The 72,089-nt window shown below is 36.5% G+C and overlaps 1 pseudogene; it reads left to right on the forward strand.

Moving 5' to 3' along the window:
• The first annotated feature begins 8,988 nt into the window (after nt 1-8,988).
• LOC116257227 (L-type lectin-domain containing receptor kinase SIT2-like) lies at nt 8,989-14,964 on the forward strand (annotated as a pseudogene).
• The last annotated feature ends 57,125 nt before the right edge of the window (nt 14,965-72,089 follow it).

Here is a 72,089-nt window from a genome sequence, read left to right on the forward strand (position 1 = left end):
ATTTGTTTAGAAAATTTGAGAATTTGGAGATGGAGATCTAATTCTTTGTTGTGAACTCAAGATCACTGCAAGATTTTGGATTGAAATTGACATCAAATTGTGTTCAAGTTTTTGGGAAATCATTAAGCTCAATTAACAATTGTATTGATTTTGGACACAAGATAACTAAGTTTTCTTAGCAAATAGATTAATTTTGAAATCTCTTTTTGCCAAATCACATGATTAGGTTTAAGAGATATGAACGTGATTTCAAGTGAATTCCCTTTTTAGTGAAGGATTAGGTGCAAATGAAACTCACTCTTTTGATGGAAAGTAGATTCCAAAATGTTAGAAAATATATTGTTTTCAAATTTTTTTGGGAAAATTAGGATATGATGCTTATGTCTTGTTTTGAAACTAAGTGAGATTTCCACATTCTTATTGCAATATGACTTCTCCACTTTTTGCAGTTTGAAATAGGATCACTTATTTTTTTAAGAATGTGCATGTGTGCAATTGATTTTGGTGTGTGAATGCATGAAAGAAGAAGAGAAACTGTATGAGGACATTCATTTGTCTCTCCCACATAATTTCTCATGATTCAACGCAAATATTCATTTCTTAATCTACACATACAAACATTGATTTTTAGTTAGAATGTAGGACTTTTTGTAAGTGTGCTTGATATATTATTAAGTACAAGAGTAAGAGAGGCAGTCCACCAGTTTGAGATATGAAAATAGCTTATCCTTCAAGTTGCCATCAACAAGCACACGCAAGAACTATCATTATTGATGTTCAGATATAGTATGAAAGACTGAAAAACATGAAAATCACTCAATCCATAAAAAGAACCACAAGTGTAATATTCTAATTGCAGATAAAATCTGGAGTTGGAATGAAGAAGGAAAAAGAGAGGTCATTACTAAGATAATTGATGCAAAACGTTAGGTCTTTAACTGCTGGCTAAACAGCATGATCCTCCCACTTTCCTTGTGCTTCAGGATCTTCACGTTCTCCATATCCCTTTCTTTCCATTGATTTCCTTTCATGTGAAATTGACAAAGTTTCACCTTCTAAAAAGAACAACCCCATGTGATGGATTTTTGTATTGGACTCAATCTCGTCAAATCAAATGTTTGGTTGTAAGAGAAAAACATAATGCAGCCAGAGTAATACCTCTGTTACTATCCTCAAGATTTTCAAGGGCTGAATTGAACAACACTAACATGTGGACCTAAAAAAGTGTCGACAAACAGGCAAACACAAGCATTTGCAGAAAATCATCAAAGAAACTCTTCAAACACCCATCAAACTTAATCTCCCCTAGAAAACACACAGATCTCTCTATAAATGAAAGAAATGTGCAAGAAGAACCTAGGCACATGCCCTAACCTCGGGAAACCAAATTCTTGTGCCAACGACAGATGCCCATGATCTATACATGCCATGATATGTAGAGATGCTTCACGACATGCACCACTATATTTCATCGCTATAAACCATCACCGGTATAGGCCTAGAAATTCCCACATGTTCTCTTGTTTCACATACATCTGTCTTCTACTGTTGCGGATATTTTTGCCCTCCAGCATGGCTCTTGTTTTTTCCAGCCTGGTTGTTGAAACTGATCCAAGCTTCATGTGGGTCTCCATGAATTTCTGCTGCAAGAATAGCTATCTCCCCTTGACCCTGCCATTTCCAAATTTCTTTGTGGATGTCTTTCGAAACACTAACCAGTTGCACATAACTCTCTCCAAACCCTTTCACCTATTTGACCAATTATATGTGTTATTTCTACCAATTTGTTCACATTAATAAATTGGAAAAAGCACTTCAAAGATTGCTAATTTGGGACATTGGGGGCTCGTTTGGTAAGTAGAACAGTTTGTAACTGTTATGTGAATCTGCCATAAAAATCTTTCTAAGGTGTTCTATGAATCTACTCCATCTTTGAACCATATTCATGAAACATTTATCTTAAGGGAATTTTGCCTCATTGAAATGCCCCATCATTCCTGTAGCGGAACAGTTGATGGAAGGATCCATTCCAACTCCATAAGCACACACATGTATAGGCTCATATGCCAAAAAAAAAGACCTTAACAGCCTTATTCCTATCATTTTACGTGAAAATGTCCCAAAAACTGCCATATAGCCTTTGACAACCTTAGGTATCTGATCTCCAAAGCTAACAACTCTTAGAATTTCAAATACCATTTCTTATTAGACCTTTTCTTCTGGAAATAGTACTAGAGCATAAATTTGCAAAAACTGCATCTTTAGTTAGCATGCCTTACAAGTTACAACTAATGTTAAGCTTTTCCTCCTTCAGAAGAGAGACTAGTCTAATTGAGCTGCAAACTTTGCTACTCCACTCTTATTCCAATACACTACCTTAATGTGGTTCATCCTCATGGCTCCTTCACATTAATAAATCACATGATATACGACTTGCATAATATTTTCACAAAGCATAATATCCCTAGTCCAGATTACATATACTTCAAAATAATGATGAATAATAATGTAAAAATCTTGCTTATCGAAACAGTAATGCACCAATTTTCTAATGCAACAGCCAACAAAGATTATATATCCATTCACTATTATATTTTTTTGTTCCCTGTTAAGGAACCACAAGAACTTTGAAATCAAGATGCCCTCATCAACTTTGAAATTGTTTTGGACTTTTAATAGAGACTGAAGCTTCATCAGTGTTTTATTTATCAACATGCCATCTAGATTAATGAAGACCTTCTATATATTATTTTACACTTTTCTTATATTTTACGCATTAATTCAATCATGTGACCACATATTTTTTCTCATAGGTAGCATACGTAATTAAAATAGACATGTTGATCAGTGTCCCTCTTCACGGATGGGCCAAATCAAAAGTTTACTTGTGATATTCAAGTAGTTAGGTTTCATGACTGACTTGATTCAAGAAAATTTTAGGTTTTCGCAAGTTATGCTTGTGCAAACTGGTCATTCCCTTTTCTTTACATAGAATTTATCTTTATTTCTCCACTGCTCTTTGCTTTGTGTCTTTTCCTGCTAGGTGATATATCCTTCTTGGCTCTCCGCCTGTTGATTTTCCCACCAAAAGGGTCCTTCTTGTTTGAGGCACCTTTGAACCCTTCTATACATAGTTGCATCTTTCTTGTGTCTTTCTTTACTCCTTGCACCTTAGACTAATCCTTTTCATTCCTGTAGAGTCTGTTTGGCAGCAGGGACACTTTGTGAGTGTCTTATAAACCTACCCCAAGGCTTGAGGTAGATTCATGAAACACTAAAACTTTTGTCCATGAATATGCCCCAATATTTGGAGCAGGTTCAAGGGACATCCACAGAATGTTTCTTCTCCCAAACGACCTCTTATTGATGAGAAAAGGACATCTCTTGGTGCTCCTAAAAGGAGATGAATTCAGGTAGTGAATACCTGAGCCCAATAGCACAGTCTTGTGCCTCACACCAATACCAATCATTTGAGTACTGGAGGTCTCCCCTCTAATGATCCCATTCAACCGAATGCTAGCCATTTTCTATCTAATCCCCTATTTCCTCCTTTTTAAGGTATGTTTTGCTAAATAGAACAGTATATTTCTTTTCATAGTTGAATAATGTTCTCTCTCTCTTTACTTGAATATTGCGTTGTTTCAAGTTATTTGATTTTTCCTATCTATACGTGAATGTATGGCGAGAATGAGAGTATGGTTTGAGAATTTTTACCTTTATATTAATTTTTGAGGTTGGAACTTGTCCAACTCGGGAAAAATACTCAAGAAATATGTACATTTTAATATGTATTTGTATGTCATTTTGCTCGGTAGCCTTAACCCCATCGGCAATTCATTACATTACTTGATGATTATGTTTCCTCTCTTGCATATAAGACTAGTTGAGGAGGATCAATCATGTTTACCTAGATCTAGTATCAAATACAACCTCCTCAATTTAAGGCTTGATTCAAAACAATATTTGCTCTTCTACTTATTTTAATCACCATCTTAGGCAACCGATTTTGCATGATTTTTCATATTTCAAAAATTCCCCAATACCTATTTGTCTCGGTAATTATGTTGCCGGGCTTGGTCTTCGGCGGAAGCACAAGACTAAACCTTACAACTAAACCACACCTTGGGCGGGAAGCTCCCTTGTTAGTATCATGAGTGGTAACTTGTGGTATATCGACGAGAGTCCAAGAAGAAGTAGATAAACCTTATCCTTAGTTGCCAAATGAAAAATTTTATGCTCTTACCAAGCCTTTTGGGTAAGGTTTATTATCATATCTTATATGGAACAATTTGATTAAACCCAGTTCAATTAAGGTCCTATGCTCATTTTCTAAATATATGCATGATAGAGGTGGCCTTAGAAAGGGCTAGATGTTTATCATGGTATGATGATCACATGTGCATCTTTCACTATATTTTGATCAATTTAATAATTTTACCTTCTGTTTTCTTATTTAAATCAATGTTTCATTCGATCAACTCTATATAATCTTCAACATGATCACACCATGAGCTCATGCTTTAACCCAACTATCTAAATGACATTGATTTTTCAAATACTGTCATTCAGCAAATCCATTTATCAGAATTACTTCAAGATCTACATTTTATCATACTTTGTCAATTTCTCATCTATTCGTTTGTCCAACTTCATATTTCTAAACTTGATAGCCAGTTATTGGCTCAATTACCAGCTTTGCATGACTTATGTCATGCATTCTTTTGCCCTCATTTTAGCCAAATATTTTTTCAAGTTTCAATACTTATGATGTGTCTTTCCTCACATTTTACTACTTCCATAATTTCATTGGATCATCAATTATTCCTTGGCAAGTCTATTTTTTCTAGAGTTGCTTCGAAATATACATTTTATTATACATTGTCAATCCCTTATTTATTTTTCCAACCTCATGACCACCTATTGGCCCAATTACCAACTCACTTGACTCAAGTCTTGCATTATTTCTCCCTCATTCGTATGCAGCCCAATAACTTTCTAGCTTCAATATACATAGTGTGTTTTGCTTCCCATGGGTCGTCAATTATTTTTTGACAGGTCCATCTTTTTGTTGTAGAATTGCTTCAAAATCTATATTTCATCATACTTTATCAATCCATCATCATCATTATTTATTCATTGGTCCGACCTCACATTTTCTAATTCAATTACCAACTTTGCTTGGCTTAGGTTATACATTCTTTTTCCTCATAATTCTCTATCCTCAGTACTCATAGGGTTTATTTCATCGTATTTTACTGCTTCCATAATTTGAGACATCGATTGCTCTTTGTCAATCCATCATTTATTTGTTCGGAATCATATTCTCAAACGAGACTTTGCTTGACAACTTTCTAGAGTCAACACCAATAGTATAACTTTCTTCCTATTTTATTACTTTCATGATTTCATTGAGTTATCATTGGATGTCAATCTTTGCTTAACTCGAGTATACTCCATTTTTCAATCATCAGACATGTACTCGAGTATACTCTATTTTAAATCATTAGACATGCATGAATTAAAAATCATGTATTGATAAATTGCTCGTAATTCTCTTTATTTTCCTATATTATCAACTTGATATCTTTCTATGAGAATCACTAGTTACCGATCATATTTCTATAATAAATTGCTTTCGTTCAAACTTTGTCCCAATTGCATGTCAAAATTCTTTTATATCCAAGTGCAGACGTGTGATATTACCTTTCGTTTATTCGTTCATTCTTTGAGGCAACTTCCATTAGTTTCTCCGCCTCAATCTCAGTTCGTGATCAACATGTGCTTGACTCGGGCTGTACATTCATTTTTTTCTCATTTATATTTAGCCCAATAATTTGTTGGCTTCAATACATATGATGTGTCCTTTTACCATTTTACTACTTCCATGATTTTATTGGACCATTGTTTATTCCAAGATTTTTACTAAAGCTCTGATTATATTCTATTTTCAATCGTCGGAAATTTGATTTTTGATTTATTCATTCACCTCTGTTGAATCTATATCTTCATAAATCAAACCACATATATTTATATTTTACTTGAGATTTAACCATTTCAAAACTAAGATTTTCTATTTTTCTACATTATCTTGATATCTCGCCATGAGAATAACCATCTACCAGTCATATTCTTATAACAAATTTCTTTTCTACCAGCTTTGCCTCAATTTCTTCTCCTTAGAGGCAAAATAGAAATTTTTGCATTCCAAAGTTCATATATATGTCATTACATTGCACCCTCATTTTCCTATTAGTAGAAAATATATCTTCTTTATATAATTTTGCTCATACCTTATTTGATTGAGGCAATTTCCATTACTTTCTTCACCTCAGTCTCAATCCAAGACATCAACCATTTATCTTCTACCTAATTCTGTTATTAATCTTGGCAATTGCTAATACTGGAGCATTTTTTTTATTTTTATTTCAAGACATTTCCAAATTGCTTTTTCAACAAATATTTTTCATGAACAATCATCATTGTCCACAGAAAAAAGGATCATATCCCAATCAAATCAACTTAGCTGTTAAGCTAAAGATTTGATCAAGTGCAATTCGGCCGCTAGGTTCAGAGCTTTCTAAAAGCTAGCTCAACCATGCCACTAGATAAGGGAATTTTATGGAGCAAGTGCAACTTAGCCGTTTGGTTAAGGGCTTTTCAAAGCAAGCTCCACCCAAACATTAGTTTGGAGAATTTTAACAAGTTCAAAATCTAGCCTTGGGTGAAAACAAAAATTTCACTAAAAGCACTCGAGGTGATAGGAAATTTTCTTGCCACAACCAATGAAGGAGCAACACGGTTTCATTCATTGCTTCAACAAAGGTATTCAAGGTGATGAGGGTTCTTTTCCGGCATTGTCACTTGTTATGGAGCAACCCATTCAGGAAATGGGTAAAACCTGAAATTATGGATAAAAGAGCAACCCACACAAGCAAGGGGTTAAAACTGCAATGCAAGCCGAAGCAACACACGCAGGTAAAGGGGTTAAACCTGCACTGCAAGCCAAAGCAACTCACGCAGGTAAAGGGGTTAAACCTACACTAGAAGCCAAAGCAACCCACATAGGTAAAGGGGTTAAACCTGCACTACAAGCCAACGCAGCCACACAGATAAGGTGTTGAACTTCCAAGCCAATGCAACGCACATAGGTAAGGGGATAAAATTGCGATGAAAGTCGAGGCAACCCATTCAGGGGGATAAGCCTGAATCTGATATCGGCAAACCCGCGTAGACAAAGGGTTAAACCTGCGACATTAGCTCAAACAACCCACTCAGGTAAGGGGTTAAGCCTGATATATTTCTCCCAACATGTTTTGTTTGAAAAATTTGTGGTGCTTATGTTTGCCACTAAGCATGGCTAACACCGACTTAGTAATAAAGAGGGACATCTGTAATCACCCCAAATTTTTCTGAAAGATTGCGTTATTTTACTCAAGCACAAAACCCAAAGTTAGACGCAAGATTCAAATACAAAATCCAACTTTTAGATCCAAATTAGAACCAAAACCTGAGTTCAGATCCAAGTCAAGCATTTCAGACCCAAAATTTGAATCGCATTCAAAACAACAAAATTTGAGCATCACGCGTGCACGGACCTTCCCTTTGTTTTAAACTCATTTCTCATGCCAAAACATGTTTTAAACCTAAGTCGCATGCTTGAACGAGTCGACAACCGACTAAACCAAAATCGGATTTGGAGCAAGTTCAGAATCGCTCAAAATGGAGTCGATTGCTCGTTTTTAACAAAAGCTTTTCTTTTACACATTTTAAATTAAAAAAATGTTTTCTATATAATGAGCCAACTCTACCCTTGCTGTGACGACCATAATTAATGTAAGAAGGTAACTGCTTGACTCTTTGTGTTCGATATGCATTGACCGATCTATATATATATTTCCAGGAGCTATGAGAATTTATCTATTATAGTTTTGAATTAATAAAGATAGTTCGGGAAGGCGAACAAAGGTTGTTCTATAATACTTTTCATTTTTGGTATTCCTTTCCAATTCATATAACCTAAGATAGTACAAATAATAATGCTAGGCTAATTGGTATGTACAATGAATATGGAGGAATAATCATTTTTCAAATAAAGTTGTCAAGTTTTTTGTGGAAATTCAAGAAGGTCAATAAAAGGCAGAGCATATTATATGTTAAAGTGGGGAAACCAGCACCCCTAACAAGCAAGTCGCCCATTACATAACAAAAGGCGTGTTGCTTGGTGACAAGATTTAAAACTGTCCTGTTGCCTTTCAGATACCCTCAAATAACATTATTACGAAAACGACTCCAATTCTGAAGCTGGTTATAAATGTCGTGTTGGGCACGAAAATTTCATACGCCAATATAGTGGTGGTGGAAAATGCCTTTAGTTAATAGAAAAAAGAACTTTTGTAAGTGCAGATAAGATCGAATGATTGAGTCAATGGTAAATGTAGATCGAAACGGCAAAGAAACATCTTCATTTTTTTCTCAGTTTATGTTGTTATCTCATTCTCTTCATGTCGCATTGTCATGCCTATTATTTCATGCTCTTATTGTTATTTCATACACACTTTCACATATCCATTATATCATATATCTGTCATTATCTTATATGTTAGCCATTATCTCATATTCATTTATTTTACTATGCTTTTTCATTATCTAACACCATTCCATATCATATCTCATGTCCATAACGTTTGAGATCATAGTTATGAGACAAAGTATAGAGATATGAAATAATGAAAAAAGATATGTGATAATGATAGGTTAAGAATGTCACTGTACACGTACAATGCTGAAGTAAATATACTCTACCTATGATGTACATACGTTGTGTACAGAGTGGCACACTCCTCCAATTCCGATGACCAGAAATAAATTATAGTCTTCCGTCCCCCCTCCCTTTCCCATCCACACTTCTTATAAGAAAGCGTCCATTGACGCCAAACCGTGGAAATGAAAAGGTTGCGTTTTTTGTGATTTTCAGCCGTCTTCTCTGTCATGGCCCTTCCCCGTTCAAGGTTCCTTCTCATCTTCCTTGTTCACATTCTTGCTCATATCTGCAGATCACCTACAACTTCACTCAACAGCACCTTTCTCTTCAACCGCTTCTGCCCCTCAGACCTGAACCTATCCGACTCTGCAACTGTTACGAGAACGGGGGCTCTTTCCCTGACCAACGATTACCTTGCCACGAATCCAGGCATCAAAGGCCATGCGTTCTACCCTGCCATTCTGCAGTTCAAAAAGCCTCCTGGTGCTAAGAAAACCAAATCGTTTAGTACCCGTTTCGTGTTCGAAATCGTATCCCAGTTCCCGGAGTCAGGCGGCCATGGCTTTGCATTTGTCCTGGTGCCGGCCACCAACTTCTCGCAGGCCACCGGAGGCAGCTACCTCGGCCTTTTCAACGGGGAGAACAACGGAAACCCAGCCAATCATGTATTTGCAGTTGAATTCGGCACGGTTCAACAAGAAAAAATGAATGATAAAGATGGAAACCATCTGGGCATCGATGTGAACGGTGCCAACTCCAGTTTCTCGAAGCCTGCCACTTACTATACAGAGTTTGGCAAGAAAGAAAAAGTGGTTCTTGACAGCTAGACCACCATTCAGGCATGGATAGAGTACGATGGGCAGGGAAAGCAGCTTAATGTCACCATAGCTCCATTGTCACACCCGCTCAAGCCTAACCATTCCCTCATATCATATTCCATTGATCTATCCCCTGTTCTGCTTGAACACATGTATGTTGGATTCTCTGGTGGCATTCAAAAGCTAGAAAGAAAGCACTACATCTTGGCATGGAGCTTTGCGATGGACGGAAACACACCAGAATTGGACCTCTCACGCCTTCCTTCTATTCCTCGGGATCGTACTCCACTATGGAAGTCTTTTAAGCTGTTCCTTTTCATGTCTGCAGCATTAGTGGCCCTCTTATTTCTCATCTTCACGGTTGGCATATCTTATTTGACCAAGAGGAAGAGGAAGCTCACGTCTGAGAAGATAGAAGGATGGGAGATGGACTACCCACATAGGCTCCCCTACAAGAAAATCTACAGGGCAACTAAAGGTTTCAAGGAAGAGTTGGGGAAAGGAGGCTTTGGCTGTGTCTACAAAGGTGTGCTGCCCAGAAGCGGAATCGAGGTTGCAGTGAAGAAAGTCTCACATTGTTCAAAGCAGGGGATGAGGGAATTTGTGGCAGAAGTGTCAAGCTTGGGGAGGATGAGGCACAGAAACTTGGTCCAATTGCATGGTTGGTGTAGACAAGGCGAAGATCTACTCCTGGTTTATGAGTTCATGCAGAACGGGAGTCTAGACAGTCATCTTTTTGCGACGAAAGGGAGCAGGCTGAGTTGGGAACAGAGGTTCAAGATTCTAAAGGGAATTGCTTTCGGCTTGCTGTACCTTCACGAAGAGTGGGAGCAAGTGGTCGTGCATAGAGATGTTAAAGCAAGTAACGTTTTGTTGGATGGTGATCTAAACGGTAGGTTGGGTGATTTTGGGCTTGCCAGACTCTATGACCTGTTAGGAACAATACACAATAAACTCTCCTCTCGTACTCTCAAGAGGGGGTTAGAAGCAACAAGGAAGAAGACAACGATTTACGTGGTTCGGAGCAATAATCTCCTACGTCCACGGTCGCACAGATCTCTTGTATTCTCTCTCTCAGATGAACACACAGACAGACACACACCAGCAGCGGCCATCCTCTAAACATAAGGATTAGGGCAAACCCGCATTTGTACAAAATGACATATATGCCCTTACATATAGAAAAAGTAATTCAAGTATTGCATATAAGTGTCCAGTATGGATCAAGTTCCATACACCAACAATCTCCCACTTGGAATTTGATCCATCCAAGTGCTTGTACATCACATACTCAACCTGTGCGACGTCCCCTCATCAATCAACCTTGGAGACCAACTGAGGTTTAACATAACCTCAGCTTCTCAGCAGTCACTGGCTTTGTCAACATGTTTGCTGGATTCTCTGTTCCATGATTTTTTTCAAGAGATAGTATCTTCTCTTCCAACAAATCTCTAATGAAATGATACTCCAATTCAATATGCTTTGTTCTAGCATGGAAGACTGGATTCTTGGCTAAATGAATTGCACTTTGACTGTCACAAGAGAGAACACTCTTATCTTCCTTTACATGCAATTCTTTTAGAATAATCTTTAGCGAAATAAGCATATCATCCACATATAATAGTAAAATGATATAACAACTATCAAGGTTCTTAAAATAGCAACAGTGATCCATATCACACTTCTTGAAGGCATTCTCCCCATGAAGTTATCAAACTTTTTGTACCGCTGTCTCGGTGCCTGCTTTAAACCATAGAGACTCTTCTCTAACTTGCATACAAGATTTTTCTTTCCTCGTACCTGGAAACCTTCAGGTTGTACCATATAAATATCTTCCTCCAAATCCCCATGAAGGAATGCAGTCTTTACATCTAGTTGCTCCAAATATAAATTTTCACCTGCAACTAAACTTAATACCAATCTTATAGTAGTTTGTTTTACAACATGAGAAAAAATTTCTGTATAATCTATACCTTCTTTCTGTTGAAAACCTTTTACTACTAACCTTGCTTTATACATTTTTCTTTCATCTGCTTCTTCTTTAATCCTGTATACCCATTTGTTTTGCAATGCCTTCTTTCCACAAGGAAGCTCAGTTAGTTTCCATGTTCTGTTAGCATGTAGAGAGTCTATCTCTTCTTTCATGGCTAACTCCCACTTGACTGAATCTGTAACCTGCATTGCTTCATCAAAACACTCGGGTTCTCCGGCATCAGTTAACAATAGGTAATGTAAATAAGGAGAATACCTTCGATTTGGTTTCGGCCTTCTACTTGATCTCCTCAATGGAGGTTGGGATGTGCTTGGTTCTTGTTCCATCTGACTGTTTCCATCTTGAGTCTTAATTGCAACATCATCTTCAGAGACATCTTGAAGTTATACAATGTCTTCACTTGATTCTTCTCAGACATAAGACTATCCCTGTCTTTGTACAGAGCCATTTCATTGAACACTACATCATTATGTCTAATGATTTTCTTCGCTTTATCATCCCAAAAATGATACCCAAACTTATCATTTCCATAACCAATGAAATAACATTTCCTGGACTTAGGATCTAATTTATCCCTTCTATCCGAGTCTATATGTATCTAAGAGACACAACTAAAGACTCTTAAGTGTGTAAGATTTACCTCCTTACCGATCCAGGCTTCTTCAGGTATCCCATAGTCCAAAGGAACAGAAGGCCCATGATTTATCAAGTATGCAGCTGTACTGATTACATCCGCCCAAAATATCTTTGGCAAGCCTGAATGCAGTCTCATGCTTCTTGCTCTTTCACAAAGGGTTCTGTTCATTTTTCCAGCAACCCCATTTTGTCGTGGCTTTTTAGGGATTGTCCTTTGTGTTCGAATCCCATGATCTACACAAAAATCTTTAAACTCTTTGCTGTCATACTCACCTCCATTATCTGACCGCAGACATTTAATCTTCTTTCCGGTCTGATTTTCTACTTCTGCTTTCCACCTTTTGAAAACAGTAAACACGTCAGATTTATGTTTGAGAAAGTAAACCCATACCTTCCTTGTGCAATCATCAATGAATGTGGCATAGTATAGGGATCCTCCAAGGGAACGAACTGGAGCTGGTCCCCAAACATCAGTATGCACCAACTCTAGCTTTTCCTTCTTTGGAGGCCGTCCAACTTTGAGAAAGTAACCATTTTCTGTTTCCCGAAAACACAGTCTTCACATAGCCCAATGTCTACAGATTTCAAGTCATGCAACTTGTTATTTGTTGTCATGATCTTCATTCCCTTCTCACTTATATGCCCAAGCCTGCAATTCTACAACAACCACTGTGTCTTTCACATCTGCAGTCATGTACAAAGTGCCAAGTTTGTGACCTCGTGCTATAACCATAGCACCTTTGGTTATCTTCCAAGATCCACCAACAAAGGTAGTAACATAGCCTTCATCATCTAACTGCCCGACCGAAATGAGATTCCTCTTCAACCCTGGGACATGTCTGACATCTTTTAACTTCCATACATGTCCATTCTGCATTCTTATGTGAACCTCACCTTTTCTTACAATATCCAGAGGTTCATCATCTGCAAGGTATACTCTGCCGATTTTTCCTGCAACATAGTTGTGCATACTTTCATTAGAATACGTTGAATGAAAAGATGCACCTAAGTCTAAAATCCAAGACTCAATAGAGCTATGTACACTTAAGGCAAGTGCATCAGCTATATCTTCTGTTGCTGCATTTGCTGAATCATCTTCACGATTTGGGTTCTTCTTCTTCAACAACCTGCAATCTCTTTTCCGGTGTCCTGGCTTACCACAGTTCCAACAGCCATCACTTCAAGGTTTGGATTGACTCATTCCCTTAGATTTGGACCTTCCACGCTCTTGGTAGCGTTGATTAGTTCTGCCCCTATTTTGAACATTTTGGGCAGAACCGAGAGGTTCTCCTGCCTCTCTTCTGCGAATGTCCTCACTAAGTATTAAATCTCGAACACCACTGAACTTTAATTTGCTTGACCCCGATGAACTACTCACGACGGTCACAGTGGCACTCCAACTCTCCCGTAGAGATGACAGTAAAATTAGGGCTTGAACCTCATCATCAAACTTAATATCCACAGAACATAATTGAGAAGTAATAACATTGAACTCATTTATGTGATCCGTAACAGAGACACCTTCAGCCATTTTCAAATTAAATAATCGACGCATCAGATATACCTTATTCGAAGCAGAGGGTTTTTCGTACATATCTGTTAGCGTCTTCCTCAGACTTGCTGTCGTCTTCTCGTTAACAATGTTGAAGGCGACGTTTCTGGCCAGCGTCAACCGGATGACTCCAAGGGCTTGTCTATCTAGCAACTGCCAATCTGCATCAGCCATTGTTGCGGGTTTCGCTCCCATGAGCGGTTCATGTAGTTTCTTCTGATATAAGTAGTCCTCATTCTGCATCTTCCAGAATCCGAAGTCTTTACCATCGAACTTCTCGATTCTGACCTTTCCTTCTTCCAGTGCCATTGTTCCTACCGTGAATGAACCGAGCTCTGATACCAGTTGTTAGGAACAACACACAATAAACTCACCTCTCGCACTCTCAAGAGGGGGTTAGAAGCAACACGGAAGAAGACAACGATTTACATGGTTTAGAGCAATAATCTCCTACGTCCACGATCGCACAGATCCCTTGTATTCTCTCTCTCAGATGAACACATAGACAGACACACACCAGCGGTGTCCATCCTCTAAACATAAGGATTAGGGCAAACCCGCAGTTGGATCCGCGGTATTGCATATGAGTGTCCAGTATGGATCAAGTTCCAAACACCAACATGACCATGGTACCAATCCCAAGACTACCCACGTCGTTGGTAGTCTAGGTTACATGACACCGGAGCTCTCTCGCACCAGCAAATCCACGACAAGCTCCGATGTGTACTCATATGGTGCCTTGCTCCTAGAGGTGGCCTGTGGAAGGAGGCCAATTGAGCCCGAAAGGCCCTCTGACGAGATGATTCTGGTGGAGTTGGTCCACTCTATGTGGAAAGGTGGACGAATACTGGATGCCATGGATAAAAGGCTCGGAACGAGCTTTGTCGTCGAGGAAGCAGAGCTTGTGCTGAAGCTTGGCCTGCTCTGTTCACAGAGTGCACCTGAATCAAGGCCAAACATGTGGCAGTTGACTCAGTTTCTTAATGGGGATGTGCTGCTACAAGATCTAGAACACCAGAATCTAGGTATCCATGATCAAGGCATGAACCAACTCCTTCTGCAGTATCCATCTTTGGATCAGGGATCGTCAACTTCAGCATGCTCAGTCTCATCCGAGAAGGCATTGTCAACCTCAGGAAACTCGGACCCATACAGGAAGGTATCATCTGCTCCGGGAAGGGTAACTCTGGCTTGTGACGTATGAAGACAATTCTCAACACGTCATTTCCGAGGCATCCGAAAACTCATATAGGATCAGTGAATTGACAAGACCTATGACGTTATTTTCTGAAAGCTGGGTCCCGCAGGCCACCTACCTCAAGCAAAATGTTTGCATTATTTAATACTTGTGAAATTATATTCTTATGAATATACATTAGTTCCTCATTGACCATTATCTTCACTACTCATAGGTTGTGGTAGCCATGGCACAGAAAATTCTCCCTTCCTACGCCAGATTTAGACATAGCATGCATTTTGTTTCTTACTCTTTAAGCGACATGATTATCATCAACTATAACACAGTGTCCCGTTGTTGCCTTTCTTTCATTGCCCTAGGCCCAGTAGTTTAGTTTTTGCAAATTAGGGTAGCTTACCCTTTTCTGACAGCATTTTTGATATTAGGTTAGGTGATATCAATAAACTAAACCATCAAACAAGCCTTTTCTATTGCACAACTTCTGATTTGGATTTAGTAACTTCACTAGAATCTTAATTGCGATAAGCATCAATTATATATATATATATATATATATATATCTTCGGGCTTATATAACAAAATACCTACAGTGTACTTTTGCATGAGATAGGTGAATAGCTTTTCTACAATGAATAATTTATAAAATCAAAGAGTACTATTATAATTACCTTAGCCAGATTTTCAAAAGAAGTACACTTATGCGCTCAACAATTGATCAAATAACAAGAATGCTCCTTATCTTTTGAACTTCATAAAAAGGCCATTAGCTTGTGCTTCAAACCCCCATACAGCAATTTCTCCAATTAAAAGTATTAAAATAATAATATACGAAATGTCCTTTCTTTGACTAATTAGAAAAAACATAAGATAAAAAAGAAAACAGCCTTTACTAAACGATGAGGATAGACAACAACCCTCACCGTTCGAAAGGGCAATAGCCATGGCAAAGTCTTGACACCTCTGCTAAGAGAGTCAATGACATACCCTCGCTGTGCTGCCAGGGGTAACCATCACCTTTTGTTGGGCATCAAAGGGCTGACAAACCCTTGCCACTAGAAAGCAAGGGCGGAGGCAGGGGGCGGGTAGAGCCATGCCTCCCTACACCACCCCTTTAGATTTTTAAAATTTCAAAAAATTATATGTAAATTTTAGTTTAACTTATATAAAAAATATGAAAAAATAATTGTGCTGTACTTATTAAAATTTTAGCCCCTGCAACAAAAAATTTCTGGTTCCACCCCTGCTAGCAAGGGCAGTGAGGGTCGATTGTGACCTAACAGTCCAGCAAGGGCAGGAAGGCAACTCCAGCTCCCTGGACAGCGAAGGATCGTCGAGCCTAGTGGGTGGAGAGGGAAGGTATGTTAAGAAATTTTAGGGGTGTTGCCTTCACTCCTCATGTCAGGATCTAAAGCAGTTGAAAGAGAGACGTTGAAAATTCTTTTGGAAAGCTGACCTTCTTAGGAAGTATTACTCGTGTCTCATTCTCTCTTCCTACCCTTGTCAGAACAGATCTTCTTTTTATGTTCATATAGCCTCAACATATAATATCGATGTATCCCAATGAGGAAAAGGGAAAAAAGTGATGGATGAGAGATAAAGAGCAGGTGCCGATAAAATGTTAATGCATAACAAAATTTGGGGACAAGAAGTCCCCTAGATACAAGAACAAACCACAAAAAGAAAATTGAATAAAAAAAATATACAAGTCAGCAGCGGTCCATAAAAACTAATTTTGGTGAGGTGAGGAATGAGAGAGAACATACTGAGGTTGGAAGAGTCTAGCTAGTTGGGAGAGAGTGAGTTGAATTTATTTGAACAAAAACGAATTTTGGTTCACATCATATTAAGTACATAAAAGGATTCAATTACTCATAAATATGAGCCAAAATTTGTGTGGGCTTCTCTAGTATTGAATTATTGCGCTTCTTCAATTTAATAATGCATAAATCTGAACCATGTAGAAAAAATCATTTTGATATCCTCATTGAGATATTTTGGATAGATGTTGTTCAGCATGTATAAATACACTTATTTAGGGACTGAATTCAAATGAGAAAAGTGGGGAACTGATTTTTTTTCCATTTTTCTGGATAGGCATTCTCTTGAATGAACTGCCTCATGTTTCCTCATCCTTCTTTTGTTGCCATCATGCAGTCGATATTTTTGCTTACTTTTCACAAAACATCTGCTTCAGGTTGGAGGAAGATACCTTATAAACTTACCTTTGCCCCCGTGTCTAAGGGTTCAGGGCATGCTTTGAGGACCTAAGTGGCAGCCGTGCCATCATTTTTCAGTAAAGTTGTTTTTCATCTGAAAATTTTTGGGAAAAATCACAATATTTTCCTGATATTTTTACTTGTTTCTCATAAACATGGCCAGATTAGTGAAAATCTTGCTATATCTGTGACAGTGGTGGAAACAATATTGATATATTTATAGTAATCCTATATATTATCAATACAAATAAGTTAAGAAAGAATTCCGGAAGAGTTTGCCAAAATTTTATTTGCAACAGCAAGATCTCATTTAACAATTGAAATGTAGCTGTGAGACTTGGCCTTGGAGGTGACTAGAGAAAGAACCTGTAAGTAAATGGAAGCTTAGAAACACAGAACAAGAACTAATGTCCGTTAATTGATTTACATATTTGATATATGGCCATGCATAATTGATTTACAGAAGATGGGTCGAACCCACTTGTCTTTTTGGTGTCCTTTATCAAAAGCAAGACCTAAATTAAGCGTAGGTCCACTTTATTTGCAAAAGTTAATTAAATAACAAAAACACATTTATCACAAATCAACAAAGGTCATAATCTAATTGAACCGACAGCACCAAAATTAAGAAATATGGATCTAAAATGAAGCATTCTTTTTTTTTTGTCTATGTTTATGATTTGTTCTTAAACATGTTTGCATCTTTTCCAAAAAAACAAATTATGAAAGAAATAGTCGGCATGAGTGCGTAAAAGTTAATGTACGACATGCATACTGTTCATAGACCACTCCTTTTAGACAAAAGCGTACACTTATACATGACTTTTAAACTTTTAAAGGTCTACTTAAATATTTTTCATTGCATTAAACAAATACGAACTTTGAGTGTATTTATAATGAAACAAAATGGCCGTTTACCTAGTTATTCTATTGTTTACCTTGTTAACACATGGGGAATTCACGGGGTGAATTTGTTTGTTCTGACATGTGGTAGGCTTGGTTATGGGCTTTTGACTCTTGGCTTTTAAGATTCCATGTTCCATTTTGGCTTCGATGGAGAAAGACTGTGCAACTGTGCTCCTTTTCTAGTGGAGGGATTCAGAAGATCCTAGACGTAAGACATTATGCAATGAAATGCATGGACAGATCTATGTGGCGCCCTCTTTTCCCTCTATGAGAAAGGTGGAGTAGACTTTGCTAAACTTTTAAGTGAAGTAAAGTTTTTCTGATTTACTTGGCCAAGTATCACTAGATTCCGTGGGGTATATTATGCTATCTCTTTGAATGGAGAAGCTGATAAGCTTTTGTGGATTAATGGACAGGAGGCATCCTCACTGAAACGTAATGACATTTACAATAATATCAGGAGGAAGGACCAGAAAGACCCATTGAGATGTGCATGTTTTAAAAGAAGCTCCCAACTATGGATTGAATCCACTGGTTTGGTGTATTACTAGCGATTACCAAGATGCCCAGTTTGAAAGGGATGCAGAAACAGTTGACGAAAGTCCGGTGTTTTGTGGGCCGGAAGTTCAATATTAATATTCGTACCAACTCTCCTTGCAAGAAAAGATGAAAGGTGTTGGAAGCAGAAGTTTTGCATGCTTTTGTTCAAGAATTGTTGGTCTATGTGTCTTAACAGTCTACAACTTGTGGAAAGAAAGAAATGCGGGCTTACATGATAATGACTGTAAAAAGGAGGCAGTAGCAATGGATCGAGTTAACTTCGATTCGACTTCAACTTGCTTGAAAAAACTCTACCCAACTTGAATAATTTATACATGAGTTGAGTTTGAGTTTAAATTTATGTTTAAAATGTTAAACGAGTCAATTTCAAGTTGTAAGAACCAATCTGGTTTAAACTTGGCTTGCCTCAACTATGTAAAACTGGTTCATCATAGTTGAATTAGTTAAATGAGTTAACGAGTTGACGAGCTAAAAAAAAAAAGATAGGTTAAGATAAATGAGTTAACTGAGTTGAGCTCATTCTCAACACCATATAGTCGAATCGAGCTCGAGCATGTGCTCTGGTTCCAATTGAGCTCAAGCTCGAGTTTTTTGAGATGAGTCAAGATCCAGCTGGCCCCAAGTTGGCTCGTGTACAACCCTGGTGGTGGTGGTGGATTATTGGCTAGAATATTTTGGGAGGATTTGGAACAATTTGTGTTGGCAGCTTCTTGGCGGGTGAAATGAAATCTCTCTTTGGCTGAATAGATGCCAGATTCTCCTCATTCTTGATCTTCCTTTTATCATCATCGGGTAAGGTGGAAGTGGGCCAGAAAACACCTATGCGTTCATGAGGTTCCAGTGGAGTGGTATGGGCAATTACGAGCACCAGCCCCACAAATTTTTGCTATATTTATATATGTACCTTTGATTCTTTAGTTATTTGTAAATATTAAAGCCCCTTAAAGTATGAGAATGATTTAAATAATGCCCATCAGCTAAAAATTGCTAGTTCCACCACTGTTTTTTTTTTTATAGCCACAAATGGGTAGAAATCTTCTTATATCCACTTTGAATTGGATATTTGACCATTCCAACAAAATCGGATATAAAAAAATAATAATATCTAATTAAGAAATAGAATTTAATTGATCAAAGATACAAAAATATCTGATCCAATTTGTATGCAGATTCAGACTTCCTATATCCAATCCTCTTACATGCATTTTGAAAATCGGTTGGATTCAGTCCAAAATTCGCATTTGGATTCAGATTTGATTTCTCTTTATTTGTACTCAAATCGGAGTACATGGATATCCAAAAAAATGGATACGGTTAAGATATATCCCATTGGAATCCAATCCTTGGCATCCCTATAAATAAGGAACATCTGATTTTCTAATGGGCACTCCTTTGAATTTCATATGGCATTGCTGCTTTGGTGGTAAATGCAGAAAGGACAGGATGGCATGCATGTAGCTAGTGAAATTGTTCAATAGAGGTGGTTGAAATGCATATGATGCTTCTTGGGAAATTCCTGTTGTGATTCTCAGTAGATATCCTTGTTCATACTGAAAAGGTTTCCTTGTCTTCTTCATTTTCAGTCAGATTCAAGCAGGAAAAGAAGGTTCCCAATCAAGGGTTTCCCCAGAATACCAGATCAAGAGATGAATTAGCGGATCATAGGGCTAAGTCGATGCATGCATCGCTTTGCGAGGGCTTTTTGGGCTTTGCTAATCTAATCCCTTGATCAATGAACCTACAAAATCCCTCAGGAAGCTTTGAACCGTAGTCTCATATCAATCCCGGCAGGCCACGATTCATCTATAGCCGAGGCTCAGACAGGGAATCGAAAAAGTGACCAGAACCTGTCCCTGACCAGCTCGTGAGTAGCATCCCCTTCTCCTGTCGTGGATGGACTCTAGCCTGGGGGGGGGGGGGCTATAGAGATTTGTATGGAAGCTGCAACTCTTCTCAATCTTAGGTTTTGTTTGTTTTTTGCACTTAAATCAAAGCGGTTTATATATGCCTTCATGGTGCACCAAAATTTTATTCGCATGCATGTGATCTGCCACATGGTGAACGAAGGTTTTCGACAATGAAATTGGGATCAGTAGTCAATGGATTTACTTTATCAAGAATGCCTTGATCGCAAAAGTCAGTCCGTATTTTCAGGTCGATATAACCATTATACCCTTTTGACAGGCAAAGAACCATCTTTTAGTTTCTTGTCACGCTCCTTTCATTATCTCATACCCCTATGGTTATTTCATACCCATGTCGTTATCTCTATGAAGCCCTATAATTTCAAACAAATGTAATGAGATATAAACATGTATATATGCATATATATACATATATATATATATATATACATATAATTTGTTTAGTTTTATGAAGTATTGGGACCAATCAAACTAAGTATTAAATCTATAATTAATATTAGAGGGGTGTGGTTGAGTAGAACGTTAGGACTATTAGAAAGAATAAAAGAGATATTAAATGGGGATAGGAGATGCAAAAGAGTCACCCTTTTTCCTTTGGGTAACAGTAAATTTGAACGGAAATTTTGGGGCCATCAAAAAGAGCTTATTAAGCTTGAGTAAATGCCATTTTCACCTTCTACTCGCTGCTATCATAGTGAAAAAAGCTTTTGTAAAGATTGGAGAGAGAATGTGATACCTTCCATTTGCTTGTTGCATCTCTGGTTGACTTCTACATTGAGGACAATGACTTGTTCTCTTATCATCTCAACCACAAAGTGTTAGAGAAGGATGCTAGTAAGTTGCTGATTCATATAGTCTCTGTTCAGGTAAGTGCTCCACTTAATTTGGGTTGGCAATCATGAAAACGTAGATATGGTTATGTGCAAAAGGGTTATGTGGTAATCTGGATGTATGTGTAGTACAAGGAAGAAAAAAACACTGATCAGTCATAGTCAATCAGGACTGTCTCGACCCATAAATTTCTCAAGTACATATTTAGAAACAGTAAAAAGCCATGTTTGGACACCTATGCAATATTAAATAAGTATGTTATGGTCAGATCTTAAATATATACACATCTATATGTCACACAGGTGTAAAGAGAGAGGGAGTGCAGCAACTATCATAAACTAGAGTCTTAGTAGATTGTGTTTAGAGTACATAGATCCACACGCAGATTGAGTAAACAAACCTTATATTTTTCAGGTATAGAAATATTTAGACCTAAGTCCAGCATGTAGTTCTCAGATATTTAATATATTTAAATGTATATAAAAATATGTCAATGTATATGCATGCAAAATAATATATATATATATGTATATATAGATGCTTTCGATAATATGCAAAGTGAAGTGTGTGTTCTTTGTTGAGTAAGGAATGATGTTATTTGTGTTAAAGTCATCTTAAAACTAATGTAGTGCATAATTTTGTGAGAAATGTCTACTAAATTTACGGAAAACAAAGTGAGAAGATTTTATTTGTCTACATGTCAATCATAAGGATACATCAATGATAAGATAATATTGTCATTACATGTGTATATATGACAATCATATAAGTGTATCAGATTTGAGAAAAGATTGACCTTACCTGAACAACTATATGGATATATTAGAGACAATATATATTACAATTATATGAGTACATCATGAATGAGATAATACAGTTGTTAAACATATATATATGACAATCATATGGATATTTCCTATATAAGATAATGTTGTTGTTACATATTTATATATGACAACCATATGAATATATCATAGATGAGATAATGTTGTTGTTACATACATATATATGACAATCATATGAATATATCATACATAAGATAATATTGGTTTTGCTTGAATATTTATGACAATCATATAGATATATCAAAGATGAGATAATACTGTTTGTACAAGAACATATATGACAACCATATGTATATATCAGAGATGAGATAATACTATTCTTGATTGAATATATATGACAACTATATAGATATATGAGAGATGAGATAATGCCATTCTTACCTATCAATTTGACAATCATGTATACATGTTAGAGCAAGAGATAAATATTGCCATACATATATATCCCTGGCAGCTATTTGTGCATGTTAAAATTGAGATAATGCTGCTCATACATATGTATATTCAGGGACACATGGACAATCTTATGGACACATTTGATCATCGATAATGTTGTTCATAAAAATGTTATATTGCAGGTGTAAATGAAATGGAATTGGAAAGATTCTCTCCCCTAAGATATGGTAAGCAATAATGCCTATTGTAACCCAATCTAATTAGAATGATCAAAATTCTGTATCGTAATATATTTTTAGGTAGTTGAACTTGTTGGTCTTGAAAATTATGCTCAAGGCTGGGTTTCATGAAGAATTACTTGAATATGGTTTGATATGACAAATCCTTTGTTCATATACAAAAAAACACCAAATATATCTTATGCTATGGCACATGTGGTTGCGAGTGGAATTTGCTGGTTTGTCCATGGAGGTTATGGGGTGGCATGAGCTCATTGTAGCCGCCGATTCCTCCATGCACACTCGACTGAACATAGGGTATTAGGCGACACAAGGGCCTGAGATTTTGTTTCTATTTTTGTAGAGATCAAGGTATCTCCTGGTTCCTCAACCCGAGTACCTAGAGAGGCTGGCCTACCACTTGGGCTAAGGTTGGGTGGTTGGACCATGCTGCTGCTGTGGCGATCTAGGATATTTTAGGAGGCTTCACTGTAGATTACCCTTGGTCTTTGCAGAGTGCCTAGTGAAGATTGGTTATGTTCTGCATGTGTTGGTGCCTACATGGATTTTTGCTTATGCTCATCACTATAATCATGATTGGTAGTTGTTAGACTATCGATGTATCTTCTCAACCCACATTGATTCGTGTTACTGCATTTGTGGTAGTAAGTTTAGCCTTGGTGATGCTTAAGATTTCAGCTCATAGGCGGTGGTCTTAACCTACATATTCGTTTTTGTTTGAGATAAATGTATATCTATTTTGTCGAACCAAGTCGTACCCATGATTAGATATTTACCCCTTTTTCTCTTCTATCTCTATAGGTAGTCCTTTATTGACTAATGGCTTTTGGACAGATTCCCTCAGTTTTGTGACAGACTACCATTGGTGATATAGGCATTCTCTAGGATTATTTTTGTAACTTTTTTTTTCATTGAGTCATTGTAGTATTTTGTTTGGACTCTACATGGGTTCTTGTAACCCCGTTCTTCTTGTTGGATCTGTCTTTGCCTTGGTCATTACCTAAGATTTGATTTGACCTTTAAGACTTGTTGTTTATTTTGTAATATATCTATATATTCCTTGTACATGAAAAAAAGATTGTCTCAAAATTTAGCTGGTGACAACTTTTATATCATCGTACCCAATGCCTTGTGCCAATCGGAAAAGAAAAATGAGGAAAATCATCCAAGCCTTGTGTAGAAGGGTGTTTCTATTTGAGTTTGGGAAAAGGCCAAAAGACCTGAACTAACGTAGAATTATGTTTAGATATGGACATAAAGAAAAATTCATGATGTGCCCCATGAATGTGTGATTCAGATGGCACACACTCGAGGTGGAAAAATGAGGGGTAGAAGTTGTATTCCAAGCATTGATGGAGACCAAAATATAAATACCAACCTTTTTGGATCTCGAGCACCATTGTAAGCATCCAGTAGCAGTAGGAGTTTATCATGCATAGTTTACAAATGATCTCGGGATTGATGCATGATCTTGTGCAAAGTACTCCTTTTGGCAGAAGTAGTGCGGAGACTAACATAATCAAGAACCATAAACCTAGAGGTATAACACACAGAGTTTATGAATCTATAACCACCAGAGTTAAATGGAAATGGTACTACGAATGATGCCAAGGAGTGATTGAAGGAGATCGAGAAAATCTTCGCTACTTTAAACATACTTGATGAAAGAAGGTTCAATTTGGAACCTTTGTACTAAAAGGAGATGTCGAGGAATGGTGGCAAACGTAGAGTGAGGTGATGTTCACCAAACAGGAGATTACATGGAATGATTTCAAGTACATTTTTAAAAATGCCTACACCAGCCTTCACATGATAGAGGTGTATGCAGGAATTATTGGAATTGGAGCAAGGGAGCATGAGTTTACATGAATATGTGGTCAAATTTCGACATTTGGAGAAATATTGCCCACATATTTACACTACGGATGCAGATAGAGTACATAAATTTGTGAGAGGATTTAAAGATGCACTGAGGAGCAAGGTGATGGGCAGTCGTCCAAGAGATTTGGATAATGTCATTGACATAGCTACATGCTTTGAAGAGGATTGGGACAGAAGTCCTGGAATAGGCAAGAAAAGTGGATTGTTCAAGCCAAGACTGAAGGTAAATCAGTTCAAGAGGATCCACAGTGATACAGTGAAGCCTGGGAGAAGTTCAAAAGGCAGAGATCGTCACCACCTAAGAGGAATGATGAGTGTCCCAAGTGTCATCATCAGTACCCTGGTAAACCATGGTACCAAGACACAGGAACATGTTTATATTGCAGTGCCAAGGGACATTTTATTTGAGAATGTCCAAAGAAAAAAGAGGCAGAGCAAAAAAGAAAAGGAATAACCAACTTGTAGGGAAGAAGGTACCAATACGAGTCCACTAAAGGATACCACTATAGAGGATCTCAAATCAAATGATCTCATTGAAGGTATACGTGAAATCCCATTGGGCGCATGTTATTTTTTACTCTAGAGCAACATGTTCTTTGATTTCAAAGAGAATTGTTGAATTATTAGAAGTAGAAGAAAAGAGCATGCCATATGGATTGCACCAGTAGAAAACAAAGTGCTTACATGACATATATAGAAGACATCAAAATTGAAATACAAGGATACGTGTTACCAGCTCCGTTAGTGGTGATCAATATATTGATCCTAGAAATAGATTGGTTATAATTCCACTATGTGAACATTGACTGCAAGAAGAAGAAATTGAAGATCTTTGTGCAAAATGATCAAAATGTCAAATTTGGAGTGAAGAAGCTTTAGGGTGAAAAAAAGATAATTGTCCTATCGATCAAAGCAAGAAAATACACGAAAGATGGGCTGGATGAATGTGCTGTTGCAGCTTGCTAATCAGTCGCATTATATAATGAGATTTCAAGATAAATGAGATTTTGGAGTTCTGCAATAGTGGTATCTCTTTGATAAATGATATTTAGGTACTATGATATCTCATGCCTTAGTCTAATGCTCAATAGTGTCAATTGTTTGACTATTATTTGTTTATTGTGTAGAATGACACTCATTTCCATAAAAGCACGTCATGGCAAGGGATTGCAAGTCCTGGATCTCGATGAAGTAAACAGAACTTATAACATTTGATTGAAGTTCCAAAAAAAAAAAATCCCTATGAAATATTATTGGTGACAGAATGATGGATATCAACCACAGTGCTATCAAATGCATCTTAGAAGCATGTTGGGTCCAACAGAAGTCTTTCTTGTCAGGTACCTTAAATCTTTATTTGTTTTCCTTTTTGTTCCTTTTTCATCCTTTTGTTAGCTACCCTCTGCTAGCCAAAGAAGACTGTAGTCCGGTTAATAGAGTTCTTTAGTATTTAGTTTAAAATTCAAATTAGCGTTCTAAGCTATTTGATACCCGATATTGATGAAACTTTAAGATGGTTAGAATACTTGAGGAAGAACTTAGTCTTCATAGTTTTCTCATCGTTTATACTGAAATTAGACTGACATATAGTATGTTGAGTCTTTCAATAGTCATTTGGAAGGCACCAATCAGGTCAGGCTACCAGATTCCACAATGGATACTTCTTCCAAACAGGAACTTTATATGCGGCTTTTTTTTTGCAGGGGTGGAGGTGGGGAGGCCTTGCAAATTTAGAGGTGCAAGACATTGATGTTTGGTACCACCATTCTTCTAGCAATTTTTTTTTAATAATTTGTTCACACTTAAAAACCAGATTATTAAAAAAATCCTTAATATGAGATGTGGTAAAGGTGGGAACTCTATTTATGTTGAAATCTTATTGCTTTTTCAAAAGGACACAATGAATTTTTAAACAAATTGTATGATGCTAAAACCATGTTAGGAACTTTCATTTAACATCAAAACCTCTTTGCATAATCTAAAGCAAAGTAGTACTCAAATTGCCAAACTGTTAGCCTTTTTGACTTAAATAGTCTTTACACCAGCACTTGGATAGCTAATTGGAGCTCTTATTGGCCGTAGAAGAGTGAACACCACATTTTTGTTACTGTACACTTTCGTTGGACAACCTTCAATCACATGTTATACAATACATAATTAAGAAACATTTTTTCAATGTCAACTCCATCAATTATAGCATTGGAAGATAATCTTTTGCATCCCAAAAAAAAATTGGTTTTGGAGTGCTCTAGAAAAATGATGTTTTATTTTTAATGAGAGAGAAAGGGACTCGCTCGTCGGTAGGAGGATCGACCATTCCTGGCGCCTTTACCAGGGTAATCAATCTAAGGGCTATGTTTATTCTTGATGCATTTTATTTTTGCTTAAACATCTTTTTCATTCAAAATGCAGTGCGGTGATTGAGAAAATATTGAAGATTTGATATTTCAAGATTTTCAGAAAGTTTTGAAGAATCATTTGAGAGCGTAAAACATTTTGATATAAGAAATTTTTAATTGAGAAATTTTTACAAATATCATTTGGAAAACTTTAGAGATCACTTTTTGTTGTCACTTTAGTATTCTCTTAAGACTTTAAGTAAGTTTGAGATTTTGCTCTAATTTGCTTACTACCTAGTTAGAGTCTCATCTCATCTTGCTTAAATTCTTTTAGAGAGATACTTGTAATCATTTGTGATTTCACAAGTGAATATAAATGTATGGATGCATTGACCCTGCATGATTAGGAGTAAATCATTCAATCCCACTATAACATTCATCTAAGAGCATTCCTATCATCACATGCATCTAAGTTTCTCATTTTATAATTGTCATAAATATTTTGATGAAGAGAGAAAATTTTTTGAAAATAGAATAGGGTTGTAAACAATCAAGCATGATTTTAATCTTAGATCATTACTTGAGTTTTGGTTTTGATGAAGTCGGGAAATGAAAAGGTCTTGAGAGAAAAATATTCAAAAAAATGAAATAGAAAAATGACTTGAATACAAGAGAAATAAGGAGAAAAAGAAAGAAATAGATTTTGAAAATTACAAAAATAAGGATTTAAAATAGAGAGATATACGTATACTTGTACATACTTATATATGTATATGTATATATATATATATATATGTTTGAATACGTATATGAAAGCTTGCGAAGAGGAAGTTTAGATCAAATAGAGAGGGAGAAGAAGCTTTTTATAAAGAGAGAGAGAGATTTTATAATGAAGTACACATATATATATTTATATATACGTATACGAGAGTTTGTAAAAGAATATGTAAAATCATAAGGAGAGAAAGACAAAGAGAGATAGTCATGTGCAGGTATACATATATAACATGTATATATGCATATGTCTTCATGAGTGCTGAAATCAATAAATAACTTGGAAATACCCTACTTCAATTTTTCTATGTAAGCTGGAGAGGAACATGGACTCATGCAAAAGCCTAGGGTAAGTCTCAAAAGCCTCATTTCTTGCTTTTGAAAATCTTTTGAAAAACATGATTCCAAATATTTTTACATGTGAATCAAAAAAGCATTATCATTCATTTGTTACAAAAAATATATTTCTTCCACTGTTGTGTATGGAAAAAAAATCAAACATTCATGAAATGAAGAGCGACGTAAGAAAGCACTCATTGGGGTTCATAATCAGGTGATTGAGAAAGCAACTAAGTGTGAGAATGACATGAAGATGAACTTCAACATGTACAAATTTGTGAAGGGCTTTCCTGGCTTGGAAAAGTGTCAACCTCAAAAATCAACATAAGATGAAAAAATCTCGAACTGAACACTCCTTCTTGTTGTGCATTTGCTCATTAATCAAATTAGTATATCATGCATGAACATAATCTCAAGCATATAACAAGCATATTTATTAGAAATAAATGAAGAAATGAAATTTTATTTCGCCTTGTTCATACTCCCGGTGCACTCATGAGTAGCACTTGGCTCTGAAGAGGAAATCTTTAGAACTTTCTTGCACAGCCATGCAGGTAAATGGTTAAACCTGCAATGCGAGCCAAAACATGCATGTAGGATGTTAAACCTGCAATGCAAGCCAAAGCAATCCAAATAGGTAAGGGGTTAAACCAGCAATACAAGCCAAGGAAAACCATTTATTGGGGTTAAACATAAATTCAATTTTCGGCAAATGCGTGCAAGTAAGGGGTTAAACCTGCAACATAAGCTCAAACAACTCATTTAGGTAACGGGCTAAACCTGAAACATAACTCTAAATATGTTTCATTTGAAAAATCTAGGGTGCTTATCTTTGTCACTAAGCATGGCTTGTGCCGGCATGGTAACAAAGAGGGGCATCTGTTATCACCCCAAATTTCTCAACAAAAAATTGTATTTTATTTTCACCCAAACCAAATTTTTAGTTATTTGGATTTAACCCTAAGCCAAATCCTAGACCCAAAACAATTTTGCTACTAGTCAATCCAAAATGAATCTCTAAACCCTTGTCTGAACCCAAACACAAAATTCAAATTCAAACCTAGCTTTTGACGTGAGAATCAAATCGAAAATCCATCTCTTTTTTATCCGAATTAGACCCAAAACCCAAGTCTAGATCCAAATCGAGCATTTCAAACTCAAATTCTAAAGTTGAGACCCAAATGACAAAATTTGATGCTATGAGCGCCACACACGCTTGCATGGACCTTACTTTGTTTTATGTCTCGTCCTTGCATCAAAATTGTGTTTTCTAGCTTAAGCAATCTAGTAACACACATCGGTGACCAATTGAACTCAATCTAGATCTAAAATGAGTATGGAATGATTCAAAACGGAGTAGGCTCCCCATTTGTAACGAAATCCACTTTTATACACATTCAAAAAAATTGGTTTTATGCTTTCTTATTAACAACTTTTTTATTATTTACTTACTTATTTGATTTTGTTTTTCCTTATTCAATTTAAAAAAGGGCAGCTGCATTGTGCAATGCAATCACGATTTGCAAATCGCGCCTGGCACTCGACAACACAATGCGCAGGGGGGCCATTTCCATGTTAAAACCACCCCTTGGGGGGTGGTTTTGGCCTGGCTGGGTGGCATTAGCCCTGCCCACATCCCAAGGAGGTGTTTACAGGGCTAGCGGCCAATCCCACTTTGTCAAAGCCTATTTTAAAAAAGAGAAATATTGCAAAATACTTGAAATTCGCATAAAAATCTTGTTAAAATAAAAAAAATTCAAATTTTGAATTTTGGCTCCAAAACTCCATATAAATACCCTCACAATCCTCCTTCTTGGGCATGAGCTAACCCTTATAAAATTTTTAGTGCTTTCTCACTTGAAATTTTAGAGTTTTTCCTTAGTTTTTTTCTTTCCATTTCTCTCTTCCTCTCTTCTTCATTTTCCCCAATCTTGGAAGCAAGTTTCTCCAAGTTTAAAGTATTCATGGGAGCAAGAGGAGACCTCTTAAAGGGGTATTTTCATCATTTTGGAGCTTCATCCAAGGTGATCTTTGGATCATTCCAAGAAGGAGACTGATTTCTAATATCATCTATATTCGAGGTATGTAGTCCTCCATTTTATTTTCATTTCCTCTTGCCACCTCCCCTGGCCGTGCAAGAAAACTCTAAAGATTTCCTCTCTGGATTCAGGAGCTACTCATGAGTGCACTGGGAGTATGAGCAAGGCGAAATAAATTCCATTTCTTCATTTATGTCCAAAAAATATGCTTGTTATATGTTTGAGATGACGTTCATGCGTGATATACTAATTTTCTTGATTAATGAGCAAATGCACGGCAAGAATGAGTGTTTGGGTTGGGATTTTTTCATCTCATGTTATTTTTTAGGTTGGGACTTCTCTAACTTGGGAAAGCCCTTTACGAAATTGTACATGTTAAAGTGCATCTTCATGTCATTCTCACGCTTAATTTTTTTCATAATCACCCAATTAGGAACCACAATAAGTGCTTCATTATATTGCTTGATTTTCTTCCATACCTAATGGTGGATGAAATATATTTTCTCGAAATAAACAAAATAATAATGTTGTATATTCACATATAAAAATATTGGAATCATGTTTTTCAAAATATTTTTGAAAGCAAAACCCCTCTCTATTGAGGCTTTGGAAACTTAGCCAAGGCTCTTGCATGAACCCAAGTTCCTCTCTAGCCAACATAAAAATTGAAGTCGGATATTTTCAAGTCATTTCTTGATTTTAACTCCCATAAAGACATATATATATACATGTTATATACTTATACGTGTACATGAATATCTCTTTTTGTCCTTTTATTTTTATGATTTAACATATTCTTTTACAAATTCTCATATACGTGATATATATATGTGTATCTCTCTCTCTCTCTCGTCTCATTTTTTCTAAAAAAATTCTTTTTCTCTAAAATCTCTCTCTTTCTCCCTTTTTTTAAAATCTTCTTCTCCCTCTCCATTTGAGTTAATACTTTCTTTTCACAAGCTATCATATATATATACATATATATATATAGCTATGTATATGTATATACACCTCTCTCTCTTTTTAAAAAAAACTCTTTATTTTGTGATTTTAAAATCTCTTTCTCTCTCTTTTTTTCTATATTCATCTTGGATTGAAGTCTTTTCTCTTTTTCATTCTTTTGAATATTTTTCTCCCAAGATCTTTTCATTTGCCGACTTCACCAAAACCACAAATCAAGTAACGAGCCAATATGGAAATTATGTTTAGTGGTCTACAACCCCATTCCATTTTCAAAAACTTTTCTTTTCATAAAAATACCTGTGACAATTTTATAATTAAAAAAATAACAAACTTAGATGAATGTTATGGTATGAATCCATTTTAGATGAATATTATGGTAGGAATGAATGATTTTCTTCTAATCATGTAGGATCAATGCATCCATACATTCACGTTCACTTAGCATCACGAATAATCCCAAACATATTTTAAAAGAACTTAAGCAAGATGAGACATGGCTCTAAATAGGTAGTATCCAAACTGGAGCAAAGTCTCAAACCTATTTAACTTCTTAAGAGAACACTAAATCGACTTCGAAAGTGATTTTCAAGGTTTTACTCAAATCAAAGCATATGACTCTTCAAAGACTTTCTCAAAATCTTGAAACATCAAATATTCAACATTTTTCTTAAACACTACACCACATTTAGAATGAAAAAGATGTTTAAGCCAAAACAAAATGCATCAAGAATAAATATAGCCCTTGGATTGAGTACCCCCAGTAAAGGCACGGGGAACTGTCATTCCTCGTACTAGCGGGCGAGTCCCTTTCTCTCTCATTCAAAATAAAAACCTCATTTTTCAGCACTCTAAAATCCAATAAATTTTTGTGGATGCAAACACTATTCTTCTTGGTATGCCTATTAATTTGTGAACCCCATCAAAATTCCTCACTTTTTTCCTTTTGCCATCTATTAAAGTGCTGAACTATTTGGGAAATCCTTCTCCAGGGAAACCAGATCCATGGATCCTTCCATAGTTCTCACTTTATATGGGTGTGGGAGTGTGCCTGGGAAGGAAAGGATGGAGAGTTGGAAATGCAGGCAAGAGAAATTACACATTTTCGTAAATGAAAATGGTGGCAAGGACTGAGACCTAGATGGTGATGCACCATATCTAACATTGTGAGAGCTTTACAATCCACATCAAACATTGAACCACCATTCCTGGTTTTGAACGTGCAGTTCAAATTTGCAAGATTCAACTTTAGGATATGTCAGCCTGGTTTTTCTAGTTTTGGATTGAAGCAACATACCTTTTCAACTAGAATAGTGTTATCAGTTTCAATCTTGCTAACACCTGATTTAATCTTTTGAGCAGTATGGATGACGAAGACAACCATTGCATAAGCTGACGGGTGGGCTTTAGTGGATGGACTAGGCTCTTTATGTAAGCAGCAAGAGAAGAGGAACATTGATTTGAGAATAGTTTAGAATAGATATCTGCTCTTTATTGTCTTTACATTTAGAATTGCACTATATTCAATTGAATTTTTGAGTTTTCTCTACCTCCTTGAATTCTTTTGAGATGAAATAAGTTTTTTCTCTCTCTCTCTGTCTTTCTATCTATCTATCTATCTATCTATACATATATATATGTATATATATATATATATATTTATTTGTTTATTTATTTATTTATTTATTTATTTATTTATATATTTTTATATATATATAACAAATGGCTACATTAACCATGGTTTTTTTCATAGCCAATGCACAAATAAGCAGTAATAGCCACAGCTAAAAACATTGCTAATGGTCCAAGTAAACCATGGCTGATGGATCAATAGCCACAGTCTAAGGTACGGCAAAAGGTCAATAGCCACATGGGCTATTTCCCCATTGATCAAGGTATTTCCAGCCATAGTTTTGGGTCTATTAACTGTGGTTTTGACCATGGCTAATGACCTTTTCGTTGCATCCACCGATTCTTTTCTTCCCATCCGTCATCTTTTAGGGCCTGATATTATTTAGTAGATGATTGATTTCCATTCTTTTTGGATAGAATGAAAACAAGGGAAAGGAAGATCCAATCTTTCTGGTATTTTTCTGTAAATTAGATCAAAAGGAGGAAGAAAAAGGGAAGATGGAAAGAGGAAGAAGGAGAAGGGAAAGTAAGTAGGCAAAATGGCGTACTAGGTGGATGATGGCTACAATTACTTGTTCAAGATCTTTGACTGTAGTGTCAGAATGTCAAACCTCCTCTCTAGTTTCCTGGGGAAAGACTTAAGCCTTGAGCCGAAGTCAACAATTGACGTCGAATTCGAACTGGGAGCTCCACGTGGACGATATGGTCATGAAAGCACATATTTGGGATACCACAAGCCAGAAACAGTGAGTGATATGGCTGGAGTTTCATGGTTTTTTTATTCAGTTTATGAATTTTTCTGGTTTTATTTTGTGATTTTTGAGCACTTGAGGGAATTGCTCTGGTGGCTCATTGTCTTTACAGCTTAGGGCTTTTACTTTTCCACCATGATCAAATACATGGATCTATATATTCTCCATTCTTTCCCCATTTTGTTCTTTATAGTGTTTGCACATGATTGATGTAGATTTGGTGCCTAATTTTTTTCATATTGAAATTGTATACCCTGCAATTACTCACAATTTTAATTGTTTATAGCTTCAGAAAATTGTCTTCTGCCTGTGCTTCTTGGATGTATGGTTGAGTCACAATGATAGATTTGTTGTTCTCCGTGAGCATCTTAGCGTTGTCTAACTCCACAAGTACTTGCTTCTTCGCATTTTCTACAATTTCTAGCTCCTCTGCATTCAGACACTACTTTTTGTACCTTGTCAAGCTGAAGGTCCACAAGCTCATCCTCAGTGTATCCTAAAGAAACTACAAATGTAAGTTCTCATTACTTGATGCAGTTGCATGAATCCAAATGATGAGAATGTTCTTGGTGAAAATGCTATAGTAAGGCAAGAGGTAATAGGGACTACAGTTGATGAGAATGTAGCTGTTCAAGTTTGTGAACTTAGAAAATCATATCCTAGAAAAGGTTGATATGTAAGTTTTAGTATAGTGCTTGTGGTTAGTCAGTTCATAAGAAATATGCTTTTGCACTCCATTGTTACTCTTTCATTTATATTTGAACTTCTTTGTCCAGGCTTTCCTCTCTTTGGCATGCTTAATAGTTACTTACTTCTGTTGAGCACATCGATTCTATCTGCTATTTGACTGTCTTTAGTTGCATAATAAACTAAGGTAATCAAACGCGCCATAGTTTCCTGCTGCATAACTGACATTCTCTAGACAGTAGAACCATGTTAGTGCAGCAAGTGATAGATAGCCAAACGATGATCAGTCTTGCAGAAATGAAACCAGGTCTTTAACTTAATGCACCTGAAGGTTCAGTCAAAATAGTAGTTGTAGTAATATATATTGTGATACTAGAATGATATAGTAATATTGATAAAAATATAGGCTAAAAAAAACTAACACTGAGACATCAAAGATGGCTTCATGATGCCCGTTTTAGCAAGTGGTTTCAGCACTCATTTATGCATCAGATCTACTAAAATTTTAATGTTCATATTTCTCAAATCAGGAGTTGGATATTGTGTCAAGTGGATTTGATTCAGATCGCAGCCATATATCTTTTTTAATTTTTAGGTCTGGCACATGGCATCATAGAATCCCATATTCTAGGCAGTATTTTTATAAACATGGTGACAGGTAGATCAACCATCCCCGTACATTAAGATGGTGCAATACATGTCATGTCTAACAAAAGCAGTAATAGATAAGGCACTTAAAACATAAATAAAAGTTATTCCAATTTTATTTTTCTACAAACTAGAGGCCTTTCAGGGTGGAAGACGATGAACACTGTAATTAATACAGTATTTCTTTGGCATACATTATTGTATCATATAATTACTTTACTTTGAAGGGTCAGCCAAACCCCAGCTTGCTTTTGCAAAAAAAGCTTGGGTAAATTGAGAATGGTTGAGTCTTTGACGATTCATGTATTAATAAGGAAAATTTTGCTCAAAGAAAATTACTTGAGGGTGGATTTGATTCAGATCTGCTCCATTTGGATCCATTTGAGTGATCCACATAACAATACCATGACCTGTTGCTTCAAGGTACAAGAGGCTCTTCAGTTTTTTTCTTCATTCTGTTGATATAATCAACTTGATGTGAGAACATAGTCTTGCTTTCCTTCTAAAATATCAATATAATAAGAGAAAAGTGCTAACTTATGTTTATATATATTTAGTAAACCAACTTGAACACAAGTACGTGCAAAAACCACTTCTAGATTTTATGTGCTGAGATCAGTCATGGTTCTACACCAAACAAGCAAGGTCCAAAAAAACTTTGGTGTGGGTGCAAACAAAGAGTTGATGACAACAAAAAACAAAAAATGATCGGAAATCAGCTGGAGTCACCAAAACATTCAAAAGAGGGAATTGGTGGTAGTTGGGGAAAATGGGTAAATCAGCTAACGCTTTTCAATTGAATGTTGGGAATGTCTAGTTGAGATGTGGGGAGAGGAAAACCGTCATATAACCAGTAGGTTGGCCGAAAAACAATGTAAAATCCAGCAAAAATAGTGTGAAGGGCATCGGCTGATGAGGGAGTTGAGTGGACGTACCTGAACCAAGCGGACATCAAGGAAGACCTGTGGCACAAAGGGACTGGAGCAGTCAGGTAGGCATCAAAAATTCGACCAAAGAGGACCGACAGCACCCAAGAGTCAGTGTTTGCCGGTGAGTTTGAAGACGCTGGAAAGAAGAAATTTGCCAGAGAGAACCATGATTTGCTGAAAATCTTTGTCGGCCATTGGAAATGGGCTTCTCACGAACTGCAGGAGCGGCAGTCTTCGTCGACCGTCAGCAGCTGAAGGGCTTCAATGAAGCCCTAATACGAGAGAATAAGACCCTTGTTTGACAAGGGTTTATGATTTTTCAAGTTTAAAAAAGGAAATCACTAAAAAGAGGACATATTTGTCCTCCGCTAGTCCTGACCACACCCAACTCATCATTGACCAGAGTTGGGTGCACCTCCGACATGCCATCTTTTCCAACAGGTGTGGTGGACTGCACTGGACATGTGTTGACCATGTCGAGTGCCATCTCTGGCCTCATCCGCTTCGGTGAGGATGCAGCGGCCTGTTAGCTGAATTCTTATGACCTAGTTTTACACTTTTATCCTTTATTGGATGCACATTGGATTCTTGAACTTACGTGGATTGGAAAAGTATGTTTCTAGATGTTTCTTAGGTTGTTATGTTATAAAAAATAGGCTCTTTGTCAAAAAAAATTCATACATAATCCCACTATATATATATATATATATATATATATATATATATATATATATATATACAGATATATATATTTGTTTTAAGGTGTTTCACATTAGATTCCATTCTCCTTTGGTATACAAAAGTCATATTCACCATTTCTAGCTGATGAAGTCTGGTGTTTGGGAAGATTGGTGAAGATCGTGATTTTCATAAACGTCTTAATGAGGAGAACATTCATACAATGAAGGATATTATGGCATTTCTATCTATCGATTTTCATAGGTTGAGGAGCATAATTTTCTTCATTCTTTTGTCTTTCTTCTCAAGTGCTTTGAGCTTTTCATGGCAATGACCCTTCTTATTCAGACACTTGCATTGAAGGCTGGACTAGATGAAATGTACTGCAATAGGGGGTTTGATAATGGTTAATTTATTTTATCAGATTAGTAAGCTCTTGCAAAAGAACTATCATTTCACGATGACTATTTTTCTTCATCTTTCTCATTTTTCGTAAATTACTACTATATGATCTCTTGTGACACAATTGGTTTTTGCTTTGAATCCCATTACGTTATGCTCAGTTTTCTAGAGATGGTTCAATAAAGAAGCCTAACCAAAAATGTTTTTCCAAATTCAATTGAAGGTCGTGAATTGGTTAATATTGATATACTTTTTTATGGCACTGCAATCACATACACGGCATAATATAGGTTTTTGGATATGCTTTGAGACTTCCTTTTCATCCTAATGACAGTTTTCCTATTTGGACTGAACATTTACAATAATTGAGTTATGCAGATGCCTCCAGCTAAGCTTGAAGCTTTACTATCTCAGTTATGCCTAGATATGTATATAACCTAATCCTATCTCAGTTCTGGTCAGCTCTATATTGGAGATCTAAAGATACACCACTCCTTATTTTGCTTAGCATTAGGTCACCATCTGATGGTGACAAACAACATTATAATCATGATGTTCTTCATTGTCAACGTCATATTAATTGCACATACTTGTTTTGTTTGAGAAATAATTTGGTTGAAGTGTATTTGCATGACTATATTGACAACACTAAGTCTGGCATTATCTAGCCACTTGAAAATTGTGAAATTGAAACCATCTTTGAGATATATGCTTGATATGTTTGATGTTACCTCAGCTTAGTAGTCATTCCAAGCATTGAATCTTGTTGGTTTATTTCTGCTCTATGATGTGATTGTTGTTGTCATGCTGCTTTTGTTTTGATGTGGCAGTATGTTTTCTTTTCACTGTAACATGATCATGTATCAATCTTCCTTTGAATTTGTTGAGAGACGGGAATGAGCTTCAATGAAGCTGCAAGGCTCTTACAGCTGGTAGATTCTCTCTCTCTCTCTCTCTCTCTCTCTTGTGATAGTCAACAATTCCTTGTTTTTTTTTTCAATAATAAAGACCCTACAAGAATTATGACCTGTAGTAATGTAACAATACCAATCGTTACAATAAGTATGGGACTTTTCCAACGCAATGTGAAATTAATGAATGATATATCAGTATCATTCCTAGACTCTTATCCTTCATTTGTTTGATGTTTGTTAGCATACTGTGCTTCATTCTCTGTTGGATGAGTTATCCCCTAACTACTAACTATTTGATATCACATGAAACATCTTATCTTGGACAATGACAGCTCTAGGCACTTGGTGGTGTCCTGTATTCTTTACTGAGATTATTTACTTTCTTTGTTCACGCACATGCAATAAATTACTTGAGGCATTTAGTGAAGCATTACCATTTTTAGATGTATGTAGGAAGCATTCCTTATCTGGAATAGTTTCAGTGGGTGGAGGATGGTTTCCCAAGATTCAGATGGGCTCAAAGATTGAGCTGCGTCCTTATGAAAGACATTTAATATCCCATACATTAGACCAAGTGGCGATGAGGAATTATTCTCATCTGTACTTGCAGCCTGCACAATCGGAGGAGATTTAGATGTATCCCCATCAAAAAATTTTGCATCATCTCTGTCATTGTTGGCTTGCACAGTATTCCATCTAGTTTGCAAGTGCAGTCGAAAATTCAATGCACTTGGGACAATAAGTTGTTATTTGTCCATACTCATTTTGTGCGCATTTGGAGATGGTTTCATCTGAGGATTGGCCCAAGTTGGTCAACTTTACGTCATGTGATTGCAGTTTGGCTTTTGAAAACTCTTCCCTAGTATTGACATCATTTTTTGCTGAGCATTTGCCACAAGTTCCAGCAACGGAAGAGAAAATCTCTTTTACAGAAAAGGGTTGCGCACTATAGACAAATAAGTTTCACTTAGAAGTGTTTCCCTTAGAAGTTTTACTAAGAAAAGGAAGTGGTACACTATGCAAAATGCTTCTTATAGTCCAGGTATGTTTGATTTGTTGTTTTGTCTGTATTAATATGTAGTCTAATTGTACAATTAGACAACCACAGTTTCCTCCTTTTGTCATTGATCCATATACACTAGGGCAAGTTGCAATCTCTCCTTAGAATTCCAGTCTAATGCTTTTATATTCCCTATTTTCTTTCTTGTAATATTTGTTGAACAAGGTTGCCTATTGCATTTTCTTTACAGCTTATGTGTGAATATCTAGAGCTTGAATGTTTTTCTTATTGTTAAGAATATAAGATGAATGTCTAGTAATGACTGATGTTTCTTTGTGCAATGCATGCATATAAGGAAGTGATATGTCCAAACAGGCACCATTCATATCCAAACAAGTTCCATAACAATAGGCTTTTGGAAAGTGAAACAAAGGTGGACATGTTGAATGCCTTGAAAGTGGTGTTTTCTGATCTGATCTTGTAACTAAGTTTCAGCTTGATCCTTCTGTTTTTGAAGTACATCTAAGTTTCCCTAGCAATTTATGTTTTCCATATGTATATGGTTCACATAAATATAACTATCCTTTTGAATTTGCTAAGGCAGTGAAACATAAATAAGCAGGCACATAAATTGAAGAAAGTTAATCATACAAATATAAAATTTTGAATTCTAGTATGTATTTTTTAGGCTGACAAATAAACAAAATATTTTGCTTAGTTGGACCCTCAAAAGTTTGTTGTTGATAGGCTTTCAACAAGTATTTGTTCCCTTGTAACTGTTATATTTACTTCATACATTCTTTGAATTTTTCATTGTGTTAGCTTTCACAAGAAAATTTTATTGGTTTTCGTAAGAATCCTGTTGGTCTTGTTGATTGAAACTATTCATCAGAGTGCTAGCAGTTTAACTGACCTAATTATATGTCTATTATTGAACAGATTCATGGCTGGAGACTGACGAGTGCTGCAATAGAGACCAAGTAAAATATTGGCAACAATTTCCATTGCATGGCAGATTTGGTTTGGGAGCTGCCTAGCCCCTACTCTCAGAGTGCGTATTGAAAATTTATGCTGCATCTATATATATATATATATATATATATAGACACACACACACACAGATATATATATATAAAAATTGAATAGTGACTCTGGGATTTTAGAGTCACCGAGCCATCTAACCAGGACCGTCCCTTCTAACATGATGAATGGTTGAGAGAAAAACAAGGAAAAAAAAAGTGATGGGTATTTTTGTCATCTTATATTAGTTTACAATTTTTTCTTTTTGATTTTCTCTCAACCATCCATCTACTTTAGATAGACAGCTTTGTTTAGAAGGCTAGATAACTCTAAATAGCCAGCGTCATCATTCACTCAATACATCGGTCGTCATAGCTCTTGTTGGCTCTCCGGCATGGAGAAACAATAGAACGTGAATGGTGAACAATAATGCAACATGCCGAAGGTTATATATACTTTTTAAGTCTTCATTAAACGTCCTTTAATTTGCAAAAGCTAATTAAATGACAAAAACACATTTATATATCACAAAGCACAAAATTAACAAAGGACATAATTTAATCAAACCGACAGCATCAAAATTAAGAAATATGGATCTAAAATGGAGCATTATTTTTTCGGTCCATGATTATGATTTATTTGCATCTTTTTCAAAAAACAAATGACAAAGAATGATAAGCGTATAAATAGAAAGAGTAGGCATGAGTGCATAAAGTTTGACGTACAACATAATTTTCACAGACCACTTTATTTGGACAAAATCTGATGTAATATATATATATATATATATATATATCTATGTGTGTGTGTGTGTGTGTGTGTGTGTGTGTGTAGAGTGATTTGTAGGGAAGACCACATGGGTAAGGGATAAAAAGTAAACCTCTTAAATTCATGTTAAAAGTGTTTTAAACAAAATATGAACCTTCTAATGTATTTATAAACACTAATTTAATATAAATCTTGCTTTAATTTAAGTCATTTCTGTAAAAAAAAATTATCTTTATTAATTTATACTATCAAAATTTTGATTTTAAAGAGCTGTTCATCTTTTTAGTATTAAAAAAACATAATTTAAGTAAGAAAACAACTAACTTAATATATATTTCTCATCAAATCACTCTTAAGATTATATCTATAAGGTTAAATTTCAAAAAGAAATATTTTAATAATTAATTTCAATAGGTCTGGTTTTTGTCTATTACTCAAGTGGTCTAGTTTTTACCAACTTCTCTCTCTCTCTCTCTCTCTCTATCTATATATATATATATATATATATATATATATATATATATATAGAGAGAGAGAGAGAGAGAGAAATTGGTAAAGATATATTCTCTCTCTCTCTCTCTCTCTCTACATATATATATATATATATATATATATGTAAAGAGAGAGAGAGAGGGAAATTGGTAGAGATCCACACATAGGTCAATGATGAAAACTAGACCCTTTAATTTTTTGTTAAAAAAATATTCTAAATAAAATATAAACATCCTAGAATATTTATAAAAACTAATTTGATATAAAACATGCTTTGAATTAAGTTGGTTTTATGAAAAATGTTCAAGTTCCTATTATCAAAATGTTGATGCTATCAAGGCAACTCATTTTTGCTTAAGCACTACTAAAACCTAAAAAATGAGCCACTTAATATATATTTTGCATCAAACTATCGTAAGTAAGATTACATTAGTAAGGTTAGATTAAAAAAAAAAAGCATTAAATATCATTTTTAGAGGGTGAGGTTTTTGTCCCTGACCTATTAGTATGGTTCTACCCTTAGCTATCAAAACAACTGGGACCACCAAAACCAGACTCAGGCCAGCTGGGCCTGGTGGTTTCTTTGCGTCGCAGGGCCAGTTTGGCCCGACGGTTTTTTTAGGTGGGCCAGCCCATGTGTCAAATAACCTCCCCAAGACCAGCTCATTATGGACCCGGTACCAAACTACCCATGAGGTACCCGGCCCATTCCCTAACCTTAGTCGGGTGCTTTGTGGTTTGGAAGTTCAATATTAATGTTCGTACCAACACGTTCTTTTCGCAAGGAAGGGGAAGTTTCACGTACCTTTGGTGAAGAAACGAAGGTCTATGTATCTTAACAGTAACTTGTGGAAAGAAAGAAATGCAGGCTTACATGATTGTAGATGGGTGGTTAAGTCTGCCCAACAAGTCAAGACAACTCGGATTCAACTTCAATTCGCTTGAAACAACTCTTCTTGAGAGTCGACTTGTTTATAAACAAGTTAATTTCGAGTTTAAATTTATATTTGAAATGTTAAAGAAGTCAAGCTCGAGTTGTAAAACAAGTTAACAAGTTAAATGAGTTAAACTATATATAGATACACACACACACATATATATTTACATATTCACATTGTGAAGCCGGATTTTTTAGTTGGATATGACTTGTCATCATTCGAATTCAAATCCCAATTCGAATCTGAGTTGGTATATGAGTATCCAAAAAAATAGATACAATTAAAAATATATTTGATTCAAATCTGATTCATTGATATCCCTACAAATGAAGAACATCTGATTTCCTAAATGCGTCGGACTTGTTTGCATGGTGTTGCTTCTAGGGCATGGTGGCACACATGCAGTGAATATATATATTGACATCCCCATTTTTGCCCCGACAATTTCCTGAGTGTGAATATATAGTTGAATGGATTACAAATTATAAGACTTTTAATAGTTTTAAAACATGTGACAAAAAATTTAATCATTCATCGAAATATTCTTATTATATATCCAAATGAAGAATCGATTTGAGAACATGAGTTTGCCGACACTTTGCAACAGCTATAACTTATGGAATGACTGACTATAGGCCTGGAGTCGACGGAGGTGATGACAAAAAGGACCCGCAATTTAATGAGGAAAACAACTCCATATAACAAGAATAATTCAAAGGGCGTTAATTGCTGTCACCACCAGCTTCCTCACCCCGGCCATAATTAATTTAAGAATGGCCCACCAACTTGAGGCTTGGCGTATGATCTATTTGCATTGACCGAACCGGTACAGGAAATTAACCTTCATTTCAGAGCTACTTTTCCTAATTCTTTTTACCGGACAATGACTGTGTGGTCCACACATGACCTCAAAACGTAGTATTACTTCCTTTTAGTGGATCACACATGTTATCATGGTGAATCCATTTCCTATACAATCCATTGGCTGGAATAATTGGCAAAAGGTTAATAAAAATAAGATGCTCCATTTTTAATTTTTCTTAACAATTTCAAGGGCCGAACAGGGCAGCATGAAATCAGACCAAATAAAAATTTTGAAAAATTAAGAGCAGCACAGATGAGCATGCCATCAAATCAAGTTTCCAAGAAGCCTACGCTTTTACGAACGGAAAAATTCCTAAGTTCCAAGGTTCGAAAACCAGAAAATTGAAGTTAAACAACATGAGACAGCCATGAATTGCGTGTTTCTTTCTTCCTTCAATTTCTTATTTGGAAAACAAGCAGAGTTTAATAGAATCAGCTCAAGTCCAGCTGACACCCTTCCTTGAAAACAGTGGAAAGGAGACCAGCATGCCTAGTTTTGGGACAAGTTTAACAAAAGAAAGATCTCGATTGGTAGGGAAGGAGGTGCACGTTGCATGCATAGTGGCTTCTTGCCCATGCAAAAATCAAGTGGGATTCTCCACTTGATCTCATTTGGTTCCAATAAAATGGACCAAATTCCAACACTAACATGCAAACCAGCAGGGGATTCCTCTCCAGCCAGCTGAAACTGCCTCAAAGAACTCTCTCCAGCTAGCTGAAGCAGCTCCAAAGAAAAGAGTACTCTAGCTCTAAGTGAGGTGGATTCCAACCAAACCCTCACCCTATGCTCCATCAAACCATGTATCTAGCTCAAATATCCCACCTTGACGCCTCAAACCTCGCGGCCTTCAAACCGAATCCAGCTGAAGGATCTTGCTTGACTTCAAATCCTAGTGTCTTTAGCTTGGATTCCGGCTGGAGTTTGCTCACTTCAGATGTCATTCCATCAAGCTCCAGCCAAGGCAAGCCGGTTTGACTTTCAGGTGTAACACTCTGAACCGAGCACAAGCAGCCTAGGCGTTCTCCAACCCTCAGGTCGAGCCCAGCCCGACGTGCCCTGTTCTGCCCTGTTCCAGGCGTCCTCCTCCCCTGCTTCAAACGCCTCCAGCTCCAGCATTCTCGGCCCTCGATTCAGCGACTTAGTGCCGGAATAGAGGTCTGCAGCCAACTGCCCCTATCTCCCACTTGAGGCATATTGGCTCCACCAAACCAGGTGCCTCTAGGGTTCAGCTTGCACTCACCTCAACCCTTCCATTCACTCAGGTCATCCTCCTCATCTGGCATTTTATTTCAATGGGTTAATGGATTAATGTGCATGGTTATTGCTAAACAAAAAAATTCGAGAGGCTGTGACCAGACTGCAAACGTGGCCAGACTGCAACCATGGTGAGGCTGTGACCGCCTCCTATTGAGCCAAAATCTGGGGTTCAAGCACCCCTGATCTTGAAAATACCTAATTTAATGGGCATATCACTGCCATTTTTCCAGTAACAAGCAAGGCTGACCTATAGTTTACAAAGAAAAATTTTGGTGGCATGACGCCATAAATCAATCCGTAACCAGCCTAATGGCCCCTGGTTTACAACAGTCCGCTTTACCCAAATCTGTGGTTCATAGTGAACTAATTTCAGCTAGCCATGATCATGGTGATTTGGCTAAACCAACTTCAAATTCTAGTAGGAATGGCCACACGTGCACTCGACCATTCTTACTCCATGCCTTGCGGTGGTCTTGCTGATTTATGCTCCTCAAAATGGACAGCATTGAGTCAAGACAGATGAGATTCCGCTTAAATTGACAGCTATATTACTGTCCTAGAAACAGTGCTCCTAAAATTGGACAGCATTGAGTCAAGACAGATGGGATTCCGCTTAAATTGACAGCTATATTACTGTCCTAGAAATGAAATCCTTGGTGTACTTTCACCTAATTCTAGTTTTTAAGATGCTATAGCATCCAATCAAATATCTGCACATAGACATTAGCCACGGTAGACAAGGTAGAATGCATTGTTTCACTTTATATTTTTCTTTTAACGACAAAATGGCCTCTACAGACCAGTTGCCCCTTGACCCAGACCTAGGATTACCAATCTTCCCTCCTCATTCAAATTTGGTCTTTCGAACCTCTCCAGGCCTCATCCTTGATCTACACATGACAATCTTGATGAAAAACAAAGAGTGCTCTATACAAGTTCATCACATGAATTATGGATGAAAATGGCCAATCCATGCGGGGTGTGGTTTCTTGCTTTGGTTTGAAAGCTGAAAATAAGGTCCAGCTGGGTCGCCACGTAAAATGTTTATATTAAAATTATATGGGCATGCATTCTTGTGATTTTCTCAACCATTTTAGACCTACGCTGTATTTTGAAAACCAGAAAATGGTATTTTCAAAATTAACCTATCCCATAAACGAAAATCTGATTTTAAAAGAGTCTCATTCGTGTCTAATCGACGAGACCACCATAGATTGGAAGATAATTTGGATCATTCATCTGTGTGATGGATGGTTTTTGCGATGTATGTGAAAAAAGAAAGATGAGTGAAGTATGAATGTTGTTCTATTCCACTAATGGGCAATGAATCAGACTCCATAGTCTCATCAAATCAATTCCACCAAGAATCGGATCTACTCAAGCTATGAGTGCAGTCCACCTTATAAATGGAAAGGGAAATTAAATTGGGCATATTTCAATATACATATTTCTGAAATTTTCAGAAGTTTCTATGGGTTGGAAAACCAGAAATTAACAAAAATGGTTAATCTAGTTAGGTTCTAAAAGAAATCTCTGGATCCAAATACAAGGATTTTGGTCCAGTTGACAGAAACAAAAGAAATCCAATTTTACAAAGCCCAATTGGAAGTAGGTATTTTCAAGATATTTCCAAAATCAAAATCTATCAACTCAACAGAAGCCAAGCACTCCAATCAGAACCAATCTTTCAAAATCTTTTTCCTGAAATACCTGGAAGAATAAAAAAATGTGATTTTCCTACCAACAGTGCATTTCCTAAAACTCATTCCCAAAAAATTGGGTTTTAAACCAAATGAACCTGATTTCGCCTACGTTCAAAGCAAAACGAGTTGAAATAAACTTGTCAAAACGAATCTTGGAATTCCATGAATTTTGAATGCAAAATTTCAAAACCTAAGTATGTTTATGGACCTTACTGATAAATTTCCTACTTCCAAGGTGAACCAAAGTCTATGCGGGATCCAATTAAATTGTGCATGGAGAGGAATAAAATAAAGTATGAATGAACATATAGTTTATCATATGGAGACATGCATGCACTCACTTCACAAATGCATTCACTCTCCTACGCCAAGATTTTAGTGAGTAAGTCAGAACTGCTACTGTAACTAAGTCATATTATGACAAAAACTTGGGCACCTCACTTATTTTGATGCAAAAACACAAAATTTCAAAAATGGCTACAAAACTAGAATTTTAAATGTATTTCATGATTAGGTTTTCCACAAAAGCAAACTGAAATCAATTTTCAGTTCAAAATCTACTCAAAATCAAACAAATTCTCATGACCTTGATCAAAATTCCCAAATCAAAATTCCAATTTTCCAAAATCAAGAAAATCCCCTACGTGTGAACTTGGACTCCTAATTTCCATTTCTCAAACCTCATTCCGGGATCAAAACCAACCAAATAAAGTCAAGTTTCTCAAAACTCACAAAACACCAATATTTTCCAAATCTAGGTTCAAGTCTCAAAATCCCAAATCCAAAGATATTTCCAAAAATTCTGAATTAGTCGACTTCCAATCACTCCAAGCCCTACATTTTGACCTCCATGAACTGATTATCTAGTCCAACTTTTCGTTACCCAATTTCTAGATTTTGGCTTCAAAACCAAACTCTAGTTCCAAGGCAGCCAAGAATTTTTTCAATCAAGTTTGAAAACTTAGATAATCTTCAAAATTTTACAGTCTAGCCAAATTCCAAGGTCCAATTCTCAATCCTAGATTCAAAAACAACTAGCTAAACTTCAATTATCCGAATCCCCAACGTATTCAAATTCCAAACTCCCAATTTTCCAAAACAAAATTCCAATTTTACGATCAAATTAAATCATCATATTTCAACTACCACAAATCTAGGATTAATTTAATAAGTGATCTTCAAAATTCCTGAAGTATAAAAATATTTCTAAATCTTCATCCAAATGAATTTTACAAATCCAAAATTCAATCCCTGCACATGCATGTAGAAAGCATGACTTGTTAAGCTTGCGGAAATCTAGACTTTGGATTGCTTACTCCTATCAATGGTGGAGGGTAGACCTGGGCAACGGGCCGGCCCAGGTCGGCCCGTCGGGCCCGAAACCCAGCTTGATAGCCTGGGTCCTGGCCCGGCCCGTTTGGTAATAACAAATATTTTTTTAATTATAAAATAATTTTTTAGTAATATAAAATATATTTTTAATAATAAAATACATATTATTAAATTTTAAAAAATGTATTTATTTTTAATTCTAAATGGGTCGGATCGGGCCTAGCCGGGCCGACCCGGGCTACACATTAGGCCCGGGCCCGGCCCGCCGGGATGGGTACCGGGTACCTGATGGGTACCCGGCCCGTTGCCCAGGTCTAGTGGTGGGCATTGTTGATCACAGTACCGATGGGCTTGTCTCGTTCTCCTAAAATCTACTTTAAAAGATAAAAAAAACTCATAACGCAGGACGAGGCACAAACACAAGGGAAACAATGGCAAACAAAATTCTTTGATGTAATTTATTATGCAATACCTGGTTTACCTGGTGCTACACTGGCTGTTAAAGTCTCACCACAAGTATGGCAAGCCTCTTGTAACGAACACAAACCATGTGTCTCACATCACAATGTGACAAGGAGTGGAAAGAAACATTAGAGTCATGCTTTCCGTGCTTATTTTTTAAAGAACTCTTGTAACCGAGGTCTTGCTTTCTTACTCATCAAAGACATTAAACAACCACCAAGGTGCCTCCTGTTTTAGAGATTAAACATTTGATTGCCTGGTTGCAGCAACTCAAAACAATCGTTGTGAAGAATTCAAGATTAGGCAAAACTGATGTACCATCTGATGGAGAATTTTTTGCCACTTTTTCTCTCTCTTCTCTAGAAAAAGAAAAAAAAAAAACAAAATAGGAAATAAGTACTATTCCTAGAAAAAGTTAAGGTGTGACTGGCATCTATGCATGGCTGGACCGACACAGACTAATGATTATTCCTAGAACCATATAAACTGATGACTGTACTAGAATTCTTGTTGAATATCCTACTCAAATTTCACATCTCAAATTTTTTCTTCTTAGGTGGTCCATTTTTTTATTTGAATCCTACAAACGGGGTTCCATATAGTCAATAGCACATACTCTATTGACGGAAAGTAAGAACACATAGTGCAGGAGGATTAATCTAACAGTGCTGTCGTAATTGGTCAAGGTAGAAGACTTAGTGCAAGATTATTAGCTAGCAATGTCTTGATCTTGGTACGAGTCTATCGTCAACTTCACCATTAATAGCACATACCATTTTAGACTTAGTGCTGTCGTAATTTTAATCAATCTTGATTCGATCTTAAGCAGTAAGTTTGGATTTAGATCTCAAGAAACGTGTTGTTGGATTTCAGATATCTGATCATGGATCTCAGATTAGGGATCTTATGTGTTAGATATCAAGTATTGGATTTCAGATCTTAGGCTTTACACATGGGATCTTGGATTTTTGGATCTTGAACCTTTTATTATGGATTTTGTATTATAGAGCTAGGATCCTAGGTCTTAGATCTTGGATTTCAGATTTTAGATCTCAAACATTAGATTATGGATTTTGTATCTCAAATCTTAGATTATGGACCATGATTTCAAATCTTGGTTTTTGGATTCTGAATTTCCACAGCATGATATGATCTTTATGACATCTTTATTCAAATTTAGAACAAGAATCCTTCAGATCCTGATCTCAATTCTTGGATTTAGATTTAGATCTCCCTGCTAGGTCCATGTTCTATACCCCAGTTCTAGCAATGACTAGACTTGGGGTCTACTTGACCTAGTTTTGCATTCATCATTTTAGTTCTAGGATGTATGATGATCCGGGCATGAATAGACTTCATATTAGTTTCTTATTATTCATCGGCCCATTTTTGAGATCTACTTAGATTTTTAAAACATGCATGATTTCAAATTCATTGTATGTTTGCTTTTTTAGGTTTTCAACAACATTTAAAGTTGAAAAATAAAACATTTTATCTAGTCCTTGATTTGATTACCTCTGATAAAAGTGCCAGGAACGGCTAAACCTCATACCAACACGTTGGACCCCATCTCTTGGAATACCGCGCAAGGAATGGAGGCAAGTGTAGACAATGATATCTCATTTATTACAGATTTGCATGTAAAATTTTATGATAAAAATTTTACATGTAAACAATGTAGAATGTTTACGTAGAATCAGATGGATGATAATATGATAAGCTAGGATATTCAACCTTGAGGGGTCGTAATTTTATAGTGGAGAGAGGTGTTCTCTGACCAATGATGTGAAGAGGTGTAGAGTTGGCCTAAGCAATCAGAACAAGAGGTTTAGGGATAGGCCAATGAGAATTTTGGGGTTTTTCTTTTATTCGCTTGAGTGAAATTTTGTAAGAGTGACTCCTAGAAAGGTGGAATGACAAATCGTTTCAAGGACATGTGGCCAGTCTGATTTTGTGCCATATCTGGGGTAATGCACTGGGTTCTAGAAGCAATGACATAGATGCAAGTGATTTATTCGTTTAGGAAAAATATTTTTGCGAAATCTTTATATTTTCTAAGTTTTATACTATGGGCTTTTATAAAGCCAATATTTCCTATGGTTTAATGACAATTTCACTGCTTTGGAGATCTACAAAGGAACTAGAAATTTGCATAGGTAACTACTAGATTTCAGAAGTAGAACATTAATGGGGAGATCATGAAAAGATTGGTGCACCTCTGGAAATGGCTCGGTAATGCGACATTGTTGATTATGGTCTCATTCTGAGCAGAAAATACCTATAGACTTGATTAAAATGGTACAAATAAAAGTTTGACAGTACTGAAGAACTTGTGGTTTTGATGGGAAGATAAGGGAAAAACTAGGAATTAGGCCAAGCACACTCTAGTTTTGAAGAGAAGAATATGAAAGTGGAATGTAGGAATAAGCATCGTTCGTGAAGAAGCCCAGACAAATTGCCTGGTGATGACCCATTTGGAGGAATATTAAGTTTAGTAAGGTGGAAGGCCTCATGGTGATCCTGTAGGTTAGGAAATTTGCCAAGAAAGGGAAATTTTGACCAAATGCATGTAGGATTATAATAGAGGGGTACTAGGGAGACAAATATGGAATAGGTGCACCTAAAGAAAAGGCCCTCAAAAACTTGCCTAGAGAAGAAGATCACTTTAATGCGCACAAGTAGCAATGTTGTAGCTCAAGACCTTGCCCAAGGGCCAGATTGAAAATTACTCAAAGGGCACCACAAGCCTTAGGAGAGTGTACCTAAGGGGATGTGATGGGACTAGGCATGCTCAATGAAGAGGCCCCCACCCTTGGCTAGGCTGTGAATCTTGCTTGCTAAAGTTGGACAACTCCTTAACAGCAGAAAGTATGACCTTGTACAGTAAGGATATTGATGGGCAAAATTTGAAATTAGTTACTACGGTTTTGAGATGGCTGCATACAGGGTAAGAATAGGGCTTTCTTAAGATATTTTCAAAGAAAAACATAGAAGAATTAAAGTCCCCTACTCCTTTTTGAGGAGAAGGGTGAAAGAATATATTATAAAAAGGGACTTCCCTCAACCCTTCCTACATGCAATTCTAAACTGCAACAATTTAAGAAGCCCTTATCAAGACATTTTCCATGCAACATTTTGGACTAACTGTTTGATAAGCATTGGGCCAAACCGACCCAATTATTAACGAGCAGGGTAACGTGCTAGAACATGACTCAGCCAGGCCCATCGGGCCTTTATGCACAACCATATGCACCCATGTGAAGTAGTGTGTAAAACCATCCATATAAGGCAGGCGAATTTTAACAACTGGCAACCATAGCAGACACTTAGGATAACCTAGCTTAGTAAATAAGAGTATAAAACCAGTTTCAAAATACTAAACAAAACAAAACAAGGTAGACCAAGCTTCTAATGACAATTTACATGTACTATCTAACACCCTAGTAAATAAAGGAGAACTTTGCAGATGCTATGGTTATGTGATAAGAGGGAAAAAAAAAATAAAGAAAGTCAATACAGTGTTCCCAACTAGGATCATGGGTATTCAATCCATTGGCTGCAATGACCCCCTCATTCCAAAATGATGAAATGCTTCGTAAAGAAGCAATGTGGAAGATAGATCAATCTAATATCATATACTTTTAAGAATTTTCTGGTTTTCTACACAAATTAAGGTGGCAAATAAGTCAAATAACCAATTATATGTTATCAAAACAATGTATATGAATATGTATGTTCAATAACTAAAATCATAGGAAATTACATATGTAAACAAATTACATTCTTAATTATTTTTGCTCTTATCAAATTAGAAACTTATAAATTTAGAATGTCATCAGTAGATTTTGGATAGTAACATCTAATCAATAAATTTTAGGTTTGGCCCCGAGAAATATGGTTCAGGTATCAAACTTGCACGAGGTTGGCTGCCCCTTTGCACCCTCCATGTCAAAACTAGACAAAAAAGAGTTAAACTTTGACCTTGTTGGAATATTAATTTATTTGTTTCGTTGGAAAAAGGTAAAAGCTCGAGATCCTTATATGCAAACTAGCTATATAGTAGAAACTTATAAATTAAGAATGTCATCAGTAGATTTTGGATAGTAAAAATTGTTTTAAACATGAATAATAGATATTGTATGCATTTCTGCTTGCATGAAAAGCAATTGTCTTTTATTTGAAGCTCTCAAGAATTAGTCACTAATTGATACTAATGCATAAATAACTATATAGTAATCATTCATGGATCCTATGGTTACTAATTAAAGATCACACATTTCAATTCATATATAGGCATGTTAAACAAAGCTTCTTCACCAGTACAATGTCGAGTGTCCAACTCAGCTCCAAATTTTGAGAGTGTTTAACTTATACAACTGCTTATATTGAAATTCAAGCTAGGCTCGAATAGATGGGCCTGGCATATTAGATATCCAACTATAGCCAACCATTCAGATCCCTAACTCTTACTCTTGTTTTTTATCTCTAGTACAATAATTTCTAGGCGCATACCATATACGTTGGCACGTTATACCTTCCCCTTCCCTAACAACATGCATCTACTGGCCAGTGAAAGAGCACAAAAATGCCATATAACTTTTTTTTTTTCATTTATATTTTCCACATGAATTTGGATTGCTCCACGTGTTGATCATCTAGCCTTTTACTCGACTTCATCTGAAGGAGAGGGAACTAAACCCATCGGTACAGGATTTAACTGTTCCTGATGCCATTGTCAGAGGTAATCAAGCTGAAAACTAGACTTTTACCCTCCATTTCTGATTGCTATCTTGACCCTAAATATAATAGAAGAATAAAGCAATGTGTTTCTTAGTTTTTTAAAGCAAAGTCTTAATGCAAATCAGAACTTTAGGAGTTGTGATTGAGATATCATTGATCAACCCTACTATCATCATAAATCATGCAACAATTTAACCTACGGTATGATAAATGCTCACTTAAAGATTAATGACTAAAATTGTGTTCCTAAGGATTAAAGGCGAAGAACTAGGTCTAGATCATAGGTTTGGGCTAAGCCATAAGGGTTTTGTTTTGTTGATGTTTGATTTTGAGTCGAATCGATTTTAGATTGGAAGCTAAGTTATAACTTTGTGTTATGAAGTTTGGATGACTAAAGATTTAGGCTTGGGACTTATAAAAATTGTTGATTTTTAATCCGCTTCCATTAATATTAGATGTAGCTTTAGATGTTAGGCTTGGGACCATGCTGTTCTTTTTATATTTCTCTTCTTTAGTTTGTAACAGCATTACAATATTTTGAAAGATCCAACACTACTGCATTTAGGCCAGCTAATAATGAGGGATATTGCAACCTTTTCATATATTGCAAGAAAATTTTAACAACATTCTGATATTATCTCAGAAATTCTGTAAATTTTGATCTGTTTGTGCTGTTAGATCGGACATTGTCTCCCACTTTACAATGGTAAAGTCTGGGATGATGAACCGAACCTGCATTTTATCAGGTTGCAACAATATAATAGTCTACGTGAGGACAATCATCCTTGTTTATGTGTCAATAGGAATTGCTTATTCAATGAAAGGTAATCTCAGAAGAACAATGTGCTTAGTTTAGGTTTGCTGTCCCAAATCCCAATGCAGACACATTTTTATATGGTCTTACAGTAGGACCTGCTTATGGATAGTTACTCCCTAGGCAACCTTCCTCTTTCAAGTGCTGCCTTTGCTTCCTCTGTAGCTGGAGTCATGGGCTTCAGCATTCTTGTACTCTGTCCCTCCCTCCCTCTACTTAGATAACGTTTATTACATTAGACACTTGAGATAGTTGTTGTGTATGAAGTAAACAAAATCGACAACTCATATGAAACTTAAGATGAAGATTCATGTTTTACATTAATTTAACTCAATTCATAAGTATTTGGTAAATAACATATCATACATTCATGTTCCTACTTGTAGTCAATTAAGAGACATGCGCAACTATGGTCCCCACAAAAAGAGAGGAAGCAATACCCACAAAAAGAGAGGAAGCAATGGCAGCACTTGAAAGACATAAATCAAGATTGATTCCGATGGTTGGAATTATAAACTACTAGGATAATTTTGAGAAAGTAGCCTAGAGGCTTAATTTTAAACCAGAGATAATCAGCCATTGTAGGAGGTGTTCCTTGTACCGTATAGGATTTCAACTTAGAGAGCAGTAGTCACCTTGCTGATTGTGTGCAAATATAATCTTTGGTGCTTAACCTCAAAAGGTTTTAAGCAATATAGTTGCATATGATAAGCCATTCACTTAAATAACAACTGGGCTCTTGTGGTTTTTTCTTTTTAGAAATGTTTGTGTTTTAAGCACATGATTGAATTTTGTTTGAAACAATAAATTTTCATATGTGTTGATACTCTTGGAGAGAAAATTTTCATTCCAGCTGTTTCTTTGGTAAATGGTATACTAGAGCAAATTGGATATTCACTGTATGCATTTTTGCTCTCTGCAGGTCTATTGGACTTTTGTTGAATCAAGGTCTCAAAGCTCACAAAAGTAGTTTTTCCTTCCCCTTTCAAATGAGGTGACTATACATAAGTATCAATTCTGTCTCAAAATTAAAAGTTTTCTCAGCACTTTCCCAGACATGCTTTCTATGCATGTCACACTTCTTGTGTATATCTTTCTTCATGTGGAGAAACAATAACTAGCAAGAGCTCTGTCCACCTGTTGATTGAACTTTAGACTTTAAGTGTTTGTGGTTGAAGGCCAAGATTTTAATGTGTCTTGCGTAGTAGAGGTCTGCCTAAAAAAGGTAGAAAAATAACATGTATTTATTCAAGTACAGATATAAGTTACACTTTATGTCACTTGCAAGTGTTGGTTATTACTAGACTACTGAATAGTGGATATTCTTGATATTCTCATGTCAATGATATTTGCACCTCATGGGTATGGGATACAGAAGAAGGAGATTATAATGGAGCGAAAATTTAGGCAAGAAGCACTTGAATGGATATTTTTGTTGGATGGCCTACTAATATTGTTCTTTAAATACTTTTTGCTGCTGCTTCAGATTGTAGGAGGCGAACAACTTTACTAGCAGCATACCTCAAGGCCTAGGAGTTCGCTCTCCTTGCACAAGTGTAAGTCCTCGAATGTTCCCATAAGAGTGAAGGAACAATTTTTTATTGTTCATTTGGAGACTTGGATCTGCACATATTATCATGTGAAAGTGATAAACTGTTATTTCTGAAATTGTTTTATATGTGCATTTGGATCTTTATAAATCAGCTGAAAGGTAAAAATCTACTTTGTGAACTTTTGTCTTGTTTGATGCTGTGCAATGACTTGTCAGGTAATCAGTTAACAAGAGCTATCCCTGAGAGTTTAGGTTCTTCAAACCTGCAAGTTGTGTGATTACCTAAGTTTTATTCATGGAGCAATTTTAATTCTTGTACAAAACTAGTACTATATATTTAGGCTAGTAGTATATCGCCACTTGCAATGATTATTAGCTTTTTAGTTACCGAATGATTTCATATATGTGATGTCATATGAATCTTGTTAACCTTCTTTGCAGCTCAAGAATTGAACCATTTCATGTGTTTAAATTGTTTGGATTCCATTCAAATAGTAAGTTATGTCTTCGAGAGTTGGTAATGAAGAATATCGTCTAATGACAAATATGAAGAAAAATGAATATTTTTCATCAACTGAAAAGGAAGTTGAATCCAAGAGAAAAAGAACTTCAATAGTATTGAATGATTTCACATTAGTACAATTTAAGAGAAAAGAGTTTGCAAAATGCAACCATTTTGGTGAACGATTAGGTGAACATAGTTCCAATGGTACGAGCCAGTTAAAATGATAGTAGAATAATGCAAGTTGTATACATTTTACCGTTTGCATTATTACTAAGTCGGAAATTCAATTGAAGTTTTTTTTTGTTACTGGTAAAAACTATTCATTAAATGATAGTAGAATAAGTTTAATGAGAAGGACTATAGAAGAAAAAAACAATATTTTATTTCCATTGGAAGGGGAACACATATTATAATTCTCATGGTTAAAGATTATATGAATGGCATAGATGATACAATTTCAAAAATTTGTAATAGTGTAAAATATGTAAGGGAATCACCAAAATGACTATATCTTCTAAGCAATGTGTAAAGGCAATGGGTTTGGATGAGAAAAAAAGTTTAAACTATGATGTTCCTACTCAATGAAATTCTACATTTATAATGTTGAGAGATGCATTGTTATTCAAAGATGTCTTTCAATATTTGGCATCGTGTGATCCTAATCATGCATGTTTGCCTTCTAAGGATGAGTGGTCTCATGCATCTGATTTAATGTAACAAATTTATTCTCTACCACTAAGCATGTAACCTATGTCATACTGGTACGCCACTTTTGGTGGAGTACCTGTGCCGATATGCCAGTACGGTTTGGTACGTTTGGATCTGGTTCGGGGTCGGAATTAGATCCAAACTATATCATAACTTAAAAAGTTTTATTTTATTTTTTTTTATTTATAAGATTATCTATGGATTTATGAAAGGAACAGTGTCTTAATGTGATGATATCATTTGGTTTTTTAAATTTTTCAATTAAAAATATATAATAATATACAATATTCACCATACCATATGAAGATTTATAAAACGCCGTACCAGTACCCGTACCCGCACCCATACTCGTACCATTGTGACATAGCATGTAACATCTAATCTTGTTTTTGAAGAAATTTTATCAATTTACCATCATTTGCATAGGCATCGTGGAACATCAAATGAACATACAAGGGCATTGACATTATATGCAATTGCAGTTGCTTGGATCCTAGGTTCAAGTTGTCATACTTGAAGTATTTGCTTGATGATTTGGATAAACCTGACGCAATGGTAAAATATGAAGTTATAGATAGCATCATTCATGAATTGTATGCTGAGTACAAAAATATGTATGATGATATGGCGGAAGACAAATAAAAACAAATATAAAATTGTAACAAAGATGACTCGATATGTAGTTGTCATTCTTGTATCTATAGTTACGTCAGAATATGCATTGAGTATATCAAGAAGAATCCTTAATGATTATCGATGCTCAACTACTCTTGAAAATGATGAGTCATTAATATGTACACAGAGTTGGATTCGTGATGCACACAACTCGTATGAAATGTAAGATGTTCATAGTTCAATCTAATTTAATTTACATACTAACATAATAGTGTGCTCAAATTAATATGTATTACAGTTCTCATAATGTGGAGCAAAATTCTGACAAAAAAAGTTAATCCAATGCATGATTATCATGATAATGTTTTTTCAACTTGTGGTGTTTAGTATTTTGATTATGTAATTTGTGAACTAAATATTGTATATCTTTTGCAGGTAATATCTTTCGTGGTGCGAAGTCGCGGATAAACTTATGATAGCATGGATTGTTGATGTAAAACTCTTAAAATGTAAACTTTTAGATATTAAACTTATGGTTTTTAATCAAGGAAAGGATGTGATTTGTACATCCAATGACAACTCTACCTATGTGATGCCCATTATAACTTTATTATCTTTTGATTTTGGACTTCATATTGTTGCATTGTTTTCTTTTGCTTCAGCTCCTCTTTGCATTTTTTCCTTATAACTCAATCAGAGAGAAAGACTGAATGAGAAGTCATTTCTTCCATTAATGGCTGTCTTTGATTTTATTCTCCTTTATGACTTTGTTTATGTTATTGTTCGTAACCAAATGAAAGATGTTTAGAGTGTGTGACCATGTTTAAGTGAATTGATTGTAACTATGTAATGATTAAGAATATTGGTTATAAATATTCTTGGGTAGAGAAAAACTGTTTAATGTGAGATTGTGACAGTTGAGAAACCATGTAATGATGCTGGAAAACCAGTCCATGGGATGACGGGCCAAATCCCGAGACGACATAGCCTAACCCTATATGACCCACGTTTCTTTTTAAAACTGTCAAGTTTATCTAAATGAGACATTTGAGGAAAAGATGGAGATAAGGGCTTATTAACCACATTTTGCATCAATTAAATTATCATTGTCCTGCAGCCCTAAATGAGCACGTCCAGCAATAGAGAGAAAAAGGGAGAAGGGTTTTCGATTCCTGGAGAAGATCAAGGAAAGGGGGCTGCGAAAGAGAAACATGGAGAAAGTTGCAGAAATCTGATTTTTTGACAGGTATGGTGAATATGCAGTTGTGAATAGATCATGTAGCCTTGTATTTTCTGTTTGAATTCTGATGGACAGATATATGCATGTATGATAGTGGATCTATGCCTAAAGGAGAATCGACAGGTGATGTGTTGTATGTGAAAACGATACTTCCTACTCCTCGTTCTAGCATCTCTGATTGTCTAGATGTAACCATGCTAGATATTGATTTGAAGTATGAAGCGTGTTAGTCCTTGATGGGTGTTGAAACTTTTGGGTGTTTATGTTAAGTTGATACTCGTTGTTTTCTTTTATTATTCCAACCGTGAGAAAATTTATATGTTAGAGAAATTAAACCAACTGGAAGAAAGGTGTATACCCGAACCCTCACTGAGGGTCTGGCCACAGAAATCGCTATACGAATTTCAAAGGGAAGACCTCACCATCATCCCTAACCTAATACTTCAAAAAAAAAAAAACAAAGGGTACGGTTTATACCGAGAGGGTTTGACGGAAACCCCCGTTCAGTCATCTCCTCCCGTGAAGAACGAAGCCTCGATTTCCTTTTCTTCTGCCACAAACGCCTACAGTAGGGACATTTTCTTCAATCTTCTGGTTGCTGGAGAGCTCCAAGAGAAGGGAATACCGTGAGAGTTGCAGCAGAAGCGATTTGGGGGAAACAGCAACCCTTCCGTCGTCCCTCTTTCCCCCACCGGTTCCTCCTCATCCCATGGCAGAGATGAAAAACAAGAGGAGAGAAGGAAGCAGCGGCGGCTGAGGATGTTGGTCGGAGCAGCTGGAGGCATTGGTCGGACGGTGAGCAGCGGTGTGGAACCCAAGCATTGAAGCTTGCGGGAGGAAGATGATATCTCCCTCTGGTCCTGTTTTTCCTTCTTTGGTTCGTTTTCCTTGAAGATGGTGGAAGCTCCACCGTGGGTCGAACGAGAAGAAGAAGGAGGTGCTTCCGTGAGGTGAGAGAAAAACCAGCGAGGAAAGGAGAAAAATCTAGGGTTCGATCAAATTCATAGTAAAATTGGAAACTTTCAAAATTAGTCCACGTAATTAGCAAAATATTCAGATAAGCTGTTATAATGTTTATAAATTTATGCCGCAACGTTTTTGCTGAAAACGTCTCCAAAAAAAGGCTTGCGAAAGTGATTTTCAGCAAAAACCGGGTATTTAATATGAAATTGCCTTTTGGTACCCTCTAAGTTCTTAAAGATTACCAAAAGGGGGTTTTATAATTTAAAAACGAAAAGTTATGTGTTATTGGTCTTTGATGCTTCTAGTTGTGTTAAAATTTCAGAAAGGTGGTTCTGAAATCAATTTCGGAACAATTAGAGGAGGAAAGCCACGTTCTGAGAATTTAAATATAAATTTCTCGTTTTCAAATGAGGATTATAATATTATTATTTGAGGTTTCTAAACGTGATGTGCTTTGCTTTACTGTCATTAAATTAAGTTAGAAAATGACTTGTTGCTTTTGTCTGGGAAATTGAGCCTGAGGCAGTTCTTGTGAGAAGCACTAGACGATGTCTAGTGATGAGAAACCCTCACATTTGAAATTCGAAGGCGAAACGTGAACTATGTGCAATGGTGTATGTGAGTACGAGCTTTGTTTTGCCCAGTGGTTGGTTTCATCCCGGGAGGTAGTGGTGCACCTGAGCTCACTGTTGACGCACACTCCTCTGTCTGCACTAGAGGGCCCACAGGGTATTGGGTGGCACAAGGGCCCAGGATTTTGCTGTTTCTGTTGGAGAGCAAGGCGTCACCTGGAATCTCACCTCGTGTTCCTAGACAGACCATGCTGCTGCAGCGGCGATCTGGGATATCTCAGGAGGCTTCACTGCAGGTACCCTCGATCTGTTGGATCGCCTGGTGAAGAGATGTTCTGTTCTGCCCGTAAGTGCCCACGGGGTTTCCTGTTGTTGCTCGGCACGATGACCATGATGTTGTCAGAGAACCATGGTTGGAAGTCTACGAATAATTTTTGGAGGTTTTGAACTCCTTTTTTCTGTTAATGAATCGTAACTGTAATATGTGTTAAGATTTGAAGATGTTTGTTTTACAAAAATCAAATATTATTTTGGGTCATGTTCCATTCATGGCTGGATTTTTCCATACTCAGAGGAATTTTGACCCTTCTTTCTACTCTACAGGTAGTTCATGATAGATTTTAGCTCTTGGACTGACGACCTCAGGCTTTGTGATGGATGGGCATTGGCAATTTGGACACTGCGTCGGTTTTTAGGACTTGTGTTTATTTTAGTTGTTTGGGTCCAAGTATTTTCATGTTGAAATAAAACAGTGTCTGATTTTTTTATGTTTTGGTCATGACACAATGTTGCTTTTGGTATAATAGAAATGAAAAAAAAAAATTGTGTTAAAAATTGTGTGGTGACAGCTTTGGTATCAGAGCACAGTGTCTAGAGTTCTTGTCCAATGCCAATGTCGATCACAAGCAGAGAAATGGTCATCCAAGCCTGTTAGAGAATGGTGTTTTTGATTTATTGTGAATTTTGGATTTTAATTTTTTTTGTAGTTTTAGTGGATTGTTTTACTTACAAATACAATTGTTATACTTTGTTTTCCTCTGTGTGGTGTAGTTCAATAGCACATACTAGAGGAGAAAGTGCTAGAGGCAGAGGCAGAGGCCCTCGCAGCACTAGGAGTCGAAATGTGGAGACTCGTTCTACCAAAGCTGGGACACCTGTTGGAGATATTCTACAACAGCAAGCGTTCATTATGAACACCTTGCACATGATCATGAGGTTGATGCATGGACTGACACAGAATGCTCCTTTAGGAGGAACTAGTACGGAGACAAACGGGACAACGAATGGTGAGGCAAGGGGTGCAACTCACCAACTGTTTATGAGCTTACATCCTCTGAAGTTTCATGAGAAAGGCATTGCTGACGATGGAGAAGAATGGCTCAAAGATACCGAGAAGATCTTTACCACCCTGGAAGTGCCTGACAACAAGAAGGTTCGGTATGGCACCTTTATGCTTAAAGGCGATGCTAAGGAATGGTGACAGACCCAACGTGAAGTGAAATTCGCAAATCACAAAGCAACTTGGGAACAGTTCAAGGAAGCATTCACACACGCCTACATCCCAGCCTTCACACGAGAGAAGATCATGCCGAAATTCTTGGAGCTACAACAAAGGAGTATGAGTCTGCATGAATACGTCGCCAAATTCAGACACTTGGAAAAGTACTACCCCAGGTGTACACATCTCATGCGGAGAGAGCAAATAAGTTCATCAGATGACTTAAAGACGGGTTGCGGAGCAAAGTGATAGGTAGTCATCCAAGAGACTTGGACGATGCGAATGACATGGCCACACGTTTTGATGAGGACTGGAACAAGACGCATGGAACAGATAAGAAGAATGAATTTCTGCGGTCCAAGTCGAGGCCGAACATGTTCAAGAGGAAGCACAGTGACAGAGTGAACCAATGGGACAGATTCAAGAGGCAGAGACCATCAGCATCCGGGCAGGGAGAGGAATGCCCCAAATGTCATCGTCAACACCCTTGTAAACCATGTTATAGAGATGTCGGGGCATGTCTCTATTGCGGAACGCAAGGACATTTTATTCATGAGTGCCCAAAGAAGAAAGAGGAAGAGCAGAAGCATGGTGCAGCCAACCTACAAGCAGAAGAAGGTACCTGGGAGAGTTTATGCAACCACGGTAGAAGATTTGGGATCCACCGACCTGATTGAAGGTACCCTTCTTGTACAATCTCATTGGGCTCATATTTTGTTTGAATCTGGTGCATCGCATTCTTTTGTTTCTAAGAGATTTGCTGAACTTTTAAAGTTAGAAGGGAAAAATATGCCTTATAAATTGTTAGTTGCTATACTCATGGGAAACAAAGACACATGCCAAACGTATTTAGAAAATGTGAACATAGAAATGCATGGACATTTATTACCAGCACAGCTCGTGGTAATAAATATGATGGGGTATGAGATAATCCTAGGAATGAATTGGTTATACCATCATTATGCGACGATAGATTGTAGAAGGAAGAAGCTGAAGATTCAATTGGAAAACGGTCAAATGATTGAATTTGGGGTAAAAACACTACAAGACCAAATAAAGTTGGTTGTCTCAATAGTTAAGGCAAGGAAATACATGGAAAATGGATGCATTGCATATTTGGTTAGCATGAACGCAGTCGAGTAGAAATTAAAACTCATCATTAAGGTGTGTACGGTGAGGGACTTCGCAGACGTGTTTCCTGAACATTTACCTGGATTGCCTTCTGTACGAGAGGTGGAGTTTGGCATCGAGTTGATACCAAGAACTACACCTATTTCTAAGGCTCCATATAGAATTTGGCACCTGCAGAGCTGGAAGAATTAAAGAAGCAAATACAAGATTTAGCCAGCATGGGATTCGTCCGTCCGAGTGTGTCACCTTGGGGAGCACCGGTTCTATTTGTGAAGGAGAAAGATGGGTCAATGCGGTTATATATCGACTACCAGATGTTGAACTAGGTTACGATCAAGAACAGATATTCATTGCCTAGAATCGAAGATTTATTCAATCAATTAAAGGAAGCAAAGGTGTTTTCTAAGATAGACTTGAGGTCGGGACACCATCAATTGCGAATTAAGGATGAAGATATTCCCAAAACAACATTTCACACATGTTATGGGCATTATGAACTTCGAGTGATGCCTTTCAAACTCACAAATGTCCCAGCAGCTTTTATGGATCTCATGAATCGGATACTTTACGAGTACTTAGACCGATTCGCTATAGTGTTCATTGACGATGTGCTAATGTTCTCAGACTATGAAGCAATGCATGTGGTACATCTCGAGATAGTGATGAAAATATTGAGACAAAATCAACTGTATGCCAAGTATTCCAAGTGTGAGATTTGGCTAGAGAAAGTGAATTTCTTGGGACACGTAATCTCTAAGGAGGGAGTGGCAGTTGATCCGGCCAAAGTAGAAGCTGTACAACAATGGAATGCACCACCTAATGTAACAAAAATCAAAAGGTTTTTTGGTTAGGTAGGTTACTACAGGAAGTTCATTAAGGATTTCTCGAAAATTGTAACCGCAATGACTAAACTGCTACGGATGGGAGTCAAATTTATGTGGACAGAAGACTGTCAGAAGAGTTTTTTCAGATGTTGAAAGATAGTTTGACTAGTGCCCCAATTATAACACTGCCAAATGGGAGGAAAAGATTTGTGTTATGCACTGATGCTTCAGGAACAAGTTATGGTGCTTATGCAAAATGACAACGTTATAGCATATGCCTCTAAGCAACTGAAACAACACGAGAAGAACTATCCAACACATGATCTGAAATTAGGAGTTGTGGTATTTGCCCTAAAAATATGGAGGCATTATCTCTATGGTGTGGAATTTGAAGTATTTTCTAACCACAAATCGCTCAAATATTTGTTCTTGCAAAAGGAATTGAATCTAAGACAGAGAAGATGGCTGGAAGGAAAGGCTAATGTGGTAGCTGATGCACTCAGCAGAAAGACGCTTGCTAAAGCTGGTGGACTGTTAATGCAGACATGGAATTTGGTGGAAGACTTTGAACAATGGCATCCATTGCGAGATGATAATGGAAAGGTGAAGTGTGTTGAAATAATTAGAGATAGTTTTCTTGATGAAATTATTGAGAAACAAAAACAGAGCCCTGAATATCTAAAGTTGAAACTTGTGTCACAAGAAGGAAGAAACTCCTTATTCTGAGGATGTCGACGGATCTGTATGGTTCAACGGTAGATTGTGGGTTCTGAACGATCCAGAGGTGAAAAACAAGCTGCTAAAAGAGGTGCACAAAATAAGATACATCATACATTCAGGAAGCACAAAGATGTATCAAAATTTAAGGATAAACTTTTGGTGGCCTGGAATGAAGAAAGAGATTGCTGAGTTCGTCTCACGATGCTTAGTGTGTCAACAGGTTAAAGTGGAATATTAGAAACCGGGTGGTTTGATGCAACGGATAGAAATTTCTCAATGGAAATAGGAATGCATCACCATGGACTTCATAGTGGGGTTACCACGTACTCGACGACAACACGATGCTATTTGGGTAGTGGTAGACCGCCTAACTAAATCTGCACATTTTCTTCCTATCAAGATTTCACAATCACTTGAAAGTCTGGCAGATTTGTATGTTGATGAAATAGTGAGACTTCATGGAATCCCTAAATCAATCATTTCTAATAGAGATCCAAGATTTACTTCCAAGTTCTGGAGAAGGTTACAAGAAGCGTTGGGAACAAAATTGAAATTGAGTACCGCATTTCATCCGCAAACCGATGCGCAATCCGAGCGAACCATTCAGACTCTTGAAGATATGTTAAGAGCTTGTGTGTTGCAATGGAAGGGTGAATGGGATAAACATGTGAAGTTGGCCGAATTTGCCTACAACAACAACTATCATTCTAGCATTGGTATGGCACCGTTTGAAGCTCTTTATGGCCGACCTTGTAGACCACCATCATGTTGGACTGAGGTAAAAGACAACAAGATTGAGGATCCTTTGGTGATCCAACACTACAGTGATCAGATCAACATGATTGGAAATAAACTTTTAGCTACTCAGAGTCGACAAAAGAGTTATGCAGACCAATGAAGAAGAGATCTAGCTTTTGAAGCAGGAAACCATGTTTTTGTTAAGATATCACACACCAAGAGTGTTTTCCGATTCGAAACGAAGGGGAAATTGAGCCCAAGATACATTGGTCTCTTCGCTATTCTAGAAAAACTTGGAGAGGTTGCATATCGAATTGCACTTCAACCGCAGTATAGTTATGTTCATCAAGTATTTCACGTGTCGATGTTAAGGAAGTATATACCTGATCCTTCACATGTGATAGACTACAAAGAAGTTGATTTGCAAGAAGACATGACAACAGAAGAAAAACCATTGCGGATCATAGATCGAAAGGAGCATGCATTGCGACAGAAGACCATCCCAATAGTGCAAGTGGAATGGCAACATCATGGATTAAAGAATGTACGTGGGAGCCATAAGAGGACATGAGAAAGAGTTACCTGCAACTATTTCAATGAGGTACGTTTAAATTTCGAGGACGATATTTCTTTTTAGGGGAGAAGGATGTAAGGCCCAGGTTTCTTTTTAAAACTCTCAAGTTTATCTAAATGAGACATTTGAGGAAAAGATGGAGATATTAAGCACATTTTACATCAATTAAATTATCATTGTGCTGCAGCCCTAAACGAGCACGTCCAGCAATAGAGAGAAAGAGGAAGAAGAGTTTTCGATTCTTGGAGAAGATCAAGGAAAGTGGGCTGCGAAAGAGAAACAAGGAGAAAGTTGCAGAAGTCTGATTTTTTGACAGGTATGGAGAATATGCAATTGTGAATAGATCATGTAGCCTTGTATTTTCTGTTTGAATTCTGATGGACAGATATATGCATGTATGATAGTGGATCTATGCCTAAAGGAGAATCGACGGGTGATGTGTTGTCTGTGAAAACGATACTTCTAACTCTTCGTTCTAGCATCTCTGATTGTCTAGATGTAAGCATGCTAGATATTGATTTGAAGTATGAAGCGTGTTAGTCCTTGATGAGCGTTGAAACTTTCGGGTGTTTATGTTAAGTTGATACTCCTTGTTTTCTTTTATTATTCCAACCGTGAGAAAATTGATACGTTAGAGAAATTAAACCAACTACAAGAAAGGTGTATACCCGAACCCTCACTAATGGTCTGGCCACAGAAATCACTATACGAATTTCAAAGGGAAGACTTCACTGTCATCCTTATCTAATACCTCAAAAAAAAACAAAGGGTACGGTTTATACCGAGAGGGTTTGATGGAAACCCCCTTCCAATCATCCCCTCCCGTGAAGAACGAAGCCTCGATTTCCTTTTTTTCAGACACGGACGCCGACAGTGGGGACGTTTTCTTCAATCTTCTGGTTGCTGGAGAGCTGCTAGAGAAGGGAATACCGTGAGAGTTGCAACAGAAGTGATTTGGGGGAAACAACAACCCTTCTGTCGTCCCTCTTTCCCCGCCAGTTCCTCCTTGTCGCAAGGCAGAGATGAAAAACGAGAGGAGAGAAGGAAGCAGCGGCGACTGAGGACGTTGGTTAGAGCGACTGGAGGCTTTGGTTGGACGGTGAGCAGCGGTGTGGAACTCGAGCATTGGAGCTTGCGGGAGGAAGACGATATCTCCCTCTGGTCCTGTTTTTCCCTCTCTGGTTTGTTTTCCTTGAAGATGGTGGAAGCTCCACCGTGGGTCAAACGAGAAGAAGAAGAAGGTGCTTCCGTGAGGGGAGAGAAAAACCAGCGAGAAAAGGAGAAAAATCTAGGGTTCGACCAAATTTATAGTAAAATTGGAAATTTTCAAAATTGGTCCACCTAATTAGCAAAATATTTGGATAAACTGTTATAATGTTTATAAATTTATGCCGCAACGTTTTTGCTGAAAACCTCTTCAAAAAGAGGCTTGCGAAAGTGATTTTCAGCAAAAACCAGGTATTTAATATGAAATTGTCTTTTGGTACCCTCTAAGTTCTTAAAAATTACCAAAAGGGGGTTTTATAATTTAAAAACGAAAAGTTATGTGTTATTGCTCTTTGATGCTTCTAGTTGTGTTAAATTTCAGAAAGGTGGTTCTGAAATCAATTTCAGAACAATTACAGGAGGAAAGCCACGTTCTGAGAATTTAAATATAAATTTGTCGTTTTGGAATGAGGACTATAATATTATTATTTGAGGTTTCTAGACGTGATGTGCTTTGCTTTACTGTCATTAAATTAAGTTAGAAAATGACTTGTTGCTTTTGTCTGGGAAATTGAGCCTGAGGGTAGTTTCTGTGAGAGGTACTAGACGATGTCTAGTGATGAGAAACTCTCACATTTGAAATTCGAAGGCGAAACGTGGACTCTATGCAATGGTGTATATGAGTGCGAGCTTTGTTTTGCCCAGTGGTTGGTTTCATCTCGGGAGGTAATGGTGCGCCTGCGCTCACTGTTGACGCACACTCCTCTGCCTACACTTGAGGGCCCACTGGGTATTGGGAGGCACAAGGGCCCGGGATTTTGTTGTTAATGTTGGAGAGCAAGGCGTCTCCTGGTCTCTCACCCTAGGTTCCTAGAGAGACCACGTTGCTGCAGCCAGGGGCGGAGCCACGATTTTTTCTCAGGGCGGGCCGAACGGTCCAACGAACTGTAATACATTTTATATATATATACACACTTTAGATATTTGCAAACCACAGTGTAGTAGAAGTGAACATATGTCGTATATAATTACCCACGTCATGAACGTGAAGCGCGACCTGTCCTACGACACATTTTAATAATTGTTTGTTTCATTAGCACAAAACACGATCTGTCCTAATCAGATAAGGTGCTCTATTTCTATTACAGTGACGTAGGTATGAACATAAAGTAGACATACAAATATCACAACAAAAAATATAGCAAACAAAGACATCTACAAACTAGAAAACCAAAATAAATATTACTTACCTAAAACAAGCAATTTTGCATTGTTTTTATAGAATAAAATCTGTTTTTGCCTTTATTTTTATTGAAAATAGTTCCATATCATCTTTCATTCACGTGCACAATAAAATTCAAATAAAAAATATATCATTTATTATTGCAACTTCATAATAACTCCAATAAACATTAACATAAAAATGATGCAACAAAATACTTTACCTATTGTAATTGTGCTCTACGACTTGTCATCTTATAAAAGGCAGCAATAATATCATCTGAATCAAACATTTGAGCAATTTCTTTCTCAATATACAAAAATAGATAATCTGCAAAGAATTCATCCTCCATTTTGTTACGCAACCTTGTTTTAATAAGTTTCATAGCAGAGAATACCCTTTCTGTGGTTGTAGTGGAGACAGGAAATGTTAGAATGAGACTAAGCAACCTATATACATAAGGATATTCTTCACTTTTTCTATTTCGTATCAATACTTCACATACATCTGATAGTGTACCCAAATTTTGAAAACTTGGATGACGACAAATATCATTCTTGTAATGTCTCAACTGATAATTTAAACCCATAAAATCTGAGTCTAGAAAATCTTCAGGATAGAACTTCTATGCAAGAGTATATGCATCTTGTGCATTAAACGACTCATATTGATCTCTAGGGTTGAATGTCGACATCAAACGAAGTATTTTCATATAATTCTCATTAAATCTACTATTCAACTCTACCAGTCGAGAATCAATGGCAGCAATAAAAATATCAACATGATAATGATGTCTCACTGTAATGAAATTATGTTCACGACGAGAACGTGATCCTCTTACAAAATATTGAGCATCCATATCTGAAATAGGGATATCATGTGTCATACAAAATGCTCCCACAGTATCTATAAATGAATCCAAACCAGTCTCTCTAAGTTCTTATAGAAACTTTTTTTAATTACAAACCAAAACCATTGCATTTAGAATGTCTTGTCTTTCCCTCTGCAATGCCTGACAAAGAATATCATTCTGTCCCAAAATTTCTTGTACCAAATGCAAAATAAATACAAAGTCAAATGATGTTATCATTTTGTAAGTTGAATTACCTTCATCTCGTATTTGATATGTTGATTCATTGTCTCTTAAATCTTTCAATACTACACATGTTGCATAAAACATTTTTATCAAACTGCACATGGACAAAAAATGAGATCCTCATCTAGTATCACCACACCGCTGTAGTGATCCAATTTGATTAAGTCATCTTGCTGTTTGAAGTTCATGTATAGCAATTCTAAATGCAATTTCGTTTGCTTGAGCTTCGCGCAATTCATCATTGCGTTTACTGCTAGCACTAACAATATTAATTACATATGTCAACTGTTCAAAAAAGCTATGAACATCAACAACTTTTCTTGAAGCTGCAACAAGTGCAAGTTGTAATCTATGAGCAAAACAATGAACATAATATGCATAAGGACATTCATTCAAAATTAATTCTTGCAATCCATTCCATTCACCTCGCATATGACTACCACCATCATATCCTTGACCCCGTATATCTTGAATACTAAGATTATGTTGAGACAACAAAGTGAAAACTGCATTCTTCAATGTAATTGTTGTAATATTCCTCATATGCACAACATCTAAAAATCGCTCTTGAACTTGACCTTGCTTATTAACAAATCTAAGAACAATAGCCATTTGCTCTCTCTTGGACTCATCTCGAGCTTCATCAATAATAATACAATATTTAACATCACCAATTTCTTCTATAATTTTAGCTCTTACTTTACTTGCAAAACCATATAAAAATTTCTTTATGAACTGTTGGTGATATATATTTAGCATTTTTTTGGGCATTATCCAAAACAACTTGTGCGACTCTGTCATTATGCTTTTAATCTCAAGCGATTGTTGTAAACAAGCTTTGAATTTTGCTTTTCAATCATTTTATCTATGTATATGCTTTGACGACTTAAGTTATTAAATACTCGCACATTCATATTATGAGGCAAATTTTGACTAGTCCCTTCATGATTACGAAAAGCACATGTTTTCTCACTACCACCCACCCTCTTCGAAGCTCTGAATCCTTTAGTAATAAAAGGACTGTCATTCGAATGTAGAGTACTGAAAAGATAACACGGTAAACAATATGCACTATCTGTCTTTGGAGAATATTCTAACCATAGAAATCTTTGAAACCAAGAAGCTTGAAATTTACAAGGATGACTTGAAGAACCTGACACTGGATATCTATGAAGCTTATGCTAATATGACACATAGTTGATATATGCTCGCCTAACTTCATCCCTCTTATTTATTGGTATCTCCCATATAGGACATCACAACCCTGGATCATGCATGATGCTTTCTATAGTTTCAATTTTTGAATACTTAAGAGGTGGAGAATCTGAGTCAAAAAGAACAACATCAAGAGCTTTTGGACTATAACAACCAGCATTTTGGTCTTCTCCCTCTCGGTTTTCTCCCTCTTGGTTTTCTCTCAATTGATCAGTAACTTGTTTCTTTTTGAAATAATCATGAATATTTTTCTTCATCTTCTCAATAAGCTAACACAAAAAATCTGAAATTTAAAATAGATAATAAGATTTATACACATCGAAGAAAGTACTAAAATTTTAACTTATGAAAAGCAGGAATTTATTACCAACCACCATATAATCAGCAGACAAAGAAGACAACATTTATGTGTTGAACCTCTTGCACTATGTAGAACAAGGAAGAGTTGTTTTCTCCCCTCGCTAACTTGCTTTTCAAATTAACACGAGTGGAGTGAAGTCTGAAAAATGAAACAGATAATGATTTTAGGCCTTTATGAAGCTACTTTTATAAATTTCACTAACAGAGCATTGAGTTGCCGTTTGTTTCTTCAGAGTTTTGACTAGTAGATTTCCTCACCAATCAACAAGGTACTTGCATCACCAACTTTATGTTTCTTCTTAGAAAATTTTTAATGGTAATATATAGTGTCTCCGGAAGGAAAGAGAGAAGATTTCTAGTGTAGGAACATATCCAAACACAGATCCAATTGAAAACTTCTTCACTCCCTGGGATCTAGTCAAAGAAAAATTAGTAAATGCGAAAACATGTTGACACTATTCTTGATGATATGTGGCTTCTATTGATCCAATTGCACAAAAATACTGATATTGCTAAAGAAAAGAAAAGAAAACAATAAATGAAGCCTCGAAATTTTCATTTTGCATCAGAGAACTTAACAGATGTTGCTCTATTGAGCACTAAAATAGGAGCTTCCGTGCAGAATACATGCTCCACCACATCCAGTTTCTCCTGCTTTCCATAGCATAATATCCAAAACATGAAAAGCAACCACCGTTTAGCTTATTCTGAAATTGAACAGTATTCCATCCATTACCCTAGTTCCTCCCCACCTTAATGGAAGCAACCTAATTGGTTTTCAGCAGTTTCAAAAAGCTTGAACTGCTAAGACAAGTTCTATTTTTATTATAGATGGTGAAACTTGTCAACCTAGTTCACCGCTCTCAGCACTGCGTAGCAGCATCATTTGATAGTGTTCTTTTTCCTGTCTCTTACTATCATAAGATTGGTTTCTGCAAGAACCGGCTTACTATTTATCTAACGGTGAGGATATTTCATAAATGGCAGACAATATAGACATGACTGCAAAAATTGTCAAAAAAACTAATGTAGCATTTGAGTTAGTAATAAAGTTTTCCAGATAACACAAAGAAGATGCCACCAGTTGAAAAACGAGGTTTTTATTTTGAATGAGAGAGAAAGGGACTCGCCCGCCAGTACGAGGAATGACCATTCCCCTTGCCTTTACTGGGGGGAATCTATCCAAGGGCTATATTTATTCTTGATACATGTTGTTTTGGCTTAAACATCTTTTTCATTCTAAATGTGGTGTAATCTTTAAGAAAAATGTTGAAGATTTGATATTTCAAGATTTTGAGAAAGTTTTTGAAGAGTCATATGCTTTGATTTGAGTAAAATTTTGAATGAGGAGATCTTTACAAATATTATATAGAAACCCTTGAAAATCACTTTCGAAGTCGATTTAGCGTTCTCTTAAGAAGTTAAATAAGTTTGAGACTTTGCTCTAGTTTGGATACTACCTAGTTAGAGCTATGTCTCATCTTGCTTAAGTTCTTTTAGAAATATGTTTGAGATCATTCGTGATGCTAAGTGAAAGTGAATGTATGGATGCATTGATCCTACATGATTAGAAGAAAATCATTCATTCCTACCATAATATTCATCTAAAATGCATTCATACCATAACATTCATTTAAGTTTGTCATTTTTTTAATTATAAAATTGTCACAAGTATTTTTATGAAAAAAGAAATGTTTTTGAAAATGGAATGGGGTTGTAGACCACTAAACATGATCTCCATATTGGCTCATTACTTGATTCGTGGTTTTGGTGAAGTCGGCAAATGAAAAGATTTTGGGAAAAGATAAAATACTTTAATCCAAGATGAATATAGAAAAAAAAGAGAGAGAAAGAGATTTTAAAATCACAAAATAAAGAGTTTTTTTAAAAAGAGAGACAGGTGTATATACATATACTTACCCATATATATGTATCTGTATACATATACGATAGCTTGTGAAAAGAAAGTATTAACTCAAATAGAGAGGGAGAAGAAGATTTTAGAAAAAGGGAGAAAGAGAGAGATTTTAGAGAAAAATAGATTTTTTAAGAAAAAATGAGACTCTAGAGAGAGAGAGAGATATATACACATATATATATCACATATA

The sequence above is a fragment of the Nymphaea colorata genome, chromosome 7, assembly GCF_008831285.2.
Source record: "Nymphaea colorata isolate Beijing-Zhang1983 chromosome 7, ASM883128v2, whole genome shotgun sequence".
NCBI lineage: Eukaryota > Viridiplantae > Streptophyta > Magnoliopsida > Nymphaeales > Nymphaeaceae > Nymphaea > Nymphaea colorata.